Here is a 62,681-nt window from a genome sequence, read left to right as displayed (position 1 = left end):
GGAGGTCTCCTAAGTCCAGTAGTGGTGGAGATGCTGTGGATCTGCTTCTGCTCACAGAGAGCTGCTATTTAAGGGAGGGGCCGGGCATTTTGTTAACACATCAACACAGCCTGTTCTCCTGGGTGACCGGATGATCAGGTACTATTGTCCTGCTGGTACAGTTCCCATAAATTCCAGTTCCTCTTGAAAATCTTATCTCTGGAAAGCCCACCACTCCCGGCTCCCGGCTTTTCCTCCGGCTTGGGGAAGCGTCACGGTTTCTTCAGCTGGGAAGCAGATTTCAGGTGTGGGCTGGTGATTAGGGATCAAATGGTAACAAAAATTTGCCATCATTAAAAACATGAATCCTGCTCAGTGGAATGAGGAACTCTGGCTAGAAGACACATGGAGAGTGATAGCCGGGTCCCAGCTCTGTTGCACAGGTGTTTCAAACTGTTCGTGTCCTGCCCACTGGCCATTCTGGGAGCCTGTATGGCTCTTTGCCCACAGAAAGTACTAGAGAGGTCCCAATCCAGGGAGCAGCCTCTGCCAAGGACGGGTGGGACAGGTGGAAACATCCTCTCTTCCTTGCCCCTGTGGGCCCTCTCATTTCCTGGAGTCCTCAGCTGGGTTTTGTTCCTACCACCAACAGGGGACACTTCATCTTCTGACTCCTTGTCCTGTCTTATTTCTCGGTAATGCTGGACTTTCTGCAGTAGCCTCCCAAATGGCTCTTGTTCCCCTGTTTGCATCTCGCCCTAGACCTGCTTCAAGCCCAAACTCAGTCAGACTCAGACACCCCTGTCTGAGAGGAGCAGGCTCCAGAATCTCACAGGGCTTTTACTTTGTTACCTGCCATGCTCATTTCTTCTTGGTGAGCAGGTGTGGTTGATTTCTGGCAGAACCCGGGAGACTCCCCACTCTACATCCTCACAGGCTGAGGACACCCAGGGGGTTGTGTTGTGTCAGAGTCAATGATTAAATTTCCTTGAGTTTTTGAGCTGAGTGTTAAGCTCTATAGACACAGTGGTGCACATCTGTAATCCCAGTGACTCAGGAGGCTGGGAGGCTGAGGCAGGAGGATGGCAGTTCAAAGCCAGCCTCAGTAACTTAATGAGACTTGAAGCAACTTAGTGAGACCTTGTCTGAAAATAAAAAATAAAAAGTTCTGGGGATGTGGTTTAGTGGTAAAGTGCCTCTAGGTTCAATCCCCAGTGCCAAAACCAAACAGAACAAGACCCCAAAAGACTTTTGGTGATTTGAAATGGGCCATGATGGGAGGGAGTATTTATATCAGGTACATTAGGGGAATCTGTAAGTGCTACAAAGCAGCCCTTAGTTGGCACACCCTTCCCCTGACTGGGAGATGGATCACTCACAAAGATAATATGGGCCTGAGCTAATGGCATCCATTTCTGATTTCCTCTCAGGGATGGCCTCTCTTGTTACCATGGCAACCCTCCTAGGTTCCCATCCCTGTCTTGCTCTTTGGTATTCTGCATGGACATTGGCCACATTCCAGGCCAGCAACATGTGCAACTGATCCCTGATTCCAGAAAGGAGTGGACACTTACATCTTTGCCAGGTCACCTTTGATCCTAGACCTGTAACTGGCCCCTGGCAGGGAGGTCTGCTGGCCATGTCAGTGCCTTCTAAAACCTGCCATCTGACTCTTAGACTGGTGAGAGGACACTTATTAGCCCCTTTCATGAGTGGACTGAAGAATCAGGCACAGATTGTCTATTCTCCTTGACAGGGAAGCTCTGGATGGTGGGTCTCACAGTCAATAGATGCCCAAAGTGTTCTGGGAATGTAAAGAAGGGATCCCCAGTCTGGCAAGGGGGGAAGGGAAAACTTTCCAGAGAAAGAAAGCATCCTAAACAGAGACACAGTGAGGCATGGTGGGGGTGCTTAGTGCTCAAGGCAGGCAGAGAGGCAAGACAGTGGAGCAGGGTGGGACTGGAGTGATACACAGGCCCCAGTCCTGAAGAACAGGAGGGAACAAGTGATGGGTTCAGCAGGGTGAGGTTCTATGTCCCACTTAGCCTGATCACTGCGTGTGTTGAGGCAGACTGCGGTGGGAGAGAAGCCAGGACATGTCCTCTCAGGGCAGTGGCCAAAAAAGAGGAGGAAAGAGGATAGGGTTGGCCGAGAGCTAAGAGTGTGGAGCCGACTGGGATAGGCTGTCCTGCAGAAGAGGCAGGTTGATTCCCTGGTGGGCTGGAGGTGGTGACACTTCCTGAGAGCATTGTTGTGTGTGGCAGATTTCTGGGGTGTGTGGATGAGATGAGTTTGGGGGGGAAGGTCCAAGTCCAGTTTTGAACACGTTGGCTCTGAAGTGCCAGCGGATGTGGCTCCTGAGTGGGGCACTGGGCGAGGGTGTTGTAGAAGATGCTGTTAGCGCCCCCTCCAGGTCCCCCGGGCTGCTGCACCCTCCCCGCAGCTGCTTCTCACAGCTGCCCTTCACAGCTTCCTTCAAGCCTCCCCAGGGCATGTCTGGGAGGTTACTCCCTCTGCTTGCAGCCTGTGGACAGTGACTGAAGAGGGTTTAGAAACCTGGCTGGCCCCTCGCTTCAAGTCAGGACTAAGGAAATGGTGCAATTCCTGTTCAGGGCTTTCTGTGGGGTCAGCATGGACATCCTTGCTCAACTCCTTCTTCTGCCCCGCTGTGCTTTCCTTGCTCCCCTTCCTGAGAACACCCCTCCATGGAACATATGCCAAATTCAGACTCGGAACATTCTACTTCATCTCTGAATCCCATCTCCATATGTCCATCTCCAGTTCTGCTTCCAAACCAGCTCACCGCAGCCCTGGACTGAGGGTGTAAATGATCCTGTAAAAACCACATTTTCTACTTTCTGTATCTGATGTTTTGACAGCTGGAGTCCTGCTGACTGGAGAGGGACTGCCTCCAGCAGGAGTTGAGGACTCCTGGAGAGAGCCTAAGGCCCTCCTTCCAGACAACTTTCATATGCAAATAACCAATTCAGAGTCCATACCCTCTCCCCTGCTGCTGCAAGCCTGGCCCTTTTTCTCTCTTATTTCTTACTTTGTTTCCAGGAATTGAACCCAGAGGCACTTAACCATTGAGCCACATCCCCAGCCTTGTTTAAATTTTTGAGACAGGGTATCACTAAGTTGCTTAGGGCCTTGCTAAATTGCTGAGGCTGGCTCTAGCACTTGTGATGTCTTGCTTCAGCCTCCAGAGCCTCTGGGATTACAGGTGTGCACTCTGGCACCTGGTTTATATTGCATTTTGAAACAGGGTCTAAATTGCCCAGGCTGGTCTTGAACTTGTGATTCTCCTGCCTCAGCCTCCCGAGTACCTGGGATAACTGGCGTGCACTGCAACACTGGCTTGTTTCTCATATTTACTAGTTTCCATACATTTATTTTTACATGCTTTATAATGACACAGTTAATTGATACTTTTTTTTTTTTTTCAGATAGTCACTTACTTTTTTTTTTTTTTTTTGCGGTACGGGGGGATTGAATCCAGGGCCTTGGGCTTGCAAGTCAAGCACTCTACCAACTGAGCTATATCCCCAGCCCGTCACTTACCTTTTGTAGCACAAAATTACAAAGAAGTGGTAAAGCACTTCGCCTAGCATGTGTGAGGTACTGGATTCAACTCCCAGCACTGAAAACACATTGGAAATGGCACAAATGGAGGTAAACATTATTTTTTCTTTTCTTGCAGTGCTGGGGATCAAAACCAGAGCTTTACTCCCGTAGGCACTGAGCTACATCCCCAGCTCCAGCACTTTTTGTTTCTTTGTGGAAATCTAAATTTCGTCTGGTATAATTTTTTTTTTTTAAAGTTTGAAGTGTTTCATTTAACATTTTTTTTTTAGATCTTTATATATATATGTTGATGGACCTTTATTTTATTCATTTATTTATATGCGGTGCTGAGAATCGAACCCAGTGCCTCACACATGCTAGGCAAGTGCCCTATCACTGAGTCACAACCCCAGTCTCATTTAACATTTCTGTAGTTTAGATTTACTGGAAATGAACTCTTTTTATCCAGAATTTGTGAAAGAAATTTTGGTTGTGTATTGAATTTTTGATTGATGTTCTTCACTTTTGATTGATGTTCTTCACTTTTAGCAGGTTAAGACATCCCTGGCTTGTCTTCTGGCTTGTATAACTTCTTCTTCTTCTTCTTTTTATTTTTAAATTTTTTTTAATTTTTTTATTGTTTTTTGGTAGAGGGTGGACAGTATGCCTTTATTTTATTTGTTTATTTTTAGGTGGTGCTGAGGATGGAACCCAGGGCCTCACACGTGCTAGGCAAGCACTCTGCCACTGAGCTATAGCCCTAGCCCACATAACTTCTGAAGAGATGTCAACTATGATTGTTTTCATTGTTCCTCTAGGTATACTGTGTCTCTTCTTTGGTTTCTGGTTGTCAGCCTCTTTCGTTTTCATTCAGACAGTATTAAAGTTAGTTTCCATCCTGACATAGTCTTACGAAATTTTCATTCATGTGATATAGGTCAAAGAATGGTTTGGTGAATGCCCACGTGCCCTGCACCTAGATTTGGCAGTTGTTAATATTTTAATATTAAGCATATTTCTTTCCTCTTCTTTTATATATGAATTTCGTGTATATGTGATTCAGTTCTGTAAATATAAGTTCACTGATTGTGATATTTCATTCCTAAGTATTTCAGCATGCATCCCTTAAGAATAAGGACATTCTCTCACATTCTAGAACGACCCAGTTCTAGTTTATGATGGGTGAGACTAAGGAGAGGCAGACAGATGGAAGATTGCATAGATTGCAATTTATTGGGGGAAATTCTGATGGAAGCATGGTCCTAGGCGGCAGCAAAACCAGTTGGATCCCTGCCATTTGAGTCAGAAAGAAGGATGTATTTATGGGTCAAGACAAAAATTTCTTCATTCTGGCTGGAATGTACCTGGCTTATTTATTGAAGAGTTAGGCACATTCCTGGATCCAGGGTCTGAGAGTAAAGCCCATGTGTGATTTTAATGGTTTTATTTATTTATAGTCCTCTGGGAAACTGTACTGAAAAAACTAGCTAGGGTTACTCAGGGGTAATTATGGTGGTTAGGACTCAAACTGGTTGCAGTTATGTCAAACTGGATCCATACATGTCACATCTATTATTATTAAATTAAAATTCATAATTGCATATCATCTGACATCCTGTTTGGATTAATATTTTCCCCAGAATGACTTTTGACCTTTGGCCTTTGATCCCCCCTTTTTTGTACTGGGGAATTAATTGAACCCAGGGGGCGCTCTGCCACTGAGTTACAATCCATTCCTTTTTATTTTTTATTTTGAGACAGGGTCTCACTAAGTTGCTTAGGTCCTCACTAATTTGCTGAGGTTGTCCTCAAACTTGCAATCTTCCTGACTCAGCTTCCTGAGTTGCTGGAATTACAGGCCTTCACCAGGCCCACCTAGTATCCATTATTCTTAAAGAAATCCAAATGTCCATCAAATAATCTGGTATATGTACAGTGTCAGATCTTAGGCATAAATAGAGTGAAATGCCCATCCACAGGGTAGACATGAAAAACACTATTTTGAGCAAAAAAAAAGGCAGACATCAAAGTGTACATCGTGATTCATTCCACTCTATGAAGTTCAAGAACTGGTCAAATTGTCACATATTAATAGAAATCAAAGCAAGGCTGCATATGGTCAGAGCGAGTGGGTAGGGACAGAAAAGTTACAAAAGAGTACTTTCTCTGTTAATGGATGTATTTCATAAGTTGATAAGGTACACTGCAGAGGGATATAAAGTTTTAAAAATTGTCAACTCATACACTTTAAAAAAATTTTAAAAAAAATTTTGTTTTAGTTATTGGTGGACACAATACTTCTATTTTATTCTTATGTGGTGCTGAGGATCGAACCCAGGGGCTCATGCATGCTAGGTGAGCACTCCATCACTGAGCCACAACCCCAGCCCAACTTGTGTACTTATGATTGGCACATTTCACTGTATTTTGATCATATGTTGATAAGAAGTTAGTAGGAATGAGGTTAAATAAGAATAATCATTAAGAAATAGTGAACTCAAGCGTGTTTAATTTTCCAAATCTCCCCCTACTACCAACCATTTAACTGACCAATCTTAATGCCAGTTGCTGGTTGGGTTCCAGATAGAGTTTTGCAGGGTACCCTGAGCTTGCTGTTGGTGGTGGATCCAGGGCTCCTGGGCAGAGCCATGGAGGGCTGTGGTTCTCTGTGAAGCTTTGCTTTGAGCTGAATCTTGGCAAACTGAGTGAGGTGGTGCTGGAGCTGCTGTTCAATAACCTGAATCTATAACTCAATTTTTATAGCCTGGTAGGTCCATATGTCATTTGTTTGTTGGTGGGTCTCTTGTTTTTATTCTTCTTGTTCATTCTATTAGAAGTTGACTTCATGTAAGATGTGAAAAGCAGCTTGCAGAAACACTGCCAGTGGGTATTAAAAAATACCAATTTATTGATAACCTTAGTGCTGCAAAAAAGGAGTATGCAGAGATTGAGTCATCCCTAGAGAATGACAGGGTACAAGAAAAGTCTTTAAAAATATCCAGCCTTATAGATGCTTACAGAAAGGTGAAGAGCACTAATTTGATGCTGATGGAGGAATTAATTTCCCTTGCTCAAAACTGAAGGAGGGCCAGTACAGTGGCAGTGGCCCACACCTGTAATCCCAGCCATTCTGGAGGCCGATTCAGGAGGTCCCAAGTTCAAGGCAGCCTCAGCAACTTAGCGAGACCCTGTCTCAAAATAAATAGGACCAGGGATGTAGCTCAGTGGTAAAGCCCCCCTGGGTTCAATCCCCAAAAACAACCCCCCCAAAACCAAGACAACAACAAACAAACCAAACCAAACAAAAAGCAAAATCAGAAGGAGAAATGGTCCAGTTGCTCAAAACAAGGAGAGATAGTTAAACCAGGCATAGTGGAACACGCCTATAATCCCAATGACTGAGGAGGCTGAGGCAGGAGGATTGCGAGTTTAAAGCCAGCCTCAGCAAATGTGAGGTGCAACTCAGTGAGACCCTGGCTCTAAATAAAATACAAAATAGGGCTGGGGATGTGTCTCAGAGGTTGAATGTCCCTGAGTTCAATCCCCCCCCCCCCCCCCCCCACAAAAAAGGAGAGACAGTTGAGATGCTAAATGTGCTAGAGTCCCTGTAGGAATCACCACATCACAAGGTGCTTTTGCAAAACTACCACAAGGATAAGATTCATATCCTGATTGTCCCTTCCCCAGAAGTGGGTCTTGGTCCTAAAGCATCACCTCCCCTGTACTCAGGCCTCCTGAGCTGCCAGGGTGCATCCACCTTTCTGGACTATACTGGAGAGTGAAGGACCGTGGTCAGTGGGTCAGGGTCAACCCTTCCTTACAGATGAAGCTCTTCCACCTCCACATCCTGGATGCAGCAAGGAACCTCTTCATGTTTGATTTTTTCAAATAAAAATACTACTACTTCCTGGACCTGATGTTGTGGCTCAGTGGTAAAGCACTTGCCTAGCATGTGTGAGGCACTGGGCACTGGGTTTGATTCTCAGCACAACATATAAATAAATAAATAGGTCTGTTGACAACTGAAAAAATATTTTATCTATCTATCTATCTATCTATCTATCTATCTATCTATCTATCTATCTATTTTTGGTGCTGGGGATCAAACCCAGGGCCTTGTGCTTACAAGGCAAGCACTCTACTCACTGAGCTATCTCCCCAGCCCCTGAAAAAATATTTTTAAAAAATACTACTACTTCCTGGGATTCACCAAAGAGTGTAGAACTTTTTATTACCTTCACAGAAAGTTTGGGTTGTTATTCATTAGCAATGAAAGAAATAAATGGTTTACTGAAAAGACTAATATTTTATTCCAATTGAAATTTCGTCAGATCACATTTTTCAAGATAATGTTTTGAAAACATTTACATTAATTTGTAAATGAATATATTTTATGTTCTATATAAATATTGTAATTAGAAAATATATGCAATGCAGTATTATTTTTAGTAGTCAGTACTAATCCTGCTTTTCTAGAGTTGTATTACAAACATTTCTAGAGTTGTATTATTACTTGAATAAAAATAGCTTTCCCCTAAGTACATATGATTGAAAAACAATGAGGTAAAACTCCACATCATACACAACCACAAGAATGGGATCCTAATTAGAATAAGTTACACTCCATGTGTGTATAATATGTCAAAATACACTCTACTGTCATGTGTATCTAAAAAGAACAAACTAAAGAAAATAAAGGGAAAAAAAGAAAAAACAAATGAGGTAAGAACAGAGTTAAATAGGAAGCTTAGGGATAACTTTGTCTTAATATAATAATGGATATTATTAAAATACAACAGAATTTACAAATTATATGGAGACGGGTTTCTTTCACTTCAAGAACACTGCAGAAAGAGGTCTTTGATTAAGAAGTTCCCTTTGGAAAACTTTGGGGAATCACTACCCTCATCCGTCTCTCAGTAACTGACGCTCCTCAGTTAAGGACATCTCAAGGAGTTTCTTTCTTGCACACGTAAGCCATTGTCCCCAGAGTTAATTTTTTTTTTTAAACCAGGGATCAAACCCAGAGTGTCCTAACACTTAGCCACATCCCCAGTCCTTTTTATTTTTTTGAGACAGGGTCTCACTAAGTTGCCTAGGGCCTCGCTAAATTGCTGAGGCCGGCTTTGAACTCACAATCCTCTTTCCTCAGCCTCCTGAGCTTCTGGGATTATGGGTGTGTGCCACCATACCCAGCTGCTTCCTTCTTTTTAGTAGACTTTTTGGAGTAATCACAAAACAGAATATTCTAATTTCTAAGGGTTCCAATAATAAGTCAATTTCTTTCATGTCTCATTTTGTCAGCTGTGAATTGAATTCTGTTTGACAGCTCTTAACATGATTTTGTGTTCACTGTATTCCACCCAGATCACTGTATCCATTTTTACGTGAAAACACTTGAAATACCCTACAACCTTCCCACAAAAATTCACATATTTTAAATGACTTTCTTTTTAGGATTTAAAGTAAATGATGTTATAGTTTAGATCTGAAATGTCCCCTAAAGGCTCATGTGTGAAAGGCTTGATCCCCAAGGCAGCAATGTTTAGAGGTGGTGCATTGGGGAAGTGATTGACACATAGGGGCACCAACCTCATCCGTGGATTGATCCATTGATGAATTCACATCTGAATGAGCTACTGGGAGGTGGTGGAAACTAGGAAGTAAAACCTAGTTGGAGGGAGTGGGTCCTTGGGTACACATCCTTAGGGACTCTGTTCTTCTTGGTCCCTTCCTTTTTCTCTGCTTCCCGGCTGTCCTGAGCTGAGCAGCTTTCCCCTGCCATGCCCTTCCGCCACAATATTCTACCTCATCTCAGGCCTGAAGCAATGGAGCCAGCTGACCATATACTGAAATCATAAGCCAAAATAAGTCTTTCCTCCTCTAAGCTGATCTTATCAGGTATTTGTCACAGCAAAAGCCTAACACAAATGACCAAACTGGTTCTTTCATATTTTGCAATGTCTCATACATTAGTTCTCTAGCTGTGTCCAAGGTCATTTGCTAGAGAGTCACTGTTTTCACTTTCTAATTGGCAGTTATTTAGGCTTTTCCATTTTATTAAAGAATTCTTATACTTTTGTGCTACGGGCATTTTAAATTCATTGGCTTAAAGTTACATACTCGTATAAGCTTTGCATTATTTCCAAATTATTAGAGGCCTTGTTCTTTTCTAAACAAATTCCCAGCATCAAAACTTCTCCATTGCAGCACTTAATAAAGTGAAAACTCTAAAAGCACTTTGCAGAACCCTTAATCTGTTAACTGTGGTTCCCAATGCATGGTAAATCTTATGAGGGCAGAGATTTGATCTGTTGGTCACTCTCTGTTTTATTACTGCTCCTTAAAGGAAAGAATAACAGACTGTAAAAAAGACACAAACCATGAAAAGTGGAGCTAACTGACCAGCTTAGGGAAACGTTTGCCTTTTCCCTAACTCAGCCTGGATATCCTGGACTCGTGGCTCATGAGAACAAAGGGACTGACTGCAGGAAAACAAGCACCAAATAGTGTAGAGATGATAGGCAGCCACCAACTGGGATTATGAAAAATACTTGTAAATGATGCAAAGATAGAGGAGAAGGTGTAAAACGATACGAAGATGCCCACCAGAATGAGAATTTTTTGGGTGACTCTGGACTCTGGGGAGGATCTGGGGGAGAGTTTGGTCCTATGAATATGTTGGACCTGCTTCTTGTGCCTGTACAGGGTGGAAACCATGAAGGCACTGGCCCAGATCATCAGTCCCACACACAAAACATCATAAGATAATATCAGTGCTGTGTACAGTGATCTTCTTGTAATGTTACTAACTACTGCAGAACAATATTGTAAATCCTTTTTCCTAGTGTTATTTTTGCTGTTCCACTTGCCAGTCACATGAATAGGAGCTATACTGTTCACCAGCATGTTTAGGATCCAGCACAAACTGTTGGAGGGCCCAATGTATCTGGAAGCTGTCAGTTTCAACTTTGGCCACTTAAAGGTCATGGGGCTGATTGTGATGGCCTGAAAGACATTCAAGAGGCAAATGCTGCCAATACACACACCTCTGCCAACTCTGTGAACATAGAACACAACTTTGCATTCAATATCACTGAGGAAATGTTTCAACCCAAAAGCAGCCATTGTTTGCGGGACTCCTTTAGAGAGCAGGACTAAGGAGTTGGCCACAGTCAGGTGCTTGAGAATCAAATCTGTGGGCCTTAATTTGCATCCGGTGTAGTAAAGTAAACTATAATGGCAGAGGAGAAAAACATTCCCCAGGAATCCTACTATGGTCTGGGTGAAGAAGATCAGTCCTATCACCAAGTAACTGGAGGCCATGTGCAGTTTTCCAGTGACTGATATTCCCACTCACAGCGAGATGGTCCTGTATGGAAATGTGAAGTCTGTTTTACTGCAGCAGCTGAAATCTACTATTGTCCAATTATCATTGTTTCAAACCCATAAATTTCCTTTTATTTTTTCCTTTCACAGTACTGGGAATTTAACTTAGGGGTGTTCTATTACTGAGTTACACTCCCCATTCTTTGTTATTTATTTTTATTGACACAGGGTCTTACTAAGTTGCCCAGGCTGGCCTCAAACATGTGATCCTCCTGCCTCAGCTTTCTGAGTAACTGGGACCAGAGGCATGTGCTTTCTGTACCCAGCGGCCCATAACTTTCTTTCTTTCTTTTTTTTTTTTTTTGACCTTAGTAGTTTTTATTTAAAATTGCTTAATGTTTTGCAATAATATAAATGACAGACATTTACAGATTATCATGATCACAAAATTTATATTTAATTTGTTTCTTTTCTTTTAGTTGTTGATGGACCTTTTTAAAATTTATTTGTATGCAGTTCTGAGAATCAAACCCAGTGCCTCACACATGCTAGGCAAGAGCTCTACCACTGAGCTACAACCCCAGCCCCATAACTTTCTTATTAAAACACATTTTTTTTTCCTGAGTATTTCTCTATAAAAAGGGAAACATATATATCCCCACTATTAGTATATTATATTAGCATCTTGCAAGTATCTTTAATAACAATTCTAGGGCTGGGGTTGTAGCTCAGTAGTAGAGCACTTGCCTAGCATGTGTGAAGCCCTGGGTTAGATTCTTAGCATGGCATATAAATAAAAATCCATCAACATTTAAAAATTTTTAAAAAAATAACGATTCTATGACTTTTATATTTCCATTTTATAGGTGAGGAGATCTTAGGCACAGGAAAACTGAATGACATTCCTAAAGTTTCCTCCTTTTAAGAGGCAGAGCAGGGATAGGCCATGTACTTAACCACTGTGTGTCTAAACCTCTGATATAGTTATACTTTTAAAATATTTCACACAACGAAATGAAAATATTTCACACAATGTTTCCCATGCTTTTGTCCATTATGCCAATTTTTACAAGAATGCTTATAGCTTATGTACAAAAATTGTGATTGTGGCAATTTTTTATTTAAATCAAATTACTTCTTAGGTAGGTAATATTACCCTTAATGGTTGAGAGATCCAATTAGAATATGTGTCCTGATTATGGCTAATTCTAAAAGTGAGATCAAGTGAAATTTATTTATTTATTTTTGTAGTTGTAGATGGACAGAATATTTTTATTTTATTTATTTATTTTGTGGTGCTGAGGATTGAACCCAGTGCTTCACACGTGCTAGGCAAGCGCTCTGCCACTGAGTTTCAGCCTCAGCCCTCAAGTGAAATTTATTGAGTGTGCAAGTTATTCCAAGTTGGATTTTTTTTTTTTTTTTTCAGTACTGGGGATTGAACCCAGGGCCTTGTGCTTACAAGGCAAGCACACTAAAAGAGATTCTTTTTCTTCATTGAGAAGTGTAGGGGATAGGGGATAGCTCAATGGTAGAGTGCTTTCCTGGGTTTGATCACCAACACCTCAAAAGAAAAGTATCCAGTTTTGTGCTAAACAAAGGGATATGAAAGATGAGTAAAAGGTCATGTATTGCAGAGTAGGAACTATATTACCATTCATTAGAGAGAAAATGAGTATTTGTCAGTTAAAAAATACCAAATTAGCCCAGCGTGGTGGTGCATGCCTGTTATCCCAGCGACTCAGGAGGCTCAGGAAAGTTCAAAGCCAGCCTCAGCAAAAGAGAGACTCTAAGCAATTCAGTGAGGCCCTGTCTCTAAATATAATACAAAAAAGGGCTGGGGATGTGGCTCGGAGGTCAAGTGCCCCTGAGTTCCATCCCCAGTATGTAAAAAAAAAAAAATTATTTCAAAATTAGTATTGTTAATTATATTAAGACATAGGCATTTATGCAAAAAGAGAATAATTATATTCACTGAATATAATTTAAAAGTTCACAAATGAGTAATGAGTCTGGAAATGACACTCAAAAAAATTTTGAAGCCAGAGAAAATGTTAAACAATAATGCAATACTGAAAACTGCAGAAGATCATGAGTTTTTTTCCCTTCATGTTAAAGTTCCTAAGATCATCAAGTTACCTTTACTTGAATCTTCCTTTCCTGTCTTCAAAAAGAAAAACAGTCTAAACATAATCCACAGGCACCAAATATTTTCTTAACGACACTAGCACTGCCTCTATTTAATATATTATGTGCCCAGAGTGATTAACACTGCATATTTATTATTTATTGGCATAATAAGCTACTTTAACCAACTACACTATATACATTTTCACAGCCATGAAAGTATTACAGAAGTAATTCTGCTAATCTGGGAAATGTTGTCTCTGATTCGCATAAGAAAGAACAGCTAAGAAATTAATTTCCAAGTTATTTTAGAGAACTTTAGTAAAACATATGGTTTCAAGCTTTAAAATCCAACAAGTAGCAGTTATTACATTAAGTTAAATTAGGAGCAGTTAGGGACAAGCTTGTGGTCTTGGGCCTCCATTTCTTCTCCAGAAGTTCAGCCTATGACTCGGTAATGATTTTCTCCCTCCTGTGTGGGCTTTGGCTCAGTTTTTAGCCTAAAAGAACCCCCTTTCCAAATATAGTAGTTACTCTACCTCCCGGCACACTTTCTTCCTTGCAGATTCTGCCTTGCAAATGAATAAAATATATTCACCTGACTTTTACTGTTGCCAGACAGGTGGGCGCAGGATAAGAGTCAGGGTGTTCAGTGAGTGTGCAGAGGGAGGCAGAGGTCTGGGATATGAGTGTGTGATCCTGTGACCTCACCTCCCCACAGATCCACATTATCATTCCATGTGCACCAACACTGACAGTACACACCAGGGAGGTAAAGGGTATTTTGGGCCACTTGGTCCCAGTTACCAATTACCAGAAACAGTTGCCACATTCTCCTGAGCATCTCCAGAGAGATGAGAACATGTGGGAGAAGCTCTTCTTGTCATTGATCCCTGAGGGCAATTAGGGGCTCACACGGAGAGAGCAAGAAATACCGCAGTCTGAGACTTGAGGGACTCACAGCAAATCAGATGTGTCATTTGCTGCTCCCCTGAGATGTCCTTCTCAAACTCTTGTTCTCTTTAGTCCTCAAATTCCTGAGTTAAACTGTCATTTAATTATAAGTAGAGAAATGAGAACACACAAGAGCTTGAGAAGGATATGTCGAGTTACAGTGCAAAGAATTCGAAGTCAAATATTGATATTCAGTAAGTAGGGACAAAATATTGCAATTCAATGCACATTAACATTAAAATGACACACATTCTAAGAATATACATTTTGTCGGCATTTATCCCACAGAGACAGAAATTATAAATTGAATGATATCCACAGGAAAAATGAAACCAAGTTTAAAGAGTCCAGAGAGAAATTCTATTTATAAACGAATTGAAAAACCAATGATACTTAAATCATTCAGGAGTTATAAAATACTCAATCTTCCCAATAGTTTTAAGAAGATTTTAGAAGGGTGATAGAATTTCGCCTGAATTCAACCATATGGAGAATTACACAGAAGTATAGTATATAAGGCTGGGGGTAGAGCTCAGTTGGTAGAGTGCTTGCCTTGCAAGCACTAAGGCCCTGGGTTCAATCCCAGCACCACAAAAAACAAATAAACAAACAAACAAATAAACAACAACAACAAAAAAAACCAGTATGCAAACATCAAAGTAGTATTTAAAATTCTTTTTTTTTTTTGCGGTGCTGGGGATTGAACCCAGGGCCTTGTGCTTGCAAGGCAAAGCACTCTACCAACTGTGCTATATCCCCAGCCCTAAAAAAAAATTTTTTTAGTTGTAGATGGACACCTTAATTTTGTTTATTAATTGTATGCGGTGCTGAGGATGGAACCCAGTGCCTAGGCAATTGCTCTACCACTGAGCCACAACTGCAGTCCCCAAAGTTATAGTTTTAAATATTAGAAACCATGTGTTAACACACCCAAAGATTATATTGTAATCAACCACCATTTATAGCAGGAATGGAAATGAGGTTTAGCATTAGGAAATCCAAAAATATTTACAATAGAACCAATGAGAATGCTATGTTCATACGTGCAAAAAAGACATTGGTAGAATTTAACAGAAATTCATATTTTGAAAATACATTAATACAACACTAGTGTAAAACATTTCCAAAACCCATGAAAATATATTCTTTACAACTAGAAATGTCATCACATATCTGGGAAGATTTAAAGGTATCAGAAAAAAATCTCTTAATTTTCAAGACCTCAGTATTTCTACCATGTGCTTGTGTTCTAAAAGTAGAAATTTTAGGACAGTAGAATGAATTGGACCATTATTACCCTGTATACATATATGACTACATGACCGGTGTGATTCTATGGCATGTACAACCATGAGAAATTATACTCCATTTATGTAGGATGTGTTAAAGTGCATTCTACTGTCATGTATAACTAATTAGAACAAATGTTTTTAAAAAAAGAAAAAAATAAAAATTTTATTCCAGAAAAGAATAAACAAAACTATCCACAAAAATGTTATGGGGAGCAACTTAAGAACAGACAGATCATCACTGAGAAGTTCAAATTTGAGAGTCTTTATTAAGCCGGCCGGCGGGCTGTCTCACACAATGCCCCGAAAATGGCTATTGGGAGAACAGCCCCGACCACAGGGTTGCAGGGGTTCTTATACCAAAAATCACATCAATCATAAGTGTCTGTACCTATGATTCAAAATTACAAACTAACATCATGAGATCATCAGCAGAGGGGGGAGTGGATCAAAATGACCTTACTTCGGTACAGATTAAAGAATGGTCACTAACTTCTAGACAATCACTGTTGACATGGTACACTGGTTAAGAAAAAGAGAACAATTTTTCATCATATAAGAATTGTCATTTTGCATTGCTAAATATGTCATGCTAAGTAACCGATGACGGGTACAGAGGCGGGGTGTTCCCATGGGAGAAGCGTTTCCTACATAACATGGAGTCTCAGGGTAAAATGGGGTCTGTTTAGTCATTGCCCATGTAGCCTGGCCTATAACATTTCCATGGAGTCAAATCTGTCAACCTGTCACAAAAAAAGTCTGGAACAAAAGAGAGAATGGCTACCCTTAACGTATAATAAAGACTTGGAAATTCAAATAGTGGACCAATGAGAGAGAAATTTCAAAAACAATAAGTCATATGTGGGAATGTGCTGTACAAGGAAAGAGCAGTGGTGAAAAAGAACAAGTGGACTCTGTTTCACTGGGGACTGAAACCTTCCAATGGGCTTGCTTCCTGCACGCCTGGTGCTTTCACACAGGAAAAGGGGACCTTTAACCTTTGAACTTTTGTTGTCTGATGTAAGAGATTTCAGCTGTCTCACTACATTGTCAATGGGTTTCTGTTTGTTTCCGAGTCTACAGCATGTTCCCAGGTGAGCTGTGATGTTTTTGCCATCAGCAAAAAGCTTGGTCACCCATGGTGACCTCCTTTCTCCATTTGAAGCTTAGGGATAGCCACATGTTTTTTCAGCAATTGTTAGGGTTTGGATATGAGTAGTCCCCCCAAAACTTCTGTTAATGCAGGAATATTCAGAAGTAAAATGATTGACTCGTGAGAGCTGTAACCTATTCTGTCTGTCCTACTTTGAATGGAATGGCTGGGTGGTACCTATAGGCAGGTCAGGTGTGGCTGGAGGAAGTGGTTCACTAGGGTGGTGCTCGGGAAGGGTGCACTTTCCCTGTGATCCCTTCCCCTTTCTCCCTTTGCTTCCTGACCCCGCTGTAAGCTGAGCTGCTCTTCTCTGCTGGGCCCTTCCCCCACCATGTGCTGCTTCCTCTTGGGCACAGAGCAATGCTGTTGGCCATCTACAGAGTGAGATTTCTGAAACCATGAACGCCAAATAAACTTTCCCTCCTCTAAATGGTTCTCGTTGGATATTTTGGTCACAGCGATGACAAGTTAACTAAAACAGCAATTCTTTCCTTTGTTCAGCTTATAATTTGCCTGATTTTAGATCATCTGAGGGTCTTCTCTCCCTCTTCTATGTCTAGATGTGGCAAGAGACTCTGAATAGTCCTGGGAGGGACCAATTAAATAGAGATATTTGAGACAGGCTATTTCAAGGTGGGAAACTCTTAACCTACACCCCAACCAATATATAAAGAAGATGCCACACTTCTTTTGAAAAAGAAGAAAAAAATATATATCCAAACATGTCTATCCATATGCGTACGTACAGTATAAGCATCCTTTGTTACGAGACACAGCAGCTTCTTCAGATGATGGGCTAGAATGAACACCAGTAGATGTTCTGGACTGAATTGGACTCAAGTCTGGATTGATGCCTTGCATTTGTCAGATACTTGCTTCCAAGGTTGTGATGAGGTAAGACTTTCTTATTAACCTCAAGAAACACACTCCCACAGTCATGAGAAAGGTAGGACTGAAGAAGACAAGACGTGGTAGCATCTTTGGCACCAGCTGGGAGATCTCGACTGGTGTGACAGTCAGCCTGATCAAAGGACAGGCATAGCCTCACACAGTTGACAAGCTTTGCATTTCATGATATTTTGGGGGTGTCTATCTTTTTCTGACCCTCCAGGACATCTGGCTGTCAGAGGTGATTTGTTGTTCCAAGACTATGGCATTCATTACTGCCTTTTGATGGCGGTGGGAGAGATCCCTACAGTACCAGAAATGTCCACATCTGTTCAGAGAAATAACATCCATGACTTCAGTGTGTTCCTAAGACAAATGAGCTTTGATTTAAGTACCATTTTGTCAACTCCCCTTCATCTCTAAAAATCCTCTTTTGTCCTAATTTCTGCAGGATGTGCCTATGCTTTGAGTAGCACTGACAAACCAGGATGCCATTGCTATTTCCGATTAACATCTTATGTTCTACAGAATGTTCCCTCTGTTAACTTTTAGACTAAAAAAACTGGGTCAAAAGTGGGATCCCAAGTAGGAGCATCTTGGAAAAGGCGCCTGAAACTGTGTACAGTCCCCCCTGCGGAGCCCTTGGTGCTCCGACTTCCAGGAAGTCTTTCACCCTTTCACCTCCACAAATTTTTCTCTTGGATTTTGAAATTTCTCTTTTTGGTTGAGTTCTCTGATTTTATTTGGGATGTTGTTTTACAAGTCCTTTAGAGAGGACAGAATATGGTACTTTTTGTTGTTGTTGTTTCTGCTTTCTTCTATGTGCCTGTTTTTAAAGAAAAGAAATGAGATTCCCTAAATTCTAAGGTAGTCAAAGATAGTATCCCGTAAGGGACTCTAGTTGGCTATCGATTTAAACATCATGGAGCTGGAAGCGGTGGTGCATGCCTCTAATCCCAGCAGCTCTGGAGGCTGAGGCAGGAGGATCAAGAGTTCAAAGCCAGCCTCAACAAAGTGAGGCACTAAGCAACTCAGCGAGAGCCTGTCTCTAAATAAAATACAAAATAGGGCTGGGGATGTGGTACAGTGGTGTAGTGCCCCTGAGTTCAATCTCTGGTACCAAAAAATAAAAAAATAAAAAATAAAAAAAATAAATATCATGGTCCCTCTTAATGAAAAGTTTAAACTAATGGACAAATTATACCAAGGGTAACTTATTGTTTCAATGGCCATCGTGAGGAACTTTCAAATTCCGCAAACTTACCTTCCTTAGAAGTAAACCAGAAAACTGTGGCAACATTAATCTGAAACGGAACCCGTACTTCAATTGGTACCTCAAAGTGTTAAATTGCATTCAAGATTCAAAATTTGGTCAGGCAGGGTGGTACAGGCCTGAAATCCCAGGCTCTTGGGAGGTTGAGGCACAAGGATCACAAGTTGAAAGCCAGCCTCAGCAACTTAGTAAGGCCCTAAGCAACTCAATGAAAATGAAATACAAAAAAGGGCTGGGGTTGTGGCTCAGTGGTTAAATGCCCCTGGGTTCAATCTCCAATACAAAAAAAAAAAAAAAAAAGATTCAAAATTTACCTCACTGTAGTATATTGTCTAGAAGCTAACTTTGGAAAATAAGCAATTAAAAGAGTATAAGTGTTGGGGATGTAGCTCAGTGGTACAGCGTATTCTTTGCACGTGCTAAGTCATGAGTTCAATCCTCAGCTCTGCAAAAATAACGTAAAAGGATAAAAAGGCCAATGAGATCCAGATACCTTCTGCCCCACAGTCTTTGCCTCCTTGTCCTATCCGTCCCCCTCCTCCTCTTCCTGTTTCTCTGGCTGAACTACCTTTATTTCCAACTCTTTCCTTCTCACCACACTCAACTGGGTCCTATTAAAACCTGTGCCTTTAGGATAAAACCCACCTGTGCTCCTTGGACTAAGACTAAACTCTAGGCAATTGTCAAGAAATTTCCCAAAGTCCTTGAAGACCCCCTCAGGTTGCTGATGAATGCACTGGGGCATTCCATCAACTGCCCAGTTTTTCTGATTGACACCTGTCGATTCTCACTCTTATCTCTGAAGGGCAGACTCAACACTGGAAGCTCAACCTGACTAGATTCACCTTGAGTTAGACTTAGAGAAACAGACAGCCAGTTCTGGGAACTAGCACAAAAATGGGTCAAAAATCCCCACAAACCTATCCTTGAGGTATTTCCTATGGGCTTAGAGCAGAATAAAATTCAAGTTTGTACACAGGAACCTCAGTGAATCCATGCTTTCAAGACATTTTAAATAAAACTGTGTCTTCCCTATGGATGTTGATTTTACTTAAGTAGTTTTTAATTCTGCTTGTGAATGTCCTAACCCAAGAGGGTTAACCTGTTGAAAGAACCACCTTGGAATGGGGAACATGTCTACTCTCTGACTAATCATTTGGCTGGTACTCAAGAGGATACTAACACAAAGAAAACTGCCCCAATCATCAGCTACCACTGATGGAAGCCCACAAATGAAATCTTCCCTCCCTCTTTCATTATTGTAAAAGCTTAGAAACTAGAAAGCAGATTGATACCAGATTTTAAAAAGGCCTAACAGTCCTCTTCAAAACCCATAAGAGGGTTGTAGGTGTGGCTTAGTGGTAGAGCGCTTGCCTAGCAAGGGTCTGGGCTCAATCCCCGGTACTGGATAAAAAAAAGGGGGTGGGAGAATAAAGAAAGAAAACATGAGATAAATATTCCCAATGAGCAACAGTAGTGAGCTACCATATAGAGTCCTGTATAAGGTGGGGTAACCAGAGAGTAAGGGGTAACTATGCCAATGTCTATAGATTATTGGTATTCATTTGGAATTGCTCATAATTTTGGAACATTATGGAAGTATAGAAGTTTCCTCAATTCCAATGAAGACAAAGAATGGGCCATATGGAAAGATGTATAGGATGCGATAGTGCTACTTGTTGCCTGGCCATTATTAAGATTCAAGGCCTTTTAAAATTAGATTATAGGGAACAGAGGAAACCAGCTTGCTGATAATGCTCCAGAAGTATTTCTCTAGAAAAAGTATTTCTCATCAAATCTCTGTCATGGTTCAACTGGTATTAGAAAAAATTTATGCAAACCTTGCAATTATTTTTACCTTACCTATAGTGCTTATGAATATAAGCGTACCCCTTTTGGAGTGCATAAACTCTCACCATGTGAAATAAGCTTGGGATGCCCCAGGCATTTGGCTCCCATTTTTTTTAAACCTCCAATTAACAGAAGGTGATATAGTTTAACATTGTGAAATTACAATAACAACTGTAGATAAAAATTATACTTTGGTAGATTAAGCTTGCCACAGTGTACTCCTGGGAGATGAAGATCTGAAATATCATAACCTTCGATGCAGGAATTTTGTCTTGTGGAATTTACACAAGGACTCACTCCAACCTCACTGGAAAGCCCCATCCCAGGGCTTGCAAACCAACTTTCGTGCTGCCAGGCTTAAGGGAGCTGATTCCTGGACACACATATCTTATTTAATGATGGCACCACCACCCACGTTACTGTTGATAAGTTAGAACAGCATCATCTGGAGTTTTTCCAAGCCTCTTATTTAACCCAACCGTGGCGGCAAGTGTGGGGTCCGGGCTTGATAGATGGTGACAGGTTACACAGGAATTTCCGTGCTGATGGAAATAGCTGATACAACTGGAGGAACCTCCGTTCTGTGAGGATGGGAGCCTAAGAGGGCTGATGGCTGGGGTGGCAAGTTCCCAAAGATAACAGGCTTGGGGAAAAGGGTTCCTACTTTTCTGTTTCTATATTTGAAAGCAGGAGTTTATTGGGCCTGTACATAGTCCAGCTTGAATAAATGAAGTTAAGTGTCTAACATTTTCCATTTTCTTTATTCCTTTGAAGAAGTAGAAGTCAGATTAAAAAATGGAGATGTATGAAGCCCATAGAAAAGTGGGAGACGAGTTACAGAACAGTCATAAAATGAAACTTAAGGATACTGGGCAGATAGTGGGCATTAAGATGTTCTCTGGGAAACCAGAAAAAAATCTGTCAAGAAAATCACAATGAGGTCTGGAGTTGTGGCTCAGTGGTAGAGCGCTTGCCTAGCATGTGGGAGGCACTGGGTTCCATCCCCAGCACCACATAAAACCAAATAAGCGGGGGCCAGCACGCCGTGGTGCGTGGTGGAAGTAGGAATCTGTGGTGCAGGAACGCGAAACCAGGATGAGTGATTCATGGAGGCAGTAAAAGGACACGACTAGGGACAAGTGATTTCCAAAGGATCAAGGCTGAAGCTCGAGCTGGTGGTTCTGGTGATATGTGAAATGAAGCCAACAGGTACAGACCCACGGATCTTATCTCTAGCTGCTGAGGTTGCAAAAAGCCCTGAACAGAATGTCCCTGTTATACTGTTGAAATTAAAAGAAATAATAAACAACACACCTTTAGGAAGCTCAGAGTTGAAGAAAATCAAACAAGATATATATTGTTATGACCTCATTCAATATTGCCTCCTGGTCCTTGGTCAGGATTGTTCTCGAATCCAGGGTGGATGGACTACAGTTTCCCAGCTTACACAGATATTAAGGGTGAAGAGAAAGATGAAATACTGCACTTTTTCCAAATTGTGACTGATTCTCTCTTCTGGCTATTAGGAGGCCATGTTCAACTCATACAGAATGTACTACAAAGTGACCATTTCTTACACTTACTGCAAACTGACAATGTTCAAATAGGATCTATAGTCATGACTCTGCTACAGAATATACTACAGATCAACAGTGGTGATTTACTCAGAATAGAAGGAAAAATCCTGCATTCTATTTTAGATGAAGTTATTTTCAAGATTTTATCAACTCCTAGTCCAGTCATAAGAAGTACCTCTACAAAGCTCCTACTGTTGATGGCTGAATCCCATCAGGAAATTTTGATTTTACTGAGACTAAGTTCCTGCTACAAAGGACTCAGAAGTCTACTAAATAAACAGGAAACTGGAACAGAATTTAGTCAAGAACTTACACAACTCGTTGGTCTTTTAAGCCCTCAGATATATCAAGAAGAAGACCAGAAACTACATCAAGCAGCTTGCTTGATTCAAGCTTACTGGAAGGGTTTCCAGACTAGAAAAAGAATAAAGAAGCTTCCATCTGCTGTGATTGCTTTGCAAAGGAGTTTCAGATCTAAACGAACAAAGACACTGTTGAAACTAAATAGGCAGAAGGAGGAAGAGGATCTCAGATTACAATTGCAGCTTCAAAGACATAGAGCCATGAGACTTTCTCGAGAATTACAACTGAGTATGCTTGAAATAGTTCATCCAGGTCAGTTGGAGAAATACAATCGGGAAATGGAAGAGAAATCAGCACTAATTATCCAGAAACACTGGAGAGAAAGGAAAGGAAAAAATTTTACCAACAGAGGCCATCTCTTACAGAATATAAAGCAGCTGTCACACTTCAAAGAGCAGTACTTAAGTTCCTAGCAAAGTGCCGTAAGAGAAAGAAACAACTTGCTCCTTGGCAAAGACTCCAGGAACTCACTGACGTACACAGACTTGAACTGAAGCAACAAGTTGATGATTATATCAGAAGACATCCAGGTTCTCAGATGTCAGGTGTAGCCAGCAAGGAGCTCCATGCCCAAGCTCAGGAACAACTACAGCACTACTTTATGGGTAGGACCCTGGAAGAAAGAGCTCAGCAGCACAGAGAAGCTCTTATGGCTCAGATCAGCACCAATATTGAACAGTTAATGAAGGCACCAAGTCTGAAGGAGGCAGAAGGGAAAGAACCAGAGCTATTCCTAAGTAGATCCAGGCCTGTGGCAGCCAAGGCCAAGCAGGCCCATCTCACTACACTGAAACACATACAAGCACCCTGGTGGAAGAAGCTTGGGGAAGAACCAGGTGATGAGATTGATGTTCCAAAGGATGAGCTTAATATAGAATTAGGAACATTATTCATTGGTGGAACCAAACCCCCTTAGGGAATTGCTATGAAAATTGACACAAATTTTATATTTCAGGAAATTGTATTACTTTTGCCTCTGGCATATACTGTTAGACTAAGGCTATTGTAATGTGGTTTTCCAGAGGTTTTTCTCCAAGACTTGCAGGCAGTAAGCAAAGAGTTATCATCTACCTCTCTTTCAATTTTTCTTTTTTCTACACCCCTATATATAGTCACACATACATATTTGTGTGACTTTCATTGTGGAACTAAACTTGGCATGGCATTATATTGTTGATTAAAATGTGAAATGTCTTTTGTTTCTGTATTTGACAACTAAATGTTTTTTCTAAATAAATATTTTCAACAGTTAAAAAAAAAAAAAAAACCAAATAAGCAAAATAAAGGTACTGTGTCCATCTACAACTAAAAAACATTTTAAAAATTACAGTGAGAGATTTTATTGGTGCAGTATAGTTGTATATAATGATGGGATTTTTGTTTACATATTAATATATGCAAACAATATAACAATGTAATTTGACCAATGTCAAATGGGTGTGGTGGTACAGTCCTGTAATCCCAGTGATTCAGGAGGCTGAGGGAGGAGGATCTCAAGTTTGAGGCCAGGCTCAACAATTTAGTGAGGCTCTAAACAATTTAGTGAGACTCTCTCTCAAAATAAAAAATAAAAGATCTGGAGATGTTGCTTAGTGGTAAAGCAACCCTGTGTTAAATCATCAGTACCAAAAAAAACCAAAATGTGTTATGTGTTTGGAGCATATTTTATTAATTTCTTATTTCTTATTCAAGCACCTAATAACTAACTGTGACACTTCAATTATGACAACATTAATAAAAAGAAGGAAAAAAATTTTATACACATGTCCTCTTTACTATTGCACATGACTCAAACCAGGCTCTGTTCTCATATTATCCTTAAATACACTTCTTATAAACTATTGGAAATATTGTCTGCTTTATAATTCTTGAATGTTTTAATTAGCTTTGGTTTATCAATTAGTTCACTTGTAGAATTTCCCACTGTACAATATAAATATAGTGATTTTTTTTTTCATCAGAATGATGCTAGCTTTACTTTCCTTCTAATACCCCAGAATGGTTTCCTTTTTTTTAAATATTTTTTTAGTTGTAGATGGGCACAATATCTTTATTTATTCATTTATTTTCATGCGGTGCTGAGGATCAAACTCAGTGTGAGGCAACCACTCTACCACTGAGCTATGGTCCCAACCCAAGAGTAGTTGTTCACGACTGAGTTAAATAGAGACCTAAGGGTACCAGCCCCAAAATACACCACTATTGGGCCAAGAGTAGAATCTAGTGATTTTTGTGTGTGTAGGTAAGAGACAGTTTAATACATGTTCTTCTTCTTCTGTCCATGACATTTAGTTCAGGTTTTATGACCCTGTGGAGGTAAATGTCTATAAAATGTGTCATCCTAGAATAAATGTCAGTTACATTTGCATGCTAGTTTTCACAGAATTGAACAAATCCATTCCTAATTATTTTGCACATCAGTATTTGACTTCCAAGTTTTCCTTGCATTCTGACTTTCAACACATTCATCCCCAGTTCTTTGTGTAACGCCATTTCTCTGTTCATAATTAGATGATTGTCTGTTCCAGGAACATGCGGATGAACATAGATTGAGTTTCAGCAGAAGAGCATCTTGGGAAAGCACAAAATCCACCTGGACACAGATGCTGGGTCCCTCAGGCCTCAGACATTAGCACGGCCCGCTCCCTCCCTGAGCATTTCTATGTGCCCTGGGGATGTTTGATTAGAAGGGCCATCCTCAGATTCTCATATCTCTGGAGAATCTCAGTAGAAAGTTATAATTGTTTTTAGTAATTGGTAACTGGGACAAAGTTTCTTGGAATTAACTTGAGCTCCTAGCGTCTGCTGTCAGTTTTGGTACAGGTGGAATGATAATTGCAATCCTGTTGGGGGGGTGAGGTCACAGGATCACAAACCCATATCCCACACCTGCCTGTCTCCCTCTACACACTCCTGCCATCCTGATCAATGCCAGGAGCCCACCAGCCTGGCAGCAGGAGTCAGGTGAATATTTTGTGTTTTGGTCTGGGAAGCATGGTCTACAAGGGAAGGAAGTGCATCAGAAGACACAGTAAGAGCTGTTGTTTGAAAACGGGATTCTTCTAAGCTATAAACTGAGCACTGTCAAAGTTATGGAGAAAGGGAGAATAATTACTTATCCTGGGCTGAACCCGTGGAAAAGGAACGGTGGACCAAAATAATAAAATTTTCCTAAGTGATCTTAATCAATTTTATTCAGTTCTTATTCTTCAGCACTGGATTTTGATTTATGAAGCCATAGAATGTGGTCTTCTGAGATTTTCTAATATAATTCAGAATTTCATCTGCTAGATGTTCTATCTTCTCCACAGGAGTCAAGAACATTTTCAGGATTGATTCAAGTTTTTCTCCAGTACCTTCATGCCTTTGATAATGTGTAAGATGCATCTGATTGATTTCCTTCTGTTTAGAAACAGGTAACAAGGGCTTTTCACCTCATTCATATTCTATACTTCATAGAAACAGTGATTATGCAGCAACAGAAAATATCTAACATCTGCAGATTATGTTTAGACTTTGTTCATTATTGAAATCAGGGAAGAAGCATTTCAGGAAAGTTAACTTGCTGATTTAGTTTTTTTTTTTTTTTTTTCTTGAGAAAAACTATGGACTTAAACAGTTTTAAAAATTTCATTATTTTATGACATTTTCTATGGTTTCACAAAATGTTCTGATACCAATTACAGACTTAATATTCATCTTAGTGTTATTTAAATTGATTCAGGAAATAATTTCCCCATACCAATATCCCTTTTGCATAATGTAGTTGTGTTTTAGAATGTTTAATTATTGTGAAATTGAATTAATTTTCTTTAATATTTTCCATTCATAAACAAATATTGCCAGGCATGGTGGTGCATGCCTGTAATCCCAGCAGCTCAGGAAGGCTGAGGCAGGAGGATCGCAAGTTCAAAGTCAGCCTCAGCAAAAGCGAGGCCCTAAGCAATTCAGTGAGATCCTGTCTCTAAATAAAATACAAAATAGGGCTGTGGATGTGACTCAGTGGGCGAGTGCCCTGAGTTCAATCCTCAGTACCAAAAAAACAAACAAAAAAACCCCCAAAACAAATATTAACTTTCTCTATAATTAATGGTAATTTACTTTCCCTTCTGTAAGCATTTATTATCCTATTCATGTTTCACATACCTTTGCTTAGCATACGTGGGTAAAGATTATCTTCCTTTAATTCCAACATGGAATAAGTTGCACATTCAGTTAATCCCATTTCATCTGATATAAGCATTTCTTTAGGGTTTTACTAAATTCACGGACTCTGTGTCCTCTTTTAATTATTTTAGGTGATATTTGCCTATAAATGAAGCCTTTAGATTTAAGTGGAAAATTGTCAAACACAAATTTTTTAAAAAGTACAACCATTATTCAAAATATTGACAAGGTACACAAAATCATAGAATATATGAAGATTTTTAGGAGAACATAAATAATTATGTCTGAAATTGAGACACACTTGGTTAAGTATATTGTCAACTCCTGATTTTGACTCGATAAGGTGGGGGCTTTGGACATGTTATTCAACTTTTCTGTGCCTAAGATCTCCTCACTTATTAACTGAGAATAATAAAGTGTTTACTTCATAAAATTGTTATAAAAGTTATATGTAGAATATTAAGAATACTATATATTTGTTGCATAAAATGATATAGTACTTTTTTGTGGGGTGGAGTACTGGGGATTGAACTCAGGGGCACTCGACCACTGAGCCACATCCCCTGCCCTATTTTGTATTTTATTTAGAGACAGGGTCTCACTGAATTTCTTAGGGCCTCGCTAAATTTGAGGCTGGCTTTGAACTCGTGATCCTTCTGCCTCAGCCTCCTCAGCCACTGGGATTTATAATAGTTCTTTATGTTTTTCATATATTCTTTATGTTTTTCTTCTAATAGCAAATCACTTAGAGAAAGGAATATGATATTTACTAAGAAATTATTGATTGGAAACAAAGGTAAGGGGACAGTAGCAGATTTGGGTTGCCTGTGTTACACAGATCTCAAGTTGCCATGCAGGATTCTCCCAGTGAAGGGAATCATCAGTTCCTGGAAACTAACGTGGCCTCCTGTGATTTGGTGATAGGAGTGGTCTCCTTATCGCAGATCATAGTTGGATTCCTAAGGAAATTTTTCTTCTCTGCCATGATTTCCTTTATATCACCAGATGTCCCTTAAAGCCTGTGGATTTGCTTCTCAAGCACTTGACCGTGGCCTACTTCTGGGTCATGTTCTGTAATGGACTTCCACGGACAATGGCTGCTTTGGGGGCCACACCTTTCCTCAGTGATACTGGATGCAAAGTTGTTTTCTATGTTCACAGAGTTGGCAGGGGTGTGGGCACAGGCATCACCTGCCTCTTGAGTATCTTCCAGGTCATCACAATCAGCCCCAGGAACTTCAGGTGGGCAGAGCTGAAACTGCAAGCTTCCAGATACATGGGGTCCTCCAACATCCTGTGCTGGATCCTGACCATGCTGTTGAATGTCAATGCCCCTCTGTATGTTGGCAAGTGGAACAACAAAAACAACACAAATAAAGTAGATTACGGATACTGTTCTGCGGTAATTGAGAACAGGGTCGGGGTGTGTTCTTTTTAGTCCTACTTTCCTTCTGTGATGTTTTGTGTTTGGGACTTATGGTCTGGACCAGCGGCTTCATAGTTCTCATCCTGGACAGGCACAAGCGGCGGGTCCAGCACATCCACAACGCCAACCTCTCCCCGAGATCCTCCCCTGAGGCTAGAATCACTCAGAGCATCCTTGTCCTAGTGGGTACCTTCGTATTGTTTTACACCCTCTCTTCCATTTTTTCACTCCGGGTTGGTGGCTGGTGAACACCTCTGTGTTGATCACTGCCTGCTTTCTGACAGTCAGCCCCTTTGTTCTCAGCAGCCGTGACCCCAGGATACCCAGACTCATCTTTGCCTGCTGTGGAGGGACTATGCAATCCCCTAGATGGTTCAAATAGCTCTACATTTTACATGCTTTTTATTCTTTCTTTCCTTCCTTCTTTCTGTCTCTTTCCTTCCTTCCTTCCCTCCTTCCTTCCTTCCTGTCCCCACCTGCAGGACTTCAACGGGAACCTGGAGGGGGGAGCAGGGATTGGGAGAGACAAGAGACACGGGAAATGGAGACAAGACAAAAGCCTGATCAAGTCTCGTTTATTAGGGGAATAAACACAGTTAATATAAAGTACAAAAACCAATCAGGGGAAAGCGCGCGAAGGCAAGACTAGTCCTCGCGCCAGAACTTGAATAAGGAAGTGTAGTTGTCCAGTCATGAAGCACCACGCAATCTAGTCTGATGCACCTGGTATAGTCTGACAGGTGTGTGTGCAGGTAGAGGCACACCCTGCCAGCATCCGGCAGGCGCCATCTTAGCTCAGCATGAGGCGAGGCAGGGGGCGTGACCTGCCAGCTCTGGACACCTTCCTTCTTTTTCTCCTTCTCTCCTTCCTTCCTTCCTCCCTCCCTCCCTCCCTTTCTCTCTCTTTCTTTCTCTTTCTCTCCTCCCTCCCTCCCTCCCTCTCTCTCTCTCTCCCTCTCTCTCTCTCTTTTCATACCAGGGATTGAGCCCAGGGTGCTTAACCACTGAGTCATATCCCCAGCCCTTTTTATATATTTTATTACAGACGGGTCTCAATAGGTTGCTTAGGGCCTCACGAAGTAGCTAAGGCTGGTTTTGACCTCTCGATCCTCCTGCCACCGTGCCTGGCTTACCTTTTCTATTTCAATGGCACCATCCTTTTCTTCTTTCCTTCAGAGGTCTAAGCACAAGAAGGGCCAGCCATATAACGGAGAGAATGTACCCAGCAAACCGAATCTGCTGTCACAAGATGTGTCATAGAGTAGGACACGTTTCCAGGCTAGACAGTTTGCAAAACGTTTTCCTCATTTCCCTGATGTCCAACATTCCAACTGAGACATTTTGCAGTTGACATTTAAGGTCTCTCATGGGACCTTTAATAATCTGGAGACAATGCAAAGCTTATGCGTGTTAACTTGAAACCAATTAATGAAAAATGTCCTGGAATTAACTGGGCACAGAAATGTAAGAATAGTTTAATGAAATGTAAAAGTCAAACAGAGGATCAGTTAAGAAAATGGGAAGAGTCTTGTGCCTGGGATGGAACTGAGGGGACACTGCAGGATATCAAAACCAGGTTTTGCTCTTCTATCTGAAATGCTAAGAAGAGGGTTTGTCATTTGAAACATGATGTTTTAGAATATAGAAGAGTGGCTTATTTGAAATATTTCCCAGTAATGATGGACAGAATGACCTGGGGGCCGAGAGAGCACTTTAAACACATAATAGGTTTTAATTAGAATTCAACTTGTAACTTATAAATACAAGAGCAGTAAGTTGAATCACTGGGTTTTCAGAAGCATTTAAAAATGGAATTTTCTGTGTTAAGTAATGATCTCAATTATGGTTTTAAACAAAGCATCGGGGTGGACCACATTTTCTGAACTTGGGAAGTGAATCTCTAGTGGATCCATTCACTGCATGGAGGGGCTGTAACCATGGGATTGGGGTAATGGTTGCTTTGAAGTTTCCAAAGAAGAATATTTGACAGAATCATAAAATAGACTAGGCCATTTCTTGATCATAGTGAAAAATTTCAACAGGCTTTTTGTGACTATTGTGAGGTGAAGCACATGAAGAATTTTGAAGACTCAAACATTTGAACAATGCAATAAACAAGTTTGGCATAATGGATGTATATTTTATTTATTTATTTATTTTTTTGTGGTGCTGGGGATCGAACCCAGGGCCCGGTGCTTGTAAGGCAAACACTTTACCAACTGAGCTATCTCCCCAGCCCTTAATGGATGCATATTAAACCTGGGCATTATATCTTATTTTTTCATCACATCTGGAACACCAAAAAGTAGTTTTAATCAGAGATTAACTTTGCTGCCCATTATATAATATTTTTGGAACAGTTCATGAAGGAATTTTAATATACCTCAAAAAATTAAAAAATGAGCAATATTTTTATAATTATAATTTCATAGTGTAGAAAAATGAAAATGCTCCATATAAACATTTATACTACTTTGATTTAAGTATTGTCATGGGGAAATACACTAACTGTAAATTTCTGCTTGACTTGCCCTTGAGTAGAAGATGTGTGATAATTATGATGATAATTATGATGATAGATAATGTATGTGCTAGATTTCAAACTTGGAAATATATTTTTATTTATTTATTTATTTTTTTGCGGTGCTGGAGATTGAACCCAGGGCCTTGTGCATGCAAGGCAAGCACGCTACCAACTGAGCTATATCCCCAGCCCGGAAATATATTTTTAAAAATAAAAAATAGGCTAAATGCAAGTAACTTTATCATAATAAATATAATGTAAATTATAACAAGTATTTCATGGAATAAAATGAAAAAAAATTTAAAACTTAGTGATAAAGTAGAGCTAATGAAATATTAAGAAAATTTGGAAAGATTGCACTTAAACAACATGAAGAATAAACAATACTTAAAACTATTCATATAAAATTGTTTATGTATCTAGAGACCAATATGAAGAAGCTTATGTTGATAAATGAGGAAGTTGGGAAAATTATTTCTATGAAATACAGGATACCAAATCTGAATTAAGACAAATTAGAAAGTAGAAAAATGTTTAGAAGTATTAACCAAAAATCTGACAGTCTTCAAAAGACCCTTTTCCCATATTTTTAAGAATTAAGTTTTATTCTTTCATTTTTCCTTCCTTCCTTCCTTCCCTCCTTCCCTCCTTCTTTCCTTCCTTCCTTCCTTCCCTCCCTCCCTCTCTCTCTCCTTCTCTCCCTCCTTCCTTCCTTCCTTCCTTCCTTCCTTCCTTCCTTCCTTCCTTCCTTCCTCCCTTCCCTCCCTCCCTCTCTCCCTCCTTCCCTCCCTCCTTCCCTCCCTCCTTCCTTCCTTCCTTCCCTCCCACATTCCCTCCCTCCTTCCCTCCCTCCTACATTCCTTCCCTCCCTCCCTCTCTCCCTCCTTCTCTCCCTCCTTCCCTCCCTCCTTCCTTCCTTCCTTCCCTCCCTCCTTCCTTCCTTCCTTCCTTCCCTCCACCCCCAACCTTTCTTCCTTTCTTTATTCTTTCCTCTCTCTCTCCCTGCCCCTTTTTTTCTCACACTGGGGATTGAACCTGGGGAGTACTTTACTACTGAGCCACATCCCCAGGCCTTTTTTATATTTTATTTTGAGGCAGTGTCTCACTGAGTTGCTTAGGGCCTTGCTACAGTTTTGAGGCTGGCCTTGAACTCCATCACAATCCTCCTGCTGCAGCCTCCTGAGCTGTTGGAATTACAGGCATGTGCTACCGAGACCCACCCCTCAAATTTTCTCTGTTGAGATGGGGTCTTGCTAAGTGGCTGGTCTCAAATCTGCGATCCTCCTGCCTCAACTTCCTGGGTCACTGGGATTGCAGGCATGTGATGCCAAACCCAGTTCCTCTTTTTTATGTATTTATTCCTATGTTCAAATCCTATAAAGTTAATATTTAATGACAATATTTTCCTTGCTGCCTATTTTGTGTGTCTGCATTTTAAAATTGTAACTCATTCAATTGTAAGATTAATGGGTTTCTCTGTGACATTTCCACAGATGCACATATTGTGCTTTGTCTGCATCCAAGCTTCCCAGTAGCTGCCCTTGTCCCCCGCTTTCTCCCTCTCACCCCCTCCATCTTCCTTTGTCTAGTAATCCCTCTTCTACTTCCAGGTAGTCATTCAATTTTTTAAAAGTTTTCCCATATGAGAGAAAACATTCCATACTTGTCTTTCTGTGTCTGTCTTCTTTTGCCTAACATGATGACCTCCAGTTTCATTCTTTTTTCTACAAATGACATGATTTTATCCTTCTTTATGGCTAAGTAATACTCCATGTGTCTATATATTTCTTTAAAAATTTTTTTAAATTATTTATGGACCTTTATTTTATTCATTTATTTATATGTGGTGCTGAGAATTGAACCATGTGAGGCAAGTGCTTTACTACTGAGCAACAACTCCGGTCCTATATATTTATCTATTCACCTGGGTACCTCGGCTGATCCCAAATTTTGGAAATTGTGAATACTTCTGCAATAAACATGGATTTGGAGGGATCTCTTTTGTTTGCTGACTTCATTTCCTTCAGGTATATACCCAGGAGTGATATGGCTGGATCAAGTGGTAGTTCTATTTTTAGTTTTTTGAATAATATTCATCCTGTTTCCCATGGTGGCTTTACAAATTTACATTCCCACCAACAGTGTATAAGGGTTCATTTTAATCCACATCCTTGCAGCATGTTATTTTTTGTTGTAAATGGTAATTCTGACTAGGGTAAGAAAATCACTGTAGTTTTTTTAAAATATTTTTTTTAGTTGTAGGTGGTCATCTTTATTTTATTTATTTACTTATTTATATGTGGTGCTGAGGATCAAACCCAGTGCCTCGCATGTGCTAGGCGAGTGCTCTACCTCTGAGCCACAACCCCAGGCCCAATCACTATAGTTTTGATTTGTATTTTCCTAAAGACTAAAGATGTTGAGCATTTTTTTCATTTATTCATTGTTGATTTGTATTTCTTCTTTTGAGAAGCATTTATTCAGACTTGAAACCTATTTCTTGACTGGATTATTTGTTCTTTTATTTATTTTTTTAGTTCTTTACATATTCTGGGTATTAACCTGTCAGATGAATGACTGGCAAAGATTTTTCTCCCGTTTGGTAGATTGTCTCTTTACTCTGTTGATTATTTTCTTTGATGTGCAGAAACTTTTTAGTCTGATGACATTTACCTTATCAATATTTGCCTTTATTCTTAAGCCATTGGAACCCTATTCAGGAAATATTTGCCTGGGCTAATATCTTCTGCTATGTTTTCCTCTACTACTTTCAAAGTTTCAGGTCTTACAAAATGACCTTTGACCCAGTTTGAGTTGATTTTTGTACAGGGTGAGAGGCATCTGGTTTCAATTTTCTAAATACAGATTTCTCAATACCATTGTTGAAAAGGCTGTTTTTTCTCCAGTGTATATTTTTGGTATCTTTATCAAGAATCAATTGGCTACAGATGCATGTGTTTATTTCTGGGTCTACTATTCTCCTCCTCTGGTCCATATGTCTGTTTTTAATATGAATATCACACTGTTTTATTACCATGGCCCTGTAGGATATTTAGAACTTAGATACTGTGAAACCTACAGCATTGCATTTTTTTTTTTAAATTAAGAATTGCTTTGTCTATTGGGGTCTCTTGTGCTTCTATATGAATTTAGTCTTGTAAGAATATTTCATCTGTGGAATGAAACCAACTTGGTCATGGTATATGATCTTTTTGACATGTTGTTAAACTTGATTTTCAAGAATTTGAGAATTTTCGCATGTATGTTTATTGAGGATGTTGGTATATAGTTTTCTTCTCTCTTTTTTTTTAACAGGTTTGATAGTGGGTAGTACTGGATTTGTAGAAAGAATTTGGAAGTGTTGCCTCCTTTAGTATTTCATCAAATAGTTTGAAAAGTACTGGTACCAGTAATTTAAAAGTCTGGTGAAATTCAGCAGTGAATTTGTGGAGTCCTGAGCTTTTCTTTGAGACACATTTATTGCTGTTTCAATCTCATTGCTTGGTTTAGGTTTTTATATCATCTTGAATCAATTTTGGTAGATCATATGTGCCTAGAAATATGCCCATTTCTTATAGATTTCCCAGTTTTTCAGATTATAATTTCTCAAAAAATATTCTCTAATGATTAGCTGGGATTCAGTGGTATCTATCAAAACACTTCCTTTTCACTTTTAATTTTATTTATTTGGTTCTTCTCTCTTTTCATGAGTTTGGCTAAGGGTTTATCATTCTTGCTTCATTGACCCTTTACTTTGTTCTTTTAGTCTCTATTTTGTTTATTTTCATTTTGATCTTTAATATTTCTTTCTTTGACCAATTTTGGGATTGGTTTGCATCATTAGGTTGTTCATTTGAGATCGCTCTCTCTTTTTAAATGTAGACATTCAGAGGTAAAAACTTCCTTCTTTGTTTTGGTTTTGATGTATCCCACAGATTCTGTTGTGTTTCTATTTTCATTTGATCCTAAGAATTTAAAAAATTTCCCCCAGATTTATTCAACGATCAACTGTTTGTTCAAAAGTGGATTATTTGATGTCCATGTGTTTGTATAGTTTCTCTTTTTCTCTTGTTTTTGATTTCTAATTTTATTCCATTATGATATGATAGAATGCAAGAAATTCATTCTTTTTGTGTGTGTGCATGTTTGTTCAGACTTGGTTTATGGCCTAAATATAATATAATTTTTAAAAAATCCATGAGCTGATGAAAAGAATGTGTATTCTGAAGCTACTTTTTTTTTTTTGGTACTGAGAATTGAACTCAGGGGCACTTGACTACTGAGCTACATTCCCAGCCCTATTCTGTATTTTATTTAGAGAAAGGGTCTCACTGAGTTGTTTAGCACCTCACACTTGCTGGGGCTGACTTTGAGCTTCCGATCCTCCTGCCTCCGCCTCCTGAGCTGCTGGGATTACAGGTGTGCAACACCACACCTGGCTCTGAAGTTACTTGATGGAATATTTTATAGATGTCTGTTAAGTCTATTGGGTCTATAGTATAATTTAACTCTGATTTTTCTCTCTTTTTTTTTGCCTGGATGATCTTTATAGAATGGGGCATTGAAGTCATCCACTACTATTATATTGGGGTGTCTCTCTCTTCCTTAAAGTCCAGTAGTGTTTGTCATATAAAGTTGGTTGCTCCAACCTCTGGTGCATATATATTTGCAATTATTATATTCTCCTGATGCATTTTCCTCTATTAATATGTCATGACCTTGTGTCATGACTGACTTGTATGTTTTGAAAGATATGAGTATGGCTACTCTTGCTTGCTTTCTGATTCCATTTGCTTGGAGTATCATTTTCCATCCTTTCACTTTCTCTCTACAAATATATTTGCATGTAAGGTGAGTTTCTTCCTGGCAGGTAAGTGTTGGGCCTTGATTTTTAATCTAATCAGCCAGTCTGCATCTTTTAATTGGAATTTTAAAACCATTTACACTCAAGATTATTATTGAAAAGTATATACTAGTTTCTGTCATTTTATTCCTGTCTGGTTGTTTTAAACCATCTGTTTATTTTGTTCTCATTTACTCATTATAGGTTTACTGAATTAATAATATTAGATATGGAAAATGAAAAAAACAAAACAAAACAAAACAGGCAGGACTGAGCAAAGGGAGTGAAGAAGGAAGCCATACATTGACAGCTTTCTCAGTACATTCCTTCCCAATGACAATCCCAGAACAATCCCTAGAAAGGAAGCCAAAGCATTGATCCTTCCCCAAATACATCCTTTGCCAGTGACAATACAATGGGACCCTGAAGGAAAGGAGATAAACACTGAATGCTGACCCCAGAACCTCCATTCTTCTCCAAGTAAAAATATTGCCCAGTAAAAATAAAATTTTAAATTCTCATGAACCTGTTTCCTGAGTACCCAAACTGATATGCTCATCAGATCACCTCTCAAAAATAACCTATATAAACCTTTCTTTGTTCAGTGGCTCATTTTCCACCAGAAAAGTGGGTCCACTGACATCATTTTATTCCTGCATCCCCTATTCCTGTGTGTAACTCAGCTCCTGAATAAATAGCTGAGATGATTCATGAGATTTGAGTCCTGCCTGGTCTTTTTGTGCTGACAAATAATATTTGATTCTTTCCTAATACTCATTTACTTATCTACTCTTCTAGTGAGATTTATTCTTTTTCTTGCTTGCATGATTGTGCTTATCTTTCTTCCTCATATATATGGAATTCCTTTATTTTTCTTCTGTAATGCTAGTCTAATACTCATGAATTCCTTTAGTTTGTGCTTATCTTTGAACTCTGAAGAATAACTTTCTGGATGTTTTAGTCATCTTTTTCACTGCTGTGACTAAAAGGATCTGACCAGCACAATTGTAGAGGAGAAGAGGTTTATTTGAGGGCTCATGGTTTCAGAGATCTTAGTCTTAGTCCATAGAAGGCCAGCTCCATTCCTTGGGGCTTAAGGTGAGGCTGAACATCATGGCAGGAGAGGGTGGCACAGGGAAGCAGTTCACATCATGGTGATCAGGAAGCAGAGAGAATCTCCACTCAACAGATACAAATATATACCCAAAGCCACGCCCCAATTCCTACCCTCCCCAGACACACCCTACCTCTTCAGTTACCATTCAGTTCATACCCTAGCAGGGGATTAAATCACTGATTGGTTTAAGATTCTTACAAACCAATCATTTCTCCTGTGTTTCTCCTCTGAACCTTCTTGTATTGTCTCACACATGAGCTTTTGGGGAACACCTTACACCCAACCCATAACACTGAATATAGTAATCTAGGTTGGCAATTATTTTCTTTTGGGGTTTGAAACACATCATTCCATGCTTTCCTGATGTTTAGAGTGTCTGCTGAGAAATCTACTGTTATACTAATGAGTTTCTGTTTACATGTGCTTGGTGCTTCTTTTGAAGCTTTTTTTTTTTGGTGGTACTGGGGATTGAACCCAGGACCTTGTACTTGACAGGCAAGCACTCTACCAGCTGAGCTATATCCCCAGCCCTTGAAGCTTTTAATATTCTTTCTTTGTTCTATACTTTTGCAGTTTAACTATAATGTATGGTGGAGATGTTATTTGCCAGTCATGTCTATTTGGAGTTCTAAATGCCTCCTGTACTGTTGGGAGAAATCCTAGTTCTTGGATGGCAGTAATGAATGTCTCAAGTGTGTAAGGAAAATTTTGGGGAGGAGCATTCTGCTTTGGTTACCTAGGAAAGTAAACAACTGCCCCAAATTGTGGCTGATCGCCACAAGCCTGCTTCCACCCAACTCCCAGTCTGGGTCTTGACTCTGCCCTTACCCCGTGAATGAACTAGCCTAGCACAAGAGAAACTACACTGTACGTGGTTTTCATATCTTTCCCAAGATTTGGGAAATTTTCTACTATCTCTCTGAATAGGTTTTCTATGCCTTCATCCTGTAGCTCTTTTCCCTATTCTACTTCAACTATTTATAGGTTTGGCCATTTAGTGGTGTCCCATAGATCTTGTATGTTCTGTTTCTTTTGTCTTTATTACTGTTGGAATGTGATAATTCATCAAACTTGTCGTTAAGTCACTATATCCTTTCTTCTGATTGTTCTAGTCTTGTATGAAGCTTTCCATTGTTTTTTTTCTTTTTAAAATCTGATTTATTGAGCCTTCTGTTTCCAAGATTTCTGTTTGTTTTCCACAATTTCAGTCTCTTTATTGTATTGTTCTTTCATTTTCTACATTGTCTTCCTTAATTCATTCAACTGTTTGCATTCTCTTCGAACTCATTCTTTGTTTTTTTTTTAATATTTTGTTTTAGTTGTAAGTGGTCACAATACCTTTATTTTATTTATATGTGGTGCCAAGGATCGAACCCAGGGCCTTACTCATGCTAGGTGAGTGCTCTACCACTGAGCCACAATCCCGGCCCTCATTCTTTGTTTTTAATATCATCCTTTCGAATTCTTTGTCCTGCATTTCATCCATGTCAATATATCTGGAATCAGTTACTAGAGAGTCATTAACTTTTGGAGGAGTCATATTGCTTTTTTTTCATATTTCTTATTTTTCTATGTTGAAATTTATGCATCTATTCTACTTTTATGTGAGACCCTTCTTTAGGGAGATGATGTAATCTGGGAAATCAGTTTGTTGTGTAGTGTTGAGTTTAATTGAAAATGACTGTCTTAGTGTAGTTTCCCTGTGGCTTCTTGGGCTTTGATTAGTGAGTTTTGACACAGCGGGTGCTGTGTCAGAGTCTGAGTGACCCAGTTTCTCTGAGGTCTCACAAGAGTGAGGAGCATCTGGAAGTTCAGGCAGGGGTGTTGTAGACCACATAGGGTATGGGGACAGGAGGGATGTGGTTATGAGGTCCCAGCTCTCTGTACTAAAGAGGGAGAGGAGCAGCAGTGTGTCCCAGGTGCACTCAATTCCTACGACTCTGAAATTTCCAAGACATAGTTCTGTTGCATGATGACGTATCATGGTTTGTTCCACTCAAGTTCCTGCAGCTGGCTTCCTAAGTTGCCAGTCCTAAGGGAAAGTGGCCTTCAATCACTCACAGACCAGTTTCACTCTGCGCAGACGTCTCAGCAGTTTTGTTTCGGGTTTCCCCCAGAGCCAAAGCAGCATTCAAGGCAGGTGGCTGATGGTTCTCTTATCAACATTTTTGGTGGGTTCTTGGGAACAGGAATTTTGACTACCAGTGCAGCAAGCTCAGATAAAACCTTCTCAGGGTGACTCCCCATTATTGCATGATGGGTGCAGGACTGGGAATTTGGGAGAACTACCACAGTGCTGGTGTGCTCTGCAGATCTCAGGGGCTCTGTCTGTTTAGACAGTGCTTCTGCACAGTGCTGAATCCTATGCTAGTTGTGCTCTCTGAGTCTCTCTCTCTTTTTCATCACGAGCTCCATCCTCTGCCCTGCTGCCACATGATTGGTGCTGGGGAATTGTATCTCACTCTCTGTTCCACTATCCAAAGTTTCTAGAATTTTCAAATCTCTCTGTTCAAAACTGAACTTCAGTATTTTCCCACAGTCCCCCAGTTCAATGAGTATCCGCTCTCCAGTTGTTCTGATTCTACTTTGTGGAGAAGCAAGTGAGTATAGGTGCCTATCATACCTCATCTTGAGGGCTAACTATTTTCTTAAAACAAAAAGGAAAACCTATGGCAATGTTTTATATGTATACTACATATAGGAAAGGGTTGAAGGAAGCACAGGAAGGCAGTTGAACTATGGTAGGTTTGGGTTGGAATGGACAATGACAGACTGTTATTTTTCTAGTTTTAAATTTATTAAGGATTTGATAGCATATACTTGAAATCTTGGAAAACAACAGTAAAGACAAAATTCCCTCTCTTTTGTATTTATTCCCTCCCTTTCCTTTATTCATTTGTCTGTTTATCATGAACCCCTTCCATCATTTTTGCCATTAACATTCTCTTCTGTCCATTCATACAGTCTTCATCTGTCCATCCATCCAACCTTTCCATCCCTTCCTTGAAGAATATGCACGTATGCACATATACACTCTCAATAAGGAAGGCATGACAAAGGAAAACCACTGGCTGATCATTAAATATAGATGCAAAAGCATCCAATTTAAATGCATTCTTAACAGTCTTATAAAAGAATTGCACATCATGGGAAATTATTGAATATTCAACATGATTAACAAAATTCCCCAAAAAAACAACTTCAGGAAAAAATAAGAACCTTCACAGAAATCGAGAAACATTTTTTGGTTAAAACCCTGAGCAACTTAGATATGTAAAAACACGCTTTCATTTGTTAAAGGGTGTGACCTCAAAAAGTAACATACACATAATATTTGATGGCAAACACACAATCAGCTTTCACACTGGAAATCAAAGAACTAGGAAGAAGTTCATGGTCATCTATGTAATCATATAAATTAGGCCATATAAATAAAAACAAAGAAAATTGATAATGGAAAAGAGAAAATATAACTGCCATTACAAAATCATGTGTTTGTAGTCCAAGAGATCCAGCTAACACAAGTATAGAAACCAAGAAACCAGGTCAAGTTTGGTACAAGAGATAATATTTTTTCTTATAAAACACAAATTGCTTGAAAATATGGCAATTTCCTTTCACACAACTAATTCTATGAAATATCTAGGAATAAATATGATAATAAGCATTGCATACATATTATTTGTATATATGCATCATATGCACAAAAGAATACACAGATGCATAGATTCAGAACTCACATTAATAAAGGATGATTAAATAAGGATAAACAGACATAGCCTGCCATGGATGGGAAAACCCACTATTGTACTCTAACCAGTTCTCCCCCAAATTAATGAGAAAATATAACACATTTTAAATTCAAGAGTATTTGTAGTAGGATAGGACAAGCCAATTCTAGAATTCCAGAGACCACATGAGAAAGAAATTCTGCAAACTATCTTCAGGAGTATAGCAGAAGACAAATGTGAGAAGAAAATACACAACCAGCTATCAGAATGTACTACAATCAGCATGTTAGAATTATGGTGCTTCTTGAAGAGGAAAAAGACTTAATGAAATGTAATATGGGATTAAGAAACAGTAACCTATAGGCAAAATTTAATGTATTAAAAATTAATTTAAAAAAAATCAGGACTGGGGAGATAGCTCAGCTGGTAGAGTGCTTGCCTCACAAGCACAAGACCCTGAGTTCAATCCCCAGTACAGAAAAACAAACAAACAAAAAAATCAGAAAACCTGGGGAATACAAGAAAAGGAGTGGATAATGTAATCACAACCAAGAAGAAACAGTGGGATTGACTGTAGATTTAATGGGATAAACCAAAAAACAGGATCATCCAGAATAAAATTCAGATGGAAAAGGAGATGGTGACAGGTCATAGTGACTTCAACAGTTTTAGGGGAAGAGGTTAAGAGTCACTCATTATTTGAAGTAAATCCCATATTGTCTCTGATATCTGCCCAGAGAAATGGTAGAGATTTGTTTCAGACCCTCTATGTATTCTAGGAAACACATAGGTGTAAATGAAAAATGCTTCTTTTTCTCAGAATGTGCTTTATCTCTGAACCCATGCATGGAATTCCTACCTGACTTTAGCAAAATAACATAGCACTTACGGGCAAAGATGCAGCCTAGTAGCCCTGCACTGGAGGCCAAGATGGAGATGACCTCCAAGGCTACCAAGACCTTCTGCTTGATACTGTGGTAGGCAAGGAGGCAGGTGACCTCCTGACATTAGAGAACACCAGCATGCTCAATGTCAGGAACTTAGCTTCACTGAACATGTCAGGCAGGCTCCTGGCTAGGGAAGCCACAGTGAATATACCCAGAGCCAGGGAGCCCAGGTATAATAAGGCAGTGAGCAAGCCCTTGTTGCACACAATGATGTGTCCATGTACAGAGTGTACATATATGTCAATAAAGGGTCGAGAAGTTCCCATCCAGATCCTACAGAGAGTGAGACGGTGCCAGGTGTCCCTGATACCAGTAACTGCCCCATCCTTCTGCCTGGAGCAGTGACCTTAAAGACTAGAACCACTGTAATAATTTTGGCCAAAACAGTGGAAACAGCTACAGTAAAGACAACTCCAAACATGGTCTGCTAGAGGATGCAGGTGACTGTGTTGGACTGGACAATGAAGAGGAAGGAAGAGAGAAAAACAGAAGGCTAGGGAGGTGAGCAGGATGTGAGTGCGACCCTGGTTATTGGCCTTCACTACAGGAATGTCTCAGTGCTTCACAAAAAGCCTAAGAACAACAGCTGCAAGAACATCGAAACTCAGGACTGTGCCAGCCAGAACCTTCACCAAGGGCTCTTCATAAGCCAGAAACATCACAGACTTTGGGAGGCAGCGGTTTTGCTGGGTGTTGGCATACTGATGATCGGGATACTTCACACACTGCTCCTCATCCAGTGAAACATGCAAACTGTCACAGCAAAGCTTCAGTATTTCTCTCTAATTCACAGCTCCCTGAAGTTCACTGGACTAATTGAGCCAAATTATCTTCCTTTGTTGCTCTAGCCACAAAAAGAAAAAAATGTTATGTAGAGATTCATTTCCATCTAATATTATTCATCTTCTTTATGATACAGTAAACAATGCCATTATTAATTCTTGTTATGGTATATTCATAAAAACTTTCTTCTCATGAGGTAAAGTCATACTATCTATATTGAACCTCTGTAAGTAATGACCTCATTTTCTATATTGTTTTTCATTTGTTGATTTGAACTTCTTTTTGTCATTTCACTATATCCCCTCTACTTGAGTGAGAGTTGCATACCCCAATTCTGTTTTATCCTGCAAAATATAACTAAATAACACTGTCGATACTGGATCAACTTTCTCATCTCCTAAGCCGTTCTTGGACCCTTCAACTCCTAGCTGTCTTCTCATGATTTATGTGTTTTTGTTTCAGAGTGTCTTTTTCTGCGATTTAAGTCCTTTAGCATTCTTTCATATTTAACTCATCTTTAATGTTTCATAGTTTCTTGTTTTTCTATGCTAGATTGTTTCCGTCAGAATAAACATTGAGTTGTATATTCTTACTTCTCCTGTTCTATCTACGTAGGTTTGAATCTCTAAAATTTCTACATGGTTCTTTAGCAACCATTTTTCATTTTTATCTCTGTAGGTTGATCTTTTATTTTTACAGTTTATAAGTGGTTATTTTATATTCTGAAGTTGGTATATTTGACAGCTGAGGGATTAAGAGTCTAAAACGATTGCTTTTATTTTTAATGTTGTTTGCTGACTGTAATTGACACTGGCAGATGTCCTAGTGTGTTGAATAAACTGGTGTGGCAGGGAGCTCCTTCTTGTATGATTTTTTAAAAATGTATTTTTTGGTTGTAGATGGACACAATATCTTTATTTTATTTATTTTTATGTGATGCTGAGGATTGAATTCAGTGCCTCACACATGCTAGGCGAGCGCTCTTATCACTGAGCCACCACCCCAGTCCCTCTTGTATGATTTTAACGTGAGGATAACCTGAGGTCTTATTTTAGGATCTTTTTCTGCAAAGAACTTCACTGACTCTGCTTCCAGTCATGTGAGGTGGCACCACACGGAGTGGCTTTATTTTCCTTTCTATTACTCTAAGTTAAACTGAGAGTTGCTGATTCATTTCCTTTAAGTTGCTAAAAATATAAAGCAAATACTTTCATTTTCAGACTGTTGCTGGCCTCTGTCCATTGTTCACCCTAAAATTTATGAAGTGTTTACAACTCACTTCTTTTGTCCTTAGAAATTTCTCTTAGGACAAGCTGTGTGGATTCAGGGATGGGATTAAAATAATACTTGTGTAATATTTTTTTACTTCTTGGGGGAAAATTAGTTAAAATATATGTGATCCTCCATATTTTCTCCCACCTCCCTCGTCTGAGGCATCGGGGATTTGAACTGCGGCCCTTGTGCATGCTAGGAGTGCGCTCTCAAAATGAGCTATTTCTACAGCTCCAATCCTCCATATTTTCAAGAAGGGAAATGTCATTTTTAAATTTCTTTTATTTAATACAAACATTTCCTTTGGGTCGAAAATAAAATGAATTTTCAAATCATTCGAACTTTGGGTCGAAAATAAAATGAATTTTCAAATCAAATGCATGAATTTGCAGTTGTATTATAAGAAGAAGAAAGAAAATGGATAGCCTGAAAATTATACATGTCTATGTTTGGGATATGAAAGAGAAAGGAGGAAGCAAGATTAGGTGGAGGGACATTCTTCCCAATACCATAAGGAAGAGTTAATCCTCTGGTCTCACTCACATCTACTGAATTAGAAAATCTGAGTAGATTCCAGAAATCCCACTGCTTACTAAGTGTCTCCCCAGGTAATTCTAATCCATGATAAAGTTTGAGAACTATTGATTTAGCAAAATGTATATTAAAAAAATAAGTAGAAACAAATAACAAAAAAGTAAAATAATTGTCCTTCAATTTAGGACAACCATATTTATATTTAAAAATAAATAGAAACAAACAACAAAAAAAAGTGAAACAGTTGTCCAAAGGTTGTGTGTTAATGTGACCTTCAAAAAAATGCTGAATACAAACTACCTCTTGAGGGGGAAAAGAGGAATTTAAAAACTACCAGTATCAAAAAGTTTAGAAATTGCCAAGCATGGTGATGCACACCTGTAATCCCAGTGGCTTGGGAAGCTTAGGCATGAGGATTGTGAGTTCAAAACCAGTTTTGGCAACAGCAAGGTGCTAAGCAACTCAGTGAGACTCTGGGGCCTGGGAATATGGTTCAGTGGTTGAGTGCCCCTAGGTTCATATACTTGGAGTAACATATACAAAGCCCTGAAAGATAACAGATGCCAAACAAGAATGTTATATTCTGCAAAGCTATCTCTCAGAATGGAAGATGAAGTAAAAATCTTCTGTGATAAGCAGAAGCTAAAAGAATTCATAACCACTTAACCAGCACTACAAAACATACTAAATGAAATACTACATGCAGAAGAATGAAAAATAAATATCAGAGCTAGTAAACAGATGAATCTAATTAGAAGAATAATCAATTAAGGAAGAATCAAATCTTAGTCAAACATTAGAAATAAACCAAAATGGGAGGAAATAAAAATCAACTCTCTATAATAAAACTGAATGTAAATTGTCTTAACTCACCAAACAAAAGATATAGATTGGCAAAGTGGATTGAAAAACAAGACCCAACCATATATTGTTTATAAAAGACTTGCCTTACAGGCAAAGACATCCACAGACTGAAGGTGAAAAATGAAAAAAGATATACCATGCAAATGGGGACTGAAAGTAAGCAGGAGTATCTACTCCCTCATATCTGACAAAGTAGACTTCAGGCCAATATTAATCATAAGAGACAAATAAGATCACTTCATACTGGTTAAAAGAATCATCCAGCAACAAGATTTAGTGATTGTAAATATTTATACCACAAATTTTGGTGCATCTATGTACATAAAACAAACCTTACTCTATAAAAAGTTATCAAATAGATCCCAATACAATAATATTGGGTGATTTCAACACAGCTCTCTCACCAATACAGAGGTTGTTCAAACAAAAACTAAGTAAAGATTCTTCAGAACTAAAAAATACTATTAACCAAGTGGACTTAATATACATCAATAGAATATTTCATCCATCAACAACTGAATTCACTTTCTCTCCAGTTGCATATAGAAGCTTCTGTAAAATAGACCATATTTTAGGACACAAAGAAAATCTTAGCAAATGCAAAAAATAGAGAAAAAATTTTTGCATCCAATCAGACCATAATGGAATTAAATTAGAAATTAATAAGATTAAAAAACAGAAAGCATTTTAAAATGTGGGGATTGAGAGTGTGTTTTTGAATGAGAAATGGTCATGGAAAAATTGGGAGAAAAAAAATTTTTCTTTGCAGGGATAGGGATTGAACCTAGAACCTTGTGCATGCTAGGCAAGCACTCTACTACAAAGCCACATCCCCAACCCCTAGAAAAAAAATTCTTAGAAACAAATGATAACCAAGATACAACATATTGAAATCTCTGAAATAGAATGAAGGAAGTTCTAAGGACAAGTTTATTGCATCGAGTGCATATACAAAAAGACCCCAAATAAATAATGCAACATTGCACCTCAAGGTCCTAGAAAAGCAAGAACAATCTATTTCCAAAATCAGTAGAAGATAGGAAATAATTAAGGTCAGAACCAAAAATTAATGAAACTGAGAATAAAAAACCAACAACAATACAATGGACCAATGCAACAAAGAGTTGGTTCTTTGAAAAGATAATCGAGATTTATAAAACCTTAACCAAACTACCAAAAGAGAAGACTCGAATCAACAATACTAGAAATGAAAAGAAGATATCACCATGGACATTTCTGAAATCTAGAGAATCATTAGGAAGTACTTTAAAAATTTATACTGCAATAAACTGGAAAATCTAGAAAATATTGACAGATTTCTAGAAACATCTGACCTATTCAAATTGAACCCAGAGGATATAGAAAACCTAAACCTAGAGGATATAGAAAACCAATGTCAAGCAATGAGATTAAAGCAGCAATTAAAAGATTTCTAACAAAGAAAAGCTCAGGGACCAGATGGATTCTAAGCTAAATTTACCAGAGCTTTAAAGAAGAACTAATGCCAATCTTCCTCAAATTATTTCATGAAGTATAAAAAGAGGGAGCACTCCCAAATTCATCCTATGAAACAAGTATCACCCTGAACGTAAAACCAGACAAAGATACATCAAAGATAGAAAACTCCAGACGAATATTCCTGAGGAATATAGACACAAAAATCCTTAATAAAACATTAGCAATCTGCATTTGAAAGCACATTAAAAAGATTATACACTGTGATTCAGTGAATTTCATTCCAGGGATGGAAGGTAGGTTCAACATACACAAATCAAAAAATCAAAAAATGTCATTCACCACATAAATAAAATTGAGGACAAGAATTACAAGATGATTTTATGAATGCAGAAAAGGCCTTTGACAAATCCAGTACCCATATATGTTAAAAACTCTGAAGAAACTAGGGATAGAAGGAATTCACCTCAACATTGTAAAGGCTCTATGTGACAAACCCAATGCCAACATCATACTTAACAGGGAAAAACGAGAAGCGTTTTCTCTAAAATAAGGAACAAGACAAGGATGTCCATTCTCACCACGCCTATTCAATATAGTTCTTGAGAGCAGGGAATTCAGGAAAGAGAAGGAAATAAAAGGGATCCAAGTAGGACAAGAAGAAATAAAATTATCTTTGTTTGCTGATGATATGATCCTACATGTAAAAGACAAAAACAAACAACAACAACAAAACTCCACCAGACTTCTAGAGCGGATAAAGAAATTCAGCAAAGTAGCAGGATCCAAGATTAACGTATAAAAACTAACAACTTTCCTATACTACAATTACGAATCTGCTGAGAAAAATATCAGGAAAACTATTCTGTCCATGATAGCCTCAAAAAAACTGGGGAATAATTCATGAAAGAGATGAAAGGCCTCATCAATGAAAACTATACAACACTGAAGGAAGAAATTGAAGAAGACCTTCAAAGATGGAAAGATCTCCAATGTTCTTGGATAGGCAGAATTATATTGTCAAAAGACCATATTACCAAAAGCATTATACAGATTAAATGCAATCCTATATCAAAACACCAATGACATTCAACACAGTGCTAGAAAAAATAGTCCTAAAATACATATGGAAGAATAAAAGACCCAGAATAGCTGAAGCAATACCAAGCAAGAAGAGTGATGCTGGAGGCATCACAATGCCTGACTTTGAATTATACAACAGAGTTATAGTAACCAAAACAGCATGGTATTGGCATCAAAACAGACTTGAAGACCAATGAAATAGAATAAAAGACAGAGACGAATCCACACAGATACAGTCATCCGATCCTTGATAAAGGTGTCAAAAGCATACACTGGAGAAAAGACAGTCTTTTTAACAAATGGTTTTGGGAAAACTGGATATTAACATGTAGAAGAATGAAACTAGATCCCTATCTCTCCACCTGCACAAAAGTCAACTCAAAGCAGATCAAAGACCTAGGAATTAGAGTAGAAACACTGTAATTGCTAGAAGAAAACATAGAGTCAACACACCAACATATTGGTGCAGACATTGCCTTCCTTAATAAGAACCTTAAAGCTCAAAAAATAAAACCAAGAATCAATAAATGGAATGACTTCAAATCAAAAACTTCTGCACAGCAAAAGAAGCAATATTAGCATGAAGAGAAAGTCTACAGAATGGAAGAAAATCTTTGCTAATTATTCCCCTCCCCGCCTTTTTTTTTTTTTTTTGGCACCAGGGATTGAACTCAGGATTGTTTAACCACTGAGCCACAACTCCAGCCTTTTAATATTTATTTTAGACAGGGTCTTGCTAAGTTGCTTAGGGCCTCGCTAAGTTGCTGAGGTTGGCTTTGAATTCACGATCCTCTTGCCTCAGCTTCCTGAGCTGCTGGAATTACAGGTGTGCACCAGCCAGTTTTTTGTTTTTTTTTTATTGTTTGTTCTATTTAGTTATACATGATAGCAGAATGCATTTTGATTCACTGTGTACAAAAAATGGAGTACAACTTTTCATTTCTCTGGTTGTACATGATGTAGTCATACCATTTGTGTAATCATACATGTACATAGGGTAATGATATTTGTCTCATTCCACCATTTTTCTTTTCTCTCCTCCCCTCATTTCCTTCTAGAAAATCCAACGTTCCTCCATTCCTTCCTTACCCACCTCCCATTATGTATCAGCATCCACTTACCAGAGAAAACATTCGGCCTTTGGTTTTTGGGATTGGCTTATTTCACTTAACATGATAATCTCCAACTCCATCCATTTACCAGCAAATGTCATAATTTTATTCTTCTTTATGGTTGAATAATACAGAATGTATTTTGTTTGTATTTAGTTATGCACGTCAGCAGAATGCATTTTGATGGAGTACAATTTTTCATTTCTCTGGTTGTACACAATGTAGAGTCACACCAGTTGTGTAATCATACATGTGCATAGGGTAATGATGGTTGTCCAGCCAGTTATTCTTTCAATAAGAAATTAATATCCAGAATATATAAAGAAATAAAAAACTTAACACCAACCCATCAACTACCCCAATAAATAAATAAGCAAATGAATTAAACAGACTTTCCTGAAAAGAAGAAATGCAAGTGGCCAACAAACACATGAAAAATATTAAGCATCCTTAGCAATCAGGGAAATTTAAATGAAAACTATACTGATATTTTCTCTTACTCCAGTTAGAATGACAATCATAAAAATTACAAATAACAATAAATGCTGGTGAGGAAGTGGGGAAAAAGCTATACTTATGCATTGTTGGTGGGACTGCAAATTAGTACAACCACTTTGGAAAGCAGTATGAAAATTCTTCAAAAGACTAGGAATGGAACCACTGTATGACCCAGCTATCTCACTCCATGATATTTACCCAGAGAACTAAAATTGGCATACGACAGGGATACATGCATACCAACGTTTACAGCAGCATAATCCACAATATCCAAGTTATGGAACCAGTCTAGGTGTCCCTCAATAGATGTATGAAGAAAATGTAATATGTATGTATACATGGAGTTTAACCTACCCATAAAGAAGAATGAAATGACCTCTTTTGCTGGTAAATGGTTGAAAGTGGAACACATCATGCTAAGTGAAACAAACCAGATTCAGAAAACCAAGGGTCGAATGTTTTCTCTCATATGCAGAAACTAGAGAGAAAAAGGAATTTCTTTAAAAAGGGGAATCTTAAGAAAATGAAAAGGAGAACAGTGGAGTCAAGGAAGGGGATTTTGGGGAGGGCACTGAAAGGAAGGGGAACGGGGAGGATCCGTGAGATGAAATTGTCCAAATTATGCTATGTGCATATATGACAGTGAATTCCATTTTCATGTATAATGATAATGCATCAATTAAAAAATAAATTAGTAGGAGGAAGTCCAATAGAGTAGTGGGAGGGGCTTGGGGGAGACAGTAGGAGAGGGAAAGGGGTAGTTCTGGGGATGGAAATGGAGCACACTCTCTTATATGCATTCATGAATATGTCAAAATAAAACCCACAATTATGTAGAAGTATAATGCAATGAAGACATTTAAAAAAAAGAAAAAGATTTTTTAAGGCATTTCTTCTCTTCATTTTGTCTTTATCTCCATTTGATAAATTCTAAAGTTTAAAGTAATATGCAAAGTAATAAGTTCATATATAACTTGAGGAGTTCCTCCAATAGCTTTTTCTTTCAAAATTATTTTACATTGCCCTTAATATAGGAGACTATAAAGGATACTTTTAGTTTAAAAGCACTGAATCTGTGTCATAACTATCTTTATCACTTGTTCCAACTGAAGGAGTTGTTATACTCCAGCGTGTCTTTTTTTATCTTTGTTCATTTTTAGTTGTAGGGACACAATACCTTTATTTTATTTATTTATTTTTATTTATGTGGTGCTGAGGATCAAACCCAGTGCCCCAGGCATGCGAGGCAAGTGCTCTACCCCTGAGACACAACCCCAGCCCCTCCAGCATGTCTCTTTTGTGTCCTTCAGTAAAATGTCATGACTTCACACAGGGCTGGAAATATCTTGTAAATTTAAGTCATGGTACATTTGCTAATGGGGATAGGGGCTGATTCTGTCTTTTCTTGTTATTATTTATGCGATTATTTTTACTACTAAAGAATAAAGACAATTTAGCATTTTGAGCATGTATTTGCTTAATGTTCCGGGTAGTGTTGTTCTAACAATTCTTAATCTTTTTTTTTTTTTTTCTTTCTGGTAATGGGGATTGAACCTAGGGGTGCTTAACCACTGTATTTTAATCAGAGACAGGTTCTCCCTGAGTTACTTAGGGAGTTGCTCACTAAGTTGCTGAGGCTGGCTTTTTTTTTTTTTGGGTGCTGGGGATGGAACCCAGGGCTTTGTGCTTACAAGGCAAGCACTCTACCGACTCAGCTATCTCCCCAGCCCCATGAGGCTGGCTTTGAACTTGCCATTCTCCTGCCTCAGTCTCCTGAGCCACTGGGATTACAAACCTGTGCCACCATGCCCAGCTAGCTGACAGTTCTTAATCTTAAGGTTGAAATAGATTCTTCTTTTCTATCTTGCACTCATGTCCTGTGTGGATAACTGCAATTCAAGTTCTTTAACTCAAGTTTTTGTTTTGTTTTCTCATTTCTTCCTCTTTCCTCTTCTCGTCAAGATGCAGGCATCTCTTCCAGTGGTGAGTGAATGGTGCTCTGTCTTAGCCTTATGCACTTTTATTGAAATGCATCTGATATTCACTCTCTTTTTAAAAAATATTTTTTAGTTGTCAATGGACATTTATTTATTGATTGATTTTTATGTGGTGCTGAGGATCGAACCCAGTGCCTCACACATGCCAGGCAAGAACTCTACCACTGAGTCACAACCCCAGCCCCTGATATTCGCTCTTGATAATGATGTTTGTATAAATTTTCTTCCTTAATATGATTTTTATATCAACCTATTTGACCTGTTTAATCATCAAACATTTTATTTGAGGATATACTCTTAAGATTGATATTTACCAGAACTTAGATTTTTTTCAGCAGAAGAACATCTCAGGACAACAGAGAATCCAGTAAGTCACATGAACTTTGCTGTCAGTCCCTTTTGCTCCAGACCTCAGCATTTCCTGCTTCCTCCCTGTGAGCCCTTGTCTGCCCCCAGGGATCATGGAAAAAACAAAAAACAAAAAACAACCTTCCCCCAAACACCCTCATCTCTTTGGAGATGCTCACTGGAAAGTTGGGACTGCTTTTAGTAATTATTATGTAGGACAAAGTGTTTCCAAAATATCTTAAACTTCCCATGTGTGAAGTGTCATTGATGCTACAGGTAAAATGATAATTGCAGTCGTGCAGGGAGAGAATTCAGAGATCACAAACTTATATCTCAGAGCTGGTTGCTCCCTGCACACACTCACTGCCTGTCCTGACCATCATCCTGAGCGCACCACCACCTGGCAGCAGGAAGACAGCAGGTGAGTTTTTATTTTGGTCTGTAAAAGAGTCTGCAAAACAAGGAACTACGTTTAGAGACACAGTAGGTATTCTTGTCTGGAAAAGGGACTAGAAACTGAATCAGAACCAAGCCCAGGAAGAAAGGAGGAAATAATTACTAAGTTATGTGCTAAACTCATGGAGAAAGAGTTGGAGCTCCAAGAACATAATCCGGTTCCTGGCAGTCCTTAATTTAACACCATCCTCTGTTGGTGGTTACTGGTTTTTGGTGTATGAATCCACAGAATCTGTTTAAATTAGTATAATTTTGCTGGATGACTTATGTTTTCTGCAAGAGTGAAGGACAGGAATAGGAGAGCTATTTGTGCACATTTCTGTAATAATGTATTAGAAGTAGCTGATTGAATTTTCTTTTTCTCTCCAGAAAATGTAAATATGGATTTTTTCACCACTTCTGGGCACATTATACACTTCATGGAAAAAGTAACTGTGTGGTGACAAAATATTTGGTATCTATTTATGATGTTTAGACTATTTTCCTTCTTTTATTTATGTTTATTTTTTAGTTTTTGGCACTGGGGATTGAACCAACAATCATGTAACCACTGAGCCACATCCCCAGCCCTTTTTTTTTTTTTTTGAGACAGGGTCTTGCTAAGTTGCTTAGGACTGCACTCAGTTGCTGAGGCTGACCTTGAACCTGCAATCCTCCTGTCTGCTTCCCAAGTAGATTTCAAGTGTGCACCACCAGGCCCGGCTTAGTTCCCTTCTTCATGCCAGGGAAGAGGAGCATCAAGGAAAGATTACTTGATGAACTTAGGTTTTTATATTAGGGAGGAAAAGACATCAGAATTGAATACTTTTTGTGCTATTTAATTTCTATGGTTTCAAAAAAATGTCTTAGTGGCCAGGCGCAGTGGCACATGCCTGTAATCCCAAGAACTCGGTTGCCTGAGGCAGGAGGATTGCAAGTTTGAGGCCAGCCTCAGTAACTTAGTGAGGCCCTCAGCAACTTAGTGAGACCCTGTCTCAAAATAAAAAATAAAAAGGGCTGGGGATGTGGCTCAGTGGTTAAGTGCCCCTGGATGCAATCTCTAGTACCAAAAATAAGGAAGATGGTCTAATGCCATTCCCAGGCTCAATGCTTATACTAGTACTATTTAAATGCATTTAGAGAATAATTTTCAGAAACTCTGATTTTCTTTCCCATAATGGATTCAAATATTAATGTACTTAACAATTCTTAATAATTTCATCTACTATTTTTTACATTCATGAATACTAATGTTCTGTATAATCAATGGCCATTTAGTTTATTCTCTGCAATATATCATCTCCTACTCACGGTTTCATGTCTCCTTGCTTAGAACACAGTCATCTCATTGTCTCCTCCTTCTTGGTGAAGAGAGAACAAAGTCTCTTCTCTCAATTCCATCAAGGAAGCACTTATACATTCAGTAAATTCCATTCTCTCATGTGCAATTAGTCATTTAGGAGTATTCTAAAATTATAGCATCTATGTTGTACTTGGATCTCTAAATCATTATGGATATTTTCCTATAATATAAACAATTAGATTTAAATGATAATGGCCACATTCACAATTTTTTTTAAAAAGTAAAAAAAGTTCTCTAAAACCAATAAGATAAAAACATTTAAAATGCGTAAAGTATTAGAAAATATAGCCACATTCAAGGTTGAGATACACAGTGGTTAAGTGATACACATTGTCAATTTCTGACTTTCCCTCAAGGTGGTGGCTTAAGAGATGTCCTTCATCTTCCCTGGACCTAAAATCTCCACACTTATAAAGCGAGAATAATAGACACTTATTTCATAAAATTACGGTGTAAGTTATTTGTAAAATACTAATACAGTGTATTTATACTGGAAATATATATTACATGTATGTATTTTTCTTTCCGTAGGAAAGACTCTAGAGAAAATGGCTTTCGATAAGAAATGTATGGGTTGAAGACAATGCTAAGCAGAAAATGTTGGATAACAGTTGCCATGATAAAACAGACCCAATATGGGAATATCAATCACTGAAAAATGACATATGGCTTCAGGTGATTTTATCATAGGAATGGTTTTCTTATCCCAGACCATAGTGGGAATCCTGGGTAATTTCTTTCTTCTGTACCATTATACTTATTTAGAACTCACCAGATACACAGTAAGGCACACAGATTTGATTCTCAGGCACCTGACTGTAGCCAACTCCTTGGTTCTGCTCTCTAAGGGAGTCCCACAGACAATGGCTGCTTTTGGGTTGAAACATTTCCTCAGTGATATTGGATGCAAACTTGTTTTTTATGTTCACCGAGTGGGCAGGGGTGTGTGCATTGGTCACACCTGTCTCTTGAGTATCTTCCAGGCCATCACGATCAGTCCCACAGACTCCTGGTGGGCAGAAATAAAATCTCGAACCCATAAATTCTTAGGACTCTCCAATGTCCTGTGCTGGATCCTGAACCTGCTTGTAAGTATCGTTGTTCCCATGTGTGTGACTCACGAGTGGACCAGCAAAAACAACACAAGAAAAATGGATTTGGGATACTGTAATGGGGTAGTTGACAACAGAATTGCACATATGTTCCACAATGTATTTTTATTATCCTATGATGTATCTTGTGTGGGAATCATGATCTGGGCAAGCGGCTCTATGGTTTTCATCCTGTACAGGCACAAGAGGAGGGTCCCACACATTCACAGCACCAACCTGTCCCCCAGCTCCTCCCTGGAGACCAGAGTCATCCGAAGCATCTTAGTTCTAGTGATCACCTTTGTATCATTTTACACCAGCTCCCACATCCTTATATTGTACATGGTTCTTTTTCATAATCCTAGTCGATGGCTGGTGAGCATCTCGGCGCTAATCACCTCTGGCTTTCCTACAGTCAGCCCCTTGGTTCTCCTGATCCGGGACCGCAGGACCCTCAGGGTCAGTTCTGCCTGCCTCAGAAGGAGTGTGCTGTTCCATAATCTGTTCATGTAGATGTATATTTTGTGTCGTGCATCTTGGTTTTCACAGTGCGCAGGCATTTACCTTTTTCTCTCAGGTGTTTAAGGCTCACATTATTTTTTAAATTTAAAAATTTTTTTATTAAAATATTTTTTATTTTTATAGACACATTTTGATTCATTGTACACAAAAGGGGTACAACTTTTCATTTCTATGGTTGTACACAATGTAGAGTCACACCATTCCTGTAATCATACATATACATAAGGTAATACTGTCTGTTTCTACTGTTTTTCCATCCCTACCCCCTCCCACCCCTTTTTCCTCTACACCATCCAAAGTTCCTTCATTCTTCTCCTCCCCCCGACCCCCCACCGCTATATATCGTCATACACTTATCAGAGAAAACATTCATAAGGCCCACATTATTGAGTAGTCACATAAGAAAGTATGTATGCACAACAGAGTGAGTCTACTCTTTTAGGATTTATCACAAAGTCGGAACTAAATATTTCGCAAAGCGATTTCATAGCTTTTGTGGTATTAAATATTGCAGGGGAGATGTCCAGAAGACAATATTCGCAAAATGGGACCTCTGATAATTTGGGGAAAATGCAAAGCCTTTATGAAAATTTAACATTACAACCAATTCATTAAAAATGCTCTAGAATCAACTGGGAACAGGAGTTGAACGACAGAAAAGCCTGAGTGATGATTTCAGTTCAGATAGTGAGGACAATGAGTGACTCAGTAGCAAATGTCCTGTGATGGAGACAAAAGGGAAATCATGCATAAGACGCTGCCGGATGTCAAAGACCACGTATTGTCACTCTACGTTAGATCTTACCAAGACAGGACTTTAAAATGTATGATTTTTTTTTTTTTTTTTCTGTGTGGAAGGAATGTAATATATTTCAAATTTTTTCAGAAATAATAGAATCAACTCATAGGGGCAAAGTAAACATAAGAATCATATCAAGAGGTTTCAATTAAAATTCAATTCACAGTTGACAAGTATGAGTGTTAGGAAGGAAACCAATCAGTTTCTGGAACCTTTTAAAAATAGACTATTCTGTATTAAGCAATAACCCTGACTGGCCTGTTCAGGAGAAAGAGGGTAGGCCCTATATTCTGAGCTTTGAGAAAAGAGTCCATAGTGGAGGCTTTCATTATTTATAAAGAGGCAATGGACAAGCTGTGTAGGAATAAGCCACATGATTCCATTTTTTTTTTTTTGGTTATAGATGGACACTATATCTTTAATTAATTAATTAATTGAGTAAATTAATTAAAATTAATTGATTTAAAAAATTTTAGTTGTAGATGGACTTGATGAGCTATCTAGGGTATCAGGATACTTGCCAACCTGGCCTAACAAGATTCTGGTAAAGGCAGGGCAAACAAAAGTGAGGGAAAAGTGCTTCGATCAGGTATCAAAGGTAGGTATCAAAGGTTCAGGCCTGTGACTGATATCATACAACGTATGTTTGGCCATGGAGAAAAGAAACAAATTTGTTCCTATTCTCTGATTGAAGACAGATACTTCTCACCCCAAAGCCAAGCACCCAAACTGCGTGCCAGATAACACGCCTCACTTTGGAAAAGGGTTTTCACACTTCTGTCCTTTGAACTTTGATCACAGTCACTGTCTTTCCCCGATCCTTGCATTCCCCACATAGGATTCCCCATAAATGCAGACGCCCTGGATCCACACTCTCTCCCTGACCTCTGTGTGTGCGTATGCATGTGACCTCTGGACATGCTGTTTTCCCAGGACCTGTAACTAAAATCACTCTTTGTAAAACTTCTGAGAATGTTCTTTAAAAGATTTTGTAAGAAAAATATATTTATTACTGTAGAAAAGAGGTAGGAGTGCAATTGCTCTGTCAAAGGGTAGTTGCAAGTTTAATTTTTCTATTATTCCAATTACTAATTAATTACATTCCAGTTGTGTACATTAATGGGTGTCACTGCCATATTTACATACACAAGTTTTGTTTTATTAGAAATGATAAAACTATTCTCCAGAACATCTGCCTCGTTTAATATTCCCATCAGCAATAAATGAGTGTCCCAGTTTTTCCACATTCTCTTGGGCATTTTATTATTATTTTATTATCATCTTATTCACTCGGGTGTATAGTGATATCTCATTATTGCTTTAATGTGTATTTCTGTAATGCTCACTGATGTTGAACCTTATTTAATGTGCTTAAAGACATCTTCCTGTTATTTCTGGTGAAAGATCTGTTCATGTATTCTGTTCATTTCATAGTCGTATCGTTGGCTTTCTTCTTTGTGAGGGTTCTGTTTATATTCTGAATCCTAGCCTTTGGTGGACATGTGAACATATGCAAGGAAATAATAAGTTTTATTTTTCTGCAAAGAAAGTATTAGCAAATACTTCTATTGTTTCCCTTTTCATTTAGCCAATACAACTAAAATATCTATAATAAGTACAAATTCTACCTCAAAATGTGAAAGAAAACTGAAGTAGTTCAGAATCCTAGAAACACTGAGCATGTGGAACCCTCCCTCATCTGAGGAATGGTGCCTTCCTGGCCCTTGGGCACACAATTTCACCCTGTCCCAGTGTTACTCGGGAGGAGGAGCCTGATTCAGATCTAAACTGGAGGATGGTGGCCAGCAAAGTGACTTTCTTGCTCTTTCCCTGTCTTATGTCAAAATATTATGAGAAAACAAATGAAAGGACTGGGGCTATAGCCCAGTGGCCGAGCACTTACCTTGCATGTACAAGGCACTGGGTTCAATTCTCAGCGCCGCATATAAATTAGTGAATAAAAGAACCATCGACAACTAAAAATAAATAAATTAATAAATAAAGGCATATTGTTCATCTACAACTAAAAAAAAAAGAGTTATGACTTCATGAAGAACATCTCTTGTATGTTTAAATTTGTATGTTTAAACTCAATAGACCAGAAGAGCTTCTTTACTCATCGCAATCTTTTCTTATTCTAATAGCTCATTTGTCTAAGTAGTTATATTTTGATTCTTGAGAAGAAATTTAAAATTGGATGTGCATACCATAGGTATTAATATTTGTCAAACACATGCATTTATTGGGAAGATCTGGTGATTGCATGGTGCTAGAGCTAGAAAAAGGGGTAAAGGATAATGCTGATATAAAGGAGATTCACTCACAAGGTTTTATTTAGCATTTCCAAGTGCCTAGCACCAAGCAACCAATGAAGAAGTACCACTTTACTTTAAGCTTTGGAATAATACACACGAACACAGAAGAGAGGCACTTAACCATCCTGGGTTAGAGGGACATTGTTGGGAGACTGAGGGAATGTGAGGTTTCCCAGGAGAAGTCATGATTAGTTGAGTGGGTGGTGGGCCTCACGCATTGATGATTAAGAAAGTTCTCTCCCCAGTGTCTTAGATGGATTGTAAGTATCTTAAACCTTGGAAAACTTCATGTGAAGGTCACTCCATGAACAACTAGGTCTCCCTGGGATAGATGTACTATCAAGGATTAAACAACTAACTACGGTTAGATGTTTATGATCATTCATCTTTTAAAAAGCAATCATAAGATAAAACACTATCATCTGAATGGAACACAATCTTTGTTTCTCACTGGTATTTGTTTCTGAATTTCCTATTCTATTCAAGTCATTGCTATCTGGGGACCAGATCCATGATAATGCACTTTGTTTAGCTTGAACTCACATAAAGTCAGGCAGAGCAGGATTCCCTTTATCAGTCTCCTTTGTGCAGAATTTTCTATCTCTTACTGCACATTAATGCACCATTGTATATGAAGTTTCTTTAATCCTGGTCTGCAGAGCTTTTGGTGCACCCAGATGTGGTGCCTAAACAATCCCTGTGACCTAATCTCACAGATGCTATGGATCTTTTTATAACACATAATCTTTATCCTTTCATTCATTGATGACATTTAGATTGGGGGAACCTATCTGGCCATACCTGTGTTGCATCTATGAACATGAATGCATGACCTCCTAAATCAGTTACTGTGATTAACTGTGCCAAATGATTTCTTGAGTCTGGATTTCACTTGCATTCTTGATACAAAGCATACTCAATTAGAACACAATATTTTAGGGGTTTGACACAATATTTTCTAATATTTAAAATTTTTACTTTCGAATTCATATATCCTATTTCTCTATAATATTCCATATGGCTCAATCAAGACAATGCTCTCATATTACCCTTACATACCCTTCTTAAAATATATTGAGATGATTCACTATGATTCTTCAATAATTTTAAGTAGCATTAGTTTATTAATTAATTAGTAAAATTTTCTTCTGGACTCTGAATTTCGTGCTCTCTGTGTGTGTGTGTGTGTGTGTGTGTGTGTTCAGGGACTCTTCTATAGGTGTTCGCTTCCTTTATGGATATTGTTTAATTTAGAATCTTACATCTATGGGATAAAATTTGATAAGACAAATATCCCAAGAATAAACACATACAACACATACCCACACCTGTACATATATACTATATATATGTATCTGTATATATATATATATATATATATATATCTCATCTATATTGTATGTTCATTTGCATTAAATTGAATTAATTTGTCTTTGTTTTCTCATATAAGTTTAGTACTTCAAAATTTTCTTTGCCTTGAACCCTGTTGGCACATCCCTCTCAAGCACTTTGTGTGACTCTATTTCTATATTCATAACTAAATCATACTTTAATTCAGAGACTTTGGGCTAATGTTAAAACCAGATTTTCAAGGGCTTGCATTGCAGCTCAGTGGTAGAGCACTTGCCTAGCATGTATTAGGCACTGGGTTTGATCCTCAGCACCACATAAAAAATAATAATAATAAATGTTAAAAATAAAATTTAAAAACCTAGGAGCTGGATTTGTGGCTCAGGAGCTGGGGTTGTGGCTCAGTGGTAGAGCATTTGCTTAGCATGTGTGAGGCACTAGGTTCAATTCTCAGCACCACATATAAATGAATGAATAAAATAAAGGTCCATCAACATCTAAAAATATATATATATATATAAATAATTTTTTTTAAAAAAACAGATTTTCAGTCGAAGACTGTCTAAGGGAATTACAGAATCCAGGCAGATCCTTGAGCTCTGTGACAGTTCCTTGTGTTTCAGATCTCAGCTTTCCGGTCTTCATCCATGTGAGCCTCTGCCTGCCTCCAGGGATTGTGGAAAAGAAGAGCCTCTTCAGAACACCCTCATCTCTCTGTGGAATGTTGTAATTGGGTAATTGATGACTGGGACAAAGTTTTCCCAAAACATCTTCAGTTCCCCAAGTGTGAACTGTCATTATCATGAAATGTTAACTGCAGTGCTGTGGGGAGGAGAGGCCATAAAACAATAACCCCTGTGCAGGCCTGGCTGCCCCACCTCTGTGCTCGGTGGCTATGCTGATGATCATCACTCTGTGCCCACCAGCCTGACAGCAGGAAGAAGGAGCCATTTTACATTTTAGTCTGCAAGTCAGAGTCTGCAAGAGAAGAAAGCGTATCAGGACACAAAGTAAGTAGTCTTCTAGGCTGAAAATTAATGATTTCCAAAGCCATGTAAGAAGGAGGAAATAATCACTGAGTAAGTTACGGGTTGAACTTATGGAGGAGGGGTAAAAGTCCAAGACCATAAGCCAGTCCCTAACCACTCCTGATTTAATTTAATGTCATCCTGCTTGTTGTTGGATTTTCATGTCTGAAACTTTATTGTTCAAAATTCTCTAGTATACTTAAGAAATTAATCTATTATCTCTTTAATCAACCCTGAAAAAAATCAAGGACAAGATCAGTAGGATTAATAGAGATATTTCTACAATACTCCCATGCCAGTAATAATGTATGAGATGTAGCTGACTGAATTACCTTGTTCTGTTTAAAAATAATAAATTCAGGATTTTCTGAATCTACTCTGGCACATTTTGTATTTAAGGGAGACAATGATTGTGTGCTGACAGGACACATCTCGCTACTGCAGGACTGCTTTACTTCTTGGAATCAGGGAAGGTGCATCTAGAAAAGGCAACTTGATGATCTTACATTTCCATATTACAAAAAAAAAAAAAGAAGAAGAAAGAAAGAAAATAAAAGGGAGGCAGGGAGGGAGGGAAAAGTCATGGACTTCAGCGGCTTTCAGAATTACATTTGTTTTTGATAATTTCTCTTTTTAAAAAAAATATTCTGGTGATGTTCCCAGGCTCAATATTCATCTGAGAACTTTGAAATTTATTAGTGAATAACTTGCCCTTATCTCCACTTCTCCTTTTGCATGGTAAACTCAAGTTTTAAAGTGAAAATTGACACTGAAATAATTTCTTTGAACATTTTTGCATTCATAAATAATCCCCCCGGTTAATGGTAACTTAGCTTCTCCTCTTCAACAATTTATCTCTCACCCCCCCTCTCAAGTTTCATGTCCCATTGCTTACTTAACACATTTATTCACTGGACAAAAAAATCAAATTTTCTGATGGCCTCCCATATGCTGAGAAAGTGCTCAACCACTGGGCTATTTCCTAAAGCTTTTCCCCTTTTTATTTTTTAATTTTGTGACAGGATCTCACTAAATTGCCCAAGCTGACATCAAATTTGTAATCTTCCTGTCTCAACCTCCTGAGTAGCATGGATCACACATGTGCATGGCCATGCCTGACCTTCTTTCTTTCTTTCTTTCTTTTTTTTTTTTTTTAACTTTTTTTGTAGTTGTAATATTGGCAGAATGTCTTTATTTTGTTTATTTTTATGTGGTGCTGAGGATTGAACCAGTGCCTCGCACATGCTAGGCAAGCGCTCTGCCACTGATCTACAGTCTCAGCCCTTGCCTAACATTCTTAATTAAGATGGAGAAGAGTCTCCTTTTTTAATTCCAACACAGAATCTTTGTGCATTCATTAAATTTCACTTCATCTTGCATGATTATTCTTTTAACATTAGTCCAAAATCAGGCAATCTATATTCTAATTGGTTCTCTGGATCATTACAGGATATCTTTGCCAATGAAAAATTATATTTAAATGAAAACTTGTCAAAATCATTATACTGCCGGGTGCAGTAGCACATGCCTGTAATCCCAGTGGCTTGGGAGGCTGAGGGAGCACGATTGCACATTCAAAGCCAGCCTCAGCAACAGCAAGATGCTAAGCAACTCAGTGAGACCCTGTCTCTAAATAAAATACAAAATAGGGCTGGGGATGTGGCTCAGTGGTTGAATGCCCCCAAGTTTAATCTCCGGTACAAAACCAAACAAACAAAAAAATCATAATGTGTTCCAGTATAAACATTCTGTAAAAAACTGACATGATGTACCCAAAATAAAAGGAAATGTGTGAAGTATTATAAAAAGACAACAATGTCTGAAGCTGAGATACATAGAGGTTATGTCTTTTATAAGGAGGTGATTTTGCAAGTCATTCAGCTTTCCTGCACCTAACCTCACCTGTTAATTCTTCACAGAATTGCTCTAAGTATCACATGAAAAACATTAATATAGCTCTTACTGTGAGAATGTTTTTCTTCCTATAGAAAATCTCTTGGAGAATGAAAAATGTGCACTAATAAGAAATGCATGGGTTGGAAACAAAAAGCAAACAGTGGTGGATTTTGGTTCCCATAATAAAAGAGACCTCATGTTTCCAGGCAGGATCTTCTTGCCCTGAATGAGAATATCCATCAAGATAAATGTCAGATGGCCTCCAGGAATTTGGCAACAGGAATAATCTTCTTACTCCAGACCATAGTGGGATTTATGGGAAATATCTTCTTTCTTTCCCATTATAGTTACCTTTATTTTACCAGATACAGAGTAAGGTACACAGATTTGATTCTCAAGCACCTGACTGTGGCCAACTCCTTAGTCCTGCTCTCTAAAGGAGTCCCACAGACAATGGCTGCTTTTGGGTCTAAACATTTCTTCAGTGATACTGGATGCAAAGTGCTGTTCTATGTTCACAGAGTGGGCAGGGGTGTGTGTATTGGCAGCATGTGCCTCTTAAGCGTCTTCCAGGCCATCATGATCAGGCCCATGACCTCCAGGTGGGCAGAGCTTCAATCACAAATTCCCAAATACATTGGGTCCTCCAACATCCTGTGCTGGATTCTGAACCTGCTGGTAAACAGTTTTATCCCTGTCTTTGTGACTGGCAACTCAAACAACAAAAACAACACAAAGAAAAAGGAATTGGGGATCTGTTCCACAATAGTCAGTAACAGAACAACAGGATGGCTAGTGACAGTGCTGTGGTTAGCCTATGATGTTCTGTGTGTG

General features: G+C 38.7%; 3 protein-coding genes across 3 annotated transcripts; 2 read left to right on the top strand and 1 right to left on the bottom strand.

The window, feature by feature from the left end:
- Positions 1 to 9,975: 9,975 nt before the first annotated feature.
- On the bottom strand, positions 9,976 to 10,869 carry LOC306647132 (vomeronasal type-1 receptor 3-like; the record flags this gene model as incomplete). Its single annotated transcript, XM_079116150.1, has 1 exon — positions 9,976 to 10,869. The coding sequence occupies one exon, from the start codon at positions 10,867 to 10,869 to the stop codon at positions 9,976 to 9,978; it is 894 nt and encodes a 297-aa protein (XP_078972276.1).
- Positions 10,870 to 21,445: 10,576 nt separating this feature from the next.
- Positions 21,446 to 23,583, top strand: LOC306645979 (IQ calmodulin-binding motif-containing protein 1-like). Its single transcript, XM_079114248.1, is given in 3 exon segments — positions 21,446 to 21,859; positions 21,862 to 22,665; positions 22,668 to 23,583. Coding segments are annotated over 3 exon segments (1,656 nt in total). The 5' UTR covers positions 21,446 to 21,603; the 3' UTR covers positions 23,264 to 23,583.
- Positions 23,584 to 27,607: 4,024 nt separating this feature from the next.
- LOC306647131 (vomeronasal type-1 receptor 3-like) lies at positions 27,608 to 28,322 on the top strand (the record flags this gene model as incomplete). Its single annotated transcript, XM_079116149.1, is given in 3 exon segments — positions 27,608 to 27,932; positions 27,935 to 28,162; positions 28,165 to 28,322. Coding segments are annotated over 3 exon segments (711 nt in total).
- Positions 28,323 to 62,681: the final 34,359 nt, after the last annotated feature.

The sequence above is a fragment of the Sciurus vulgaris genome (assembly GCF_902686455.1).
Source record: "Sciurus vulgaris genome assembly, chromosome: 16".
Classification (NCBI taxonomy): domain Eukaryota; kingdom Metazoa; phylum Chordata; class Mammalia; order Rodentia; family Sciuridae; genus Sciurus; species Sciurus vulgaris.
Note: the sequence above shows the minus strand (reverse complement) of the source record. Positions and strands in the feature narration are given on the sequence as shown.